The sequence below is a fragment of the Lepus europaeus genome, chromosome 5 (assembly GCF_033115175.1).
Source record: "Lepus europaeus isolate LE1 chromosome 5, mLepTim1.pri, whole genome shotgun sequence".
NCBI lineage: Eukaryota > Metazoa > Chordata > Mammalia > Lagomorpha > Leporidae > Lepus > Lepus europaeus.
In genome coordinates, this window is record NC_084831.1 from 76,973,800 (window position 1) to 77,045,888 (window position 72,089).

At 40.8% G+C, this 72,089-nt stretch overlaps 1 pseudogene; it reads left to right on the forward strand.

Moving 5' to 3' along the window:
• The first annotated feature begins 1,676 nt into the window (after positions 1–1,676).
• LOC133759126 (double homeobox protein A-like) lies at positions 1,677–28,302 on the forward strand (annotated as a pseudogene).
• The last annotated feature ends 43,787 nt before the right edge of the window (positions 28,303–72,089 follow it).

The window sequence follows — 72,089 nt, forward strand, 5'->3', positions numbered from 1 at the left end:
TATTCTAGCTAATTTCCTAGTTCATAGGTGAAAAAAAAAAAGGTTCTTTTTCCTCTGTCGGGCTTGTACCTTAAACAATAGTATATGGCTCTCCAGAAGTTAATAATGAATCCTTGTTTCTGTGATGCTGCCATCAGTGTAACTATTCAATCTCTTTTACTATGGTCTCTGCCACCTCAAGACCAGAGTACATTGTAGTTGTCACCACCCTACAGAGGGTAGAGCTTAGCCTAGCAGAGGAAAGTGGGTAGAAAGGAGCTCTGAGACAACCTCATTGGGTCAGAAGAGGGGTCCCAGCAGATAAAACTGTAATTTTAGGGGTCACAATATGTGTATGTGTATGTGTGCATGTTCATACGCACTTGGTGTATAAACAATGGTATTTCATCAATTGCATACATGGATGTATATACAATTGCCTTTCATGAATCTGTCCAAAGAAAAGGAGAGGGGGCTCAGTCTATTGTAGAGTTGGATGGGAATAGTCATGGCTCTTATTGGTAATGATCAGAATGTCATGGGCTAGAGTGTGGTTGCATGCGCAGCTCACCAATTCCGTCAGTATTTCAGTAAGACTGGTGCCACTCTTACAATTCAAACATAACATTTGCTCTAAAGTCACATTCCAGTATTAAAACAGATTGTTTCATCATCCTTATGTCCGAAGACTTAAAGGCTTCAACTAATTTAGGAAACAATCTGGTGACCAAAAAGAATTTTCTCAGGGACTCCACCAGCAAAATTTTGCAATGTCTAACTCTTCAAAGAGCCAGCAAATTTACATGAGAAAAGCATACGTTTCCCATTAAAATTCAAGCTTGGTTTAACACCACTATTTGGGCATCAAAATAGGAAAAGCTGACCAAAACCATCTCAATAGCATAAGAAAAGAAGAACAAGAATGAAGCAACACAGTTTCCAGAAGCTGCAGTGTCTGGTCCAGATGGCATACTTTGAGTCTAAGGATTCATTAACATATTTGCAGGGTTGGTTTGTGAGTGTGTGTGTTTTGTTTCATTTTTAATACTCCATACAGGTGGCTTGCTTTATCTACCCACAAAGGGATTACAACCAGCAAGTCAGGAAAGGAATTAGCCTTCAATGCTACTCCCATGCCAGCTGCCTGGCAGCTTCTCGAAGTAGAGAGGAGTAGGTCACAGGTTCAGGGAAACATACGATTTGCAGGGGCCATGTGCAGGACAGAAACAGAACTCCTGCTCCCTCCCTGAGCCCTGAATGCTGCCAGTTAGATCAGGGACTCCCAGCACAGAGGGGTCCTAGCTGGACTTTCCTATTTTCTATGGCACTGTTATTTACTTAATCCTCCCCTTGGACTACCCAATCCTCACTCAATCACAAGTTAAGGATATTGCCCCCTTTTGGACTGTGGAGGAAAGCTAGGCATAGAGCACTTGTAGTTCAAGGCCATCAGCAACTGATCTAAGGTAAATAGGACCACTTTGGAGCAGAAAAAATGTCCAGGAAACAAAAGGATGGCAAAGTAAGGAAATTTGTGTATTTGGAATCTGTATATGTTTTCTCCAGAAAATTCAGAACTAGGAAGCAGGAAGACAATTGCTGAATTTGGGAGTCATGAAGAACAAACCTTTCAGCCTTGCAGCCTGACTGGTATGATTCATGCAACGGGGGAGAGTGTTAGCAGAGGCATTTCCTGAATGGCTCGCTTAGTCGGAGTCAGCCTGTTCAGGTAACTGCTGATATCCTGGCATCAAACACTGGAGCCAGAACATGGCAGGAAGCAGATGGTATCACATTTCCTGGGCCTCACTGTCCAGTTGAGTTCAGCGCCTGCCAATTACAAAACGAAATGTCTCTCCTTTCACCGAGCACCGCCCACATGGCAAGCTGGGGTGGTGGCCATGGCAGCAGTGGCAAGTGCAGAAGAAAGAGGCACAGGTGCATTCTGATTGAAGACAAGGAGGGCACAGGGTGGAACTGGCAGCAGGAGGTCGCTCTCTCTTTTCATCCATTTAACAGACAGAACAGAGTGGTTTGCAAGTCAGATGCTGAGAGGGGCAGTGAAAATTCAGTCACAGCAAAAAAAAGATCAATAGTCGGGAGAACTGTGCAGTGACCAGATGGGCAGTCAGGTCACAGGTCATCAAATCAGTCACACAGCACTACATAAAGCAGCAGGCTGGCTCTAACAGGGAAGGCCCACCTGGCAGGCTGGCAGACAGGCATGCAGGGCACAGCACAGCTACCTGTGGGGAGGCTGAGAGGGAGAGAGGAAGGGTAACAGGCTCCCCTCCAAATCCCTTTGGCCTGGTTGAGCTCTTGACATTAGCATCACTCCTTGGGGTTAAGTAAATGTCTGCCAAGAAAAAAATATATCACCTCCCCGAGTTACATCATACCACACTGAGCAGTAGCTCAGGAGATGTAGATATTATGTGTGTCTTTGTTCATTACCATGCTATTCACAGACAATTAGCCATTCTCAGCAGTGAGCAAAATCCTGAGGACCTTTGCTGAGACCTCCCAGCTATGTTGGTGACAGGGATAAAGAGAGGGGAAGGGAGAGGAACAAAGCTTGCCGAGCTTCAGGAAGGAGAGTGGAAAGGAAGCCTCAGGTGCCGAGGACAACAAAAAGACCCTTAAGGGGACCAGGAGGAGCTGAAGGACAAACCTTACTAGCTGGAGGCCAACGTGGTAAAGAGGAACACATCTGAATATTAGAGTTGGACAAATCAAACTTTCATGTTTACCAGCTTTTCACTTGGGGCAAGAGACTCTAACTTTCTTTGTCTTAGTGATTCCATTTGTAAAATAGGAAGAAGTGTCCACACTGTGAGAAGTGGTAAGTTTGACATGGACTCATGGGTAGAAGGCGCTCAGAGGAAACCAGCAATTATTATTTGATATTTAGCTAATGGCAAACCTTAACCTGCAGAGACATAGCTAACTAGTTTGGGATGCTTCCTATTGTGAATACTAGAAAGACAACCAAAGTTACTTGAGTAGAATGTGGAAATGGATTGGTTCATTCTGATTAAGTCCAAGGACATGTTGACTAGGTGAGGTTAGATCCACGCAGTTCAGGGCTATCTCCATTTCTGCATTTTTTTGGCTCACCCCTCTGTTTCCTGTCCCAAAGCTATTGGCTTCTGTTTCATGTGACCAAGAAAGATAGTTAATACAGTTTATGTAGTCCTTACTACCTACTGTCTGGGCTATCTAATTTTTTTCTTTTTATTTGAGAAGCAGAAAGAGAAAAAGAGGAACAGAGTAAAATAGAGAGCTCCTGTCCACTGGTTCATTCCCAAAATATCTTGGCCAAATCCAGGAGCCAGGAACTCAGTCCAGATCTCCCACATGATATGAACAAATTACTTGACCCATCATCAGTGCATCCCAGGGTCTGCATTAGCAGGAAATTGGAGTCAAGAGCAGACCAGGAACTCTGTTGTGAAACAGAGACATCCTAAATAACATCTTAACTGAGAGACCAAATGCCCATCCCTGAGCTATTTTTTAAAGATTTATTATTTATTTGAAATGCAGAGTTACACAGAGAGAGAAAGAGAGAGAGAGAGAGAGAGAGAAAGAGAGAGAGAGAGAGAGGTCTTCCATCCACTGGTTCACTCCCCAATTGGCCATAACAGCTGGAGATGTGCCATCCAAAGCCAGGAGCCAGGAGCTTCTTCCGGGTCTTCCATGAGGGTGCAGGGGCCCAAGGACTTGGGCTATCTTCAACTGTGTTTCCAGGCCATAGCAGAGAGCTGGATCAGAAGTGGAGCAGCCAAGACACAAACTGACACCCATATGGGATGCCAGCACTACAGGTGACAGCTTTACCCACTAGGCCACAGAACCAGCCCCTGAGCTATTTTTGACCAGTGCATCTTCACCTTGAAAACTACCTTGATTTTACAGGCCTAGGGATAGCTACGGGCACATGCAGGCCCTGCAAGCTGTGGTTTTGTCTACCCAACCTCTTCCCAACTTTCTTTTATCTATGTTAACCCAGTCAGTGTGGATGGTAGGGAACTACTGATTCTGAAGCCATACACCAAATCTGTGCCATGTGGCGAAAGCCCTGACACCTTGGCTAATTCATGTCCACCCCACTCTGGGAACACAATTCAGAAAAACTGTATCCCCAGACACAGCACCAAAGCTCTCCATTCCAGAGCACAGGATCTATGTTCTACTAGCTTTACAACTCTCTCTCTCTTTCCCTCCATGCTCTCTTTTCCCTCTCCTTCCTAAAGATTCCCAGTTACAGGAAATCTAGACTCTGTGCTACTATTCTCTTTCTCTGTTCCACATTTACTTTGCCAAAGCCTCATTGCCCTCTTTTCTTCTCCCACATAGTGGTCCTCATAGGCACCCAGTCTTGTGTGTCAGAGCAGAAACTGCTTTGAAAGTTTTACTATACAAGACATCTGAGGCTCACCCTCAGTGGTCAGACCACAAGGCAGCCATGTTACTTGTGTCCAAAGTTATATACTCATAACTTCAAAAGATTAGAGGAAATATTGGTCTCACTCTTTCAAAGCTCTCATCCTCCATGAGCCAAAAGTGTAGCAAAGAGCTACCAAAGCAATGTTTAGTAGCATAGAGAAGAGGCAAGACAGGGAACTCCTCAAACTCTAGTTTGCTAATTTTTTCCCTCTTATTCTTAAGCTAGGCAGACAAGAGGCATAAGAGGAATTAATGCTTAACAAGTTGAATAACTAATTGTCTGCTAATGATTCCCCCTTCAGGCTCTTACTGAAGTGGGTGTCATCTGTGAATGCAGTGTTTCCTGGAGGGTTGAAGGCCTCTAATGGGATATCATAAATATTCTTTGAGAAATTAAAAGACAGAATAGTGCTGATCTCTATTTTGGCTTCTCAAGGACTCTCCAGTAACTTGGTTCCCAAGATATAAAGGATCTTAATGCATAATAGCAGGAGCCAGAACTTTAGACAACACATGTAATACATGAACTCTGACCCAACTTTGGTCCTAGATACACAACACCTAGATATACACCACAAGTAAAGAGAGATCCCACATGGTATAACAGAGAACCCCATGCTGTCAAAGGAAACACCTGCCTCTTAGTTTCTTTGCCATCAAGAGTTAGGAGAACTTGAACAAACTACGCACCTTCTTCCTTAAAGCACTAAACTACATAATTAGGGTATTGGAGCAAATTGTTACCTCTTTGAACTAACTTTGTAATTGTGGAAATGGATGGGTAGACCAACATTATGAGACAGACGCACTGCCTACTATGCTAAGGAGGCAGGTAAGACCAATGTTAAAGTGCCATAGAGGCTTACACAGAGTGTGTGTCAACACAAAATGTGGCTAATAGCTATAGAACCATGACAAGATGTTGGAACAACATTTCTATATCTCCTATATGTCTATTCCCAATACCCACCACCTGGTACATAGCACATGCTTGTAATAAATACAAATGGGATAAATGAAGGCATGTCTGCATTGAGTGGGTTGCTGATGGGTATAAAAACGAAGCTTGAATGGAAAAATTGAGAAATTAGTGGGGTGATATATGAATTCATATGGATGGATAGGCAGAAAGTCGAATGGCTGGAAAAAATGAATGTGAATAACCAGGGGAAATATCTAGATAATTCTGTACAATTAAATAACATGCTGATCAGAGAGAAAACAGAGAGTAAAACCTGCTTTATCTCAGCAATCCTATGTCACCCACCAGGGCTTTGAGGCCCCTCTAAACATCCTGCTGAATACGAAGCAGACTGTGCATATAAATTGCAAAACTTTGCCATGGTAAGTTGATGATACAACCAACCATGCAGTGAAATCCTTCATATAAATATTTCACTGCTATGCTAAGTCTGGGAACAAGCTCATATTTATTCCTTTGCTTCTTGGCCACAGTCCACTCTTCATGGCTTACCTGATAAACTGGACTTTATTTAAAACTGAGTTGTATACAGAGATGCCATTTAGCTAGATCTTTGAGCAAAGAACCCAATCCCATTCATTTATCCACTCATCTATTAATTCTTTGAACAAATACGATGTGAGCCCACATGTGTGCCAGGTACTGTGTTAGAGAATGTTGGGGCAGGGCAAATCCAGCACTGGGCAAGCACACTCAACTCCTGCACTCCAGCCCTTCTGCGGCTGTCAGTTCTTGATGCACTCTTATCCCCCCACCCCAGTGGAAAGTAGAGATACATGTGATTAGCCACCTCAGATCTCTGCCCTTACTTCTGAGAGGCATCTCTGTCACTGTGCTTTTGAAGACGTGAATGCATACACACAGCTAAGCTTTTGCCAGGTCTGTTCCAGCCCCACTTACCTCTCCTCCACTCCCATAGTCAGCAGAGTCCTGTGCCTTAATTAAGTAGCCGCCCCCCGCCCGGCAGCCACTAGCACAGCACCACGCTGAGTGAGTTAATGTTCCTGGGCATTGCTTACCCTCCCACTTCTTGCCCAACAACTTTTCTTCCAGGTGAACTGAGCGGATTGGTTTAATGTGCAGTTTCCCCCGAAATCCCACGCTGATGTGCGTCTTTACCGTGTCACACTGTAGTGATGGTAGCAACTACCTCCGAACTCAAGTTTTGTGGATCCTGAGTCTAATGCTGAAACAGATTATCCAATTCTTCAGAACTTAGCAGAGACTAAGCTGCAACAAAAATAGAGCAGAAGTTAAGAACATCTTAATATCCAAAAGCTCAGAGGATTTCTTCTAAAGCTGTGCTGTTTACCCACTTAATACTGTTGGTGACTCAAAATCAATGTAATACAAGCATTTGCCAGATACATACCAAATGCCCAATAGGATGTAAGTTGGGTCTGTGACACTTTCACTAATAGGAGATGACAGTGAACAAGCAATAAAACAGGCTTCAGGAGTTTCTGACACTCTAGCCCCTAATGAGACTGGCCTACCCTCCTTGGAGATAGGGCTGCATTATAGCTTGGGAGAATCATAGGACAATCAAGATCATTCTAAGGCATTCTTCCAGATGAGTAACCTAGAAAAACACTGCTCACCTGAGGATGAAGATGGGGAATTGACACAGTTTTCCAGGGATGTTTCACCCAGGATGTTATTCACTGATAACTGTCAGCAAGACCAGCCTTATGATGGAAGGGTGGGAGTGGGGGTGGGGGTGGTAATCTTCCTCCTTCCTGCCAGATCCCAGCTGGTGAAACTCTCTGAGCTGCTGTGAATTATCAGGAACACACATTCAAAACCAAACTCCTCAGGATTTGGTGCATGTTTGCACTGGCTATTCTCTTAGTCCAAAATTCTCTCTCTCCAGAAATCCTGAAGCTGGCTCCATTTTCCATAGCTCACTTCATCCCTGGCCACCCCTCTATAAAAGAGCAGCCTCTGTCACCCTTAGTCTGTTTTGTGTGTCTCCATGGTATTTTTTGGCCTCCTCTGAGCTGCTTGTTTAGCATTGATCTCCCATACTGGAATGTACATTTTAAGAAAGCAGGTTCTTTATTGTTAGTGTTCAATGCCAGTCTCAGAGAAGAGACAGTGGCTGGCACAGAGTGGACATTCCGCAAGTATTTATTGAAAAAGTGAATAGTCCTCTTAGTGTGAATTATCTCACTGGTTCACTTTCCTCTAGAAAACAATACTCAAGTCAAAAAAGAGAAATAGAATACCAATGCTGACATTAAGTTGCTGTGTGCTTCTGCCAAGGTAGGTGAAATTGTCCTGGTCTCAGTTTTCTCCTTTGTAATGTCAAAGCCAGTGATGTAGGAGAAAACCATCTCTTCCACTCCGTTAATGTCCATGAGGACTGATCCTTCCTGCCACACCCCTTACAGTGATGGATGGATGCCAGCAATGGGTGAGGCAGGCAGGCCAGCTCAACCTGTCCCCTCATCGTTGCCAAGTTGGCTGGAATGTTAGTAGCATGTGGTCCAGTCTGCCCTCGGCCAGGCACTTTGTGGTTAAGTTCATACCTCTTTTTCAGGGGAGGAAGGGCTCTTGTGGTCTGGTATTGCCTGTGGTTGATGGCTCAATCAGCCAAATTCAAATAACTTTCATCTCTAGGTCTGTCTAGTATTTTGTTTATCTCGACTGGTTCAGAACTCTGGTGTATAAAAGAAAGTATATAGTATATATTTATTCACTCACATGACAAAAAGTGGATATGGCTGAAGTCTCTTCCATGGTACCAAGTATAAACAGATACGCATATTCTGGATTTTGTTTAAAAAATCCACTTTGGAAGGACATTTCAAAAAGTTTGTGGAAAAGTGTAATTAAATGATATTTTTATTTTAGTGCAAAAACTGTAAATCAATATATAGTTTTTCATAATACACACTTTCATGAACTTCTTGAAGATTCCTTATTTTCACATATATACACTCACATACATAAACATTCATATATGGGATGGATATATGTGTCTCAATGTGTACATAAATATAAATGCTTTTTTCTTCCAAGAAGTATAAAATGTATAATGTATCTGCTGAGGGGGGGAACATCTGGCCCATCAGATATGTAAGGCCTGTGACATCATTTGGTCTGACCCTGTCAAGATGAAGGTACCTCTTTGATAGCTGATTAAAATTCTTTGTATTAAACACCCAGAAGTGGGATAGCTGGATCATATAGTGGATCTATTTTTAGTTTTCTTAGGAACTTCCTTGCTGTTCTTCATAATGGTTGTACTAATTTACATTTCCACCAATAGTGCATGACAATCTCTTTTTCTCTACATCCTCACCAGAATGCATTATTTTTTTTTCTGATAATAGCCTTTATAACTGGAATAAGATATCCCATTGTGGTTTTAATTTGCATTTCCCTGATGGCTAGTGATGTTGAGCTTTTTTTTTTTTTCATATAATTGTTGGCTATTTGTGTCTCTTCTTGTGAGAAATCTATTTGCATCTTTTGCCCCATTTTTAATTGGATTATTTGGTTTTCGTTTTCGTTGAGTTTTTTGAATTCCTTATATATTCTGGATATTAATCCCTTGTCAAATGAATAGCTTGCAATGATTTTCCTCCCATTTATGCCACTTGTCTCTTCATTCTGTTGATTTTTTTCCTTTGCTATGCAGAAGCTTCTTAGTTTAATATAATCCCATTTGTCTGTTTTTGCTTTTATTGGCTGTGCTTTAGGGATCTGATCTAAAAACTTATTGCCTATATCACTGTGTTGAAGGATTTCCCCTATGTTTTATCATAGTAGTTTCATAGTTTCAGGTTTTACATTTAGATCTTTGATTCATTTTGATTTGATTTTAAAAATTGTATTTATTTCATATAAGAGAGAGAGAGAGAACCCTCATTCTCTGGTTCATTCTCCAAATGTCTCCAACAAACAGGTATGGTCTGGGACCAGACTAGGAGCTGGAATCTCAATCAGGTATCCCATGTGAGTTGCATAAACCAAACCACTTGCATTCTCACTGCTGCCTCCCAGGATGCAAATTAGCAGGCAGCTGGAATCAGGAGCAGAGTCAGGACTCAAAACTAGGCACTCTAATATGAGACAATGGGATCTTAACCATAGGCGAAACACCTATCCCTTGAATTATGGGATGAGAAGTAGAAGTCATCACTACTCTGTTAACATCAGTAGAGAGAATTGAGCAAGATGCAAAGAATGAAGACTATGTAGAGTACTAACCATCTAAGGGGAGTTAATATATACCCCTGGAGCATCCCAGATGGTAAAGTTTCCATTCAGTGGAAAATAAGATCAGGGGGTTTTAAGTCAAAACAAAAATAATATATAGGGAAGAATTTGTTCAAAGCATGTGGATGATATAGAGTTCCTTGATTTCATTTGCAGCACTCATCAAATAGATGAAATGAGTACTTTTTTTGAATGTAGCTGCAAGAAGTGAAACTGTGCTATAATGGTGAAACTGGCTACAACACATCTGTTTTAATTAACATCGTGCTTCTAAAAAGGTGTTCTAAGAAATAAAGACAAAATGGACATTTAGTTGCATTTAGTCAAAAGTTTTATCCATTCTTCAATTCTGCCTCTTTCACAAATGGTTTGTCCTTGTGCCTGATTTTTTTTTTCTTCCATACTGATTCAGCTAAATGCAGGGCAGCTAAATCAGGGTGGCTAAGGGGAGGTCCTTCACACATGTATCCCCTAAAAACCCCTTAGGTGATTCTAAGATACTGGCAAACTTGTCCAACACTGACCTAGACCATCTATTACCAAGGAATAAGTAGAGAAAGAATGACACACCTTCATAAGGAAAGGGAAAATATAATTTTACATTCACACACAGGTTTAATTTTAACCAAAGAAAGAAAAAAATTAGATTCTGAATAAAAAATTGTATTCTAATTTTATATCCATCTTTCCATATAAAACTCAACATAACCCCATGAAGAAAGCAAAATAGTCTCTTTTCATGTTTCCCCTTTCTGTTAATGTTGTATTTCTCATGTAGAGACTGGTAACTGAGGCTCAGAGCTGCTAAGCAACTTGTCTAAGGTCACACAGCTGGAAAATAGCAGAGTGCTTCCAGCTCTGAAACCATGCATTTTCAGATTTGTGCAGACCATGGAAAATGATGTTTTCATGGCCCAGTACTCCCATCCCAAAGAAGCTCAGTGCCTGTTCAAGAATTGGCCTTCTTTCTAGGAGTCCTTTTATAACCAAGACTGGTGACTGACATTTTTTAGTATTTGCTGTTAAGTCTCAATACAAATGAGCAATGATATGTTGAGGAAGTGAAAATCAATGCCGCTGATTAAGAAACTGTCCTCTAATTTGCCTGCTTGACACTCAGCTTTAAAAGATGCATGAGGGAAAATCTGTATCTGGCTTGATTGCTTCTGAAGAAAATCCCTTTAAGTGTAGACATTTCTTTGAAGCTGCCAAGATAATAACATTAATATTTACTACCCTTTCACTGTGCTACGCATGCAAAGTCAATCCTCATATGAAATGGGTACTGTTCTTACGTGAGTCACTGAAATAAATTGACAATAGACAGATTAACAGGAGAAAAGACATACACATTTATTATGTGCATGGGGGCATCACAAGAATGAAAATTGAGTAACCAATAACCCAATGAGATTAAGAAGTGTATGCACCTCTTCAGAGATGAGAGGGAAATGGGGTGACTTAGACAATGTAGAGGGAAAGCACCAATTTCTTAGCCCTGATGATTGTGTGGTGACAAGCCTTCTCTAAATTTATTCCAGCTGCCAAAGGTACCCCACCTCACAAGACTCTGTTAGCATGCTCAGCTCCCCCCTCAGTGAACAAGTCATGTTGTACTGTAAGTCGCATAAATTCCTCCACTATTCTATGAACTTCTTGAGAGAGGGAACATGCCTTTTCATCTTTTTACACTAGTGCTTCTTTTCATAGCCTTTCAAAGATGAAGAAGAACTAAATTCCAAATCAAAAAATGGACATTGAACCCAGATAACAAGGCACTAAGTTGAAAATTTGAAAACTAATTCTGTAATCAATTTCCTTTCATGAAAAGATAGTCTGATATAGTAAAATTGTTGGGTTGGAGAACTTTGCAATTAATCAGTGCCAAATGAAAAACAGAAAAACTGAAGAATCATACAAAGTAATTCTACTAAGAGCATCAGATGTTTGTTAATTATCTAGAGAGGAAACAAAGAAACTCATGAGCTCTTCAACTACTCAACTTTTTAAGTATTCCCTTCTAAAATATTTCTGGTTTAGTTCCCTCTCCCAGTTCTGCATTATAAAAAGAAAACAGTATGGGGATGTACAAAAAATTGTAATTGCCTTTCCAATCAAGGGCATAAATATAGTTAATAATTCTAATTAAATAATTTGCATAAAGAGATAGGAACTGGCGGCAAGATGGCAGAATAGAAAGGGAGCACACTGATAGTCCAGGAAGAGACAGTTTAATAAAAGTGGAGATACTGCAGGTTCAAGGAAGAGCAGGGGAAGAAACAGCAGAGGAAACTCTTCCAGAACTAGTAATTCACAATGGACCTGCATGGAGAGCATGGGAGCCCACGATTCGGGACACCAGCGGCAGACTCAGCACACCAGCGCTGGAACACGAGGTGAGCTGAACCTCAATAGCCCGAGATACCGGCAGGCAAGCAGAAAGAGGAGACTAGAGGGAACGAGGCTTGAAACACTGTGGGGAAAAGTTCACCAGGCTAACTAGAAGAGAGAGGAGAAAAAAAAAGTGACCAATATAGACACGAGTTTCTCTCTCTCCGCTCACCTCTCAAAGGCGAGCAAGATAAAGAGCAGGCGCCATTTTGGACATATGTCATAAGCAGGGCAACCTCAGGTCTTCACCGGCCCTGAGCCTAGCAGAAAAACTTGACTTTGGGGGTGAGGGTGGGGTTGAAATAATAGGAAATTAGGACCTAGTGAATGTGTAGTGCTAATGAACTGAGACTGTGAAAAAAGAGATGGTGGGGGAGAGAACTCACAGAATTCATGGGAGTACTCTCCAGAGACACTACAATTCGGTAACCTTGGCAACCCAGTGGGAGATTGCAGGAGCATTTGAGCCCACACTGAGGTCAGCACAGATTCCCTGTGTGGTCCTTGGGAAAGAGCTTCTGATCTCTGGCTCCTGTGGGTATATCATTCACTTGCTAACTACCTCCAACTCCATTCAGCTGTGTGGAATTACTTACCTTTTGAATCAAAAAAAGAAAGAAAGAGAGAGAGATTTACCATGCCTAACCTGGGAGTGTCACCTTTGGCACACCCTTAACCCTGAGGAACCAAACAGAGCTCTCAGGCCACACCCATCTCAAGCCTCTGAGGCTCCATCAAAAGCAGACAGTCCACTAAATCTAGAGTCATAATATAACGAGAAAAAACATCACAGCAAAGAAACAAAAAAATATCTCCACAATGCCAAACAAAGGCAGAAATCAAGGTAACAAGAACAAGGAAGACACTACGATGCCCCGAAATGATAAAGACACCCCAATTCAAGATTATGAAGATAACGAGATAGAAGAAATGCAAGAAGCGGATCTCAAAAAAATGATAAGAACATTAAGATGTTCTCAAAAACAAATTCTTGAACTACAGAAATCCTTACTGGACAGAATAGAAAATCTCTCTCATGAAAATGAAATATTAAGGAGGAATCAAAATGAAATGAAGCAACTAGTAGAACATGAAACTGTGATAGTGATGAGAAATCATAATGAAATGAAGAATTCAATAGATCAAATGACAAACACATTAGAGAGCCTTAAAAACAGAGTCAGTGAAGCAGAAGAGAGAATATCGGACTTAGAAGACAGAGAACAGGAAAGTATGCAGTCAAACCAAAGAAAAGAAGAGGAAATTAGAAATCTAAAAAATATTGTCGGGAATCTACAGGATACTATTAAAAAAACCAACATTTGGGTTATAGGAGTTCCTGAAGGCATGGAGAGGGAGAAGTATTAGAAGGCCTTTTTAGTGAGATACTAGCAGAAAATTTCCCAGGTTTGGAGGACAGAGACATCCTAGTACAGGAAGCTCATAGAACCCCTAATAAACATGACCAAAAGAGATCCTCACCACAACACGTCATAATTAAACTCACCACAGCGAAACAGAAAGAAAAGATGCTAGAATGTGCAAGAGAGAAACATCGGATTACTCTCAGAGGATCTCCAATTAGACTCACAGCAGACTTCTCATCAGAAACCCTACAAGCTAGAAGGGAACGGCAAGACATAGCCCAGGTATTAAGAGAGAAAAACTGCCAGCCCAGAATATTATATCCTGCAGAGCTCTCATTTGTGAATGAAGGTGAAATAAAGACCTTTCATAGCAAACAGAAATTGAAAGAATTTGTTGCCACTCGTCCAGCCCTGCAAAAGATGCTTAAAGATGTGCTACACACAGAAACACGGTCATCAATATGAAATAAGGTAAAGGAAGGAAACCTCACAGCAAAAGATCACAGGGAATTCAAAGAATATATTAGAAAATATCTTTGGGAAAATGGCAGGGCAAAGTTACTCCTTCTCAATAGTCACATTGAACGTTAATGGCCTGAACTGTCCAGTTAAAAGACACAGATTGGCTGATTGGGTTAAGGAACAAAACCCATCTATTTGCTGCTTACAAGAAACACATCTTTCCAACAAAGATGCATACAGACTGAAAGTGAAAGGCTGGAAAAAGATATACCATGCCAACAGAAATGAAAAAAGATTGGGCATAGCCATCTTAATATCAGACAACATAAACTTTAACACAAAAACTGTCAGGAGAGACAAAGAGGGGCACTATATAATGATTAAGGGATCCATTCAACAGGAAGATATAACGATTATCAATGTGTATGCACCTAATTACAGGGCACCGGTTTATTTAAAAGATTTGTTAAGGGACTTAAAGAGAGACTTAGACCCCAATAGAATAGTACTGGGGGACTTCAACACTCCACTCTCAGAAATAGGCAGATCAACAGGACAGAAGATCAACAAGGAGACAGTAGATTTAAACGACACTATAGCCCAAATGGATCTAACAGATATCTACAGAACTTTTCATCCTACACATAAAGCATTTACATTCTTCTCAGCAGTACATGGAACCTTCTCTAGGATTGATCACATATTAGGCCATAAAGCAAGTCTCAGCAAATTCAAAAGAATTAGAATCATACTATTCAGTTTCTCAGACCATAAAGGAATGAAGTTGGAAATTAGGAACTCAGGAATCCCTAGAGCATATGAAAACACATGGAGATTGAACAATATGCTCCTGAATGAAAAATGGGTCATAGAAGAAATTAAAAGAGAAATCAAAAATTTTCTGGAAGTAAATGAGGATATATATCAATAGGTGCCTACATCAAGAAATTGGAAAGTAACCAAATAGATGAGCTTTCAATTCATCTCAAGGATCTAGAAATTCTGCAGCAAACCAGACCCAAACCCAGTAGGAGAAGAGAAATAATTAAAATCAGAGAAGAAAACAACAGGATTGAATCCAAAAAAAATTACAAAAAATCAGCCAAAGAGGAGCTGGTTTTTTGAAAAAATAAACAAAATTGACACCCCATTGGCCCAATTAACTAAAAACAAGAAGAGAAAATACCCAAATCAATAAAATCAGAGATGAAAAAGGAAACGTAACAACAGACACCACAGAAATAAAGAGAATCATCAGAAATTACTACAAGGAGTTCTATGCCAGCAAACAGGGAAATCTATCAGAAATGGATAGATTCCTGGACACATACAACCTACCTAAATTAAACCAAGAAGACATAGAAAACCTAAACAGAACCATAACTGAGACAGAAATTGAAACAGTAAGAAAAGCCCAGGACCAGATGGATTCACTGCTGGATTCGACGAGACATTGAAAGAAGAACTAACTCCAATTCTTCTCAAACTATTGAAAAAGAGGGAATCCTCCCAAATTCTTTTTATGAAGCCAGCATCACCTTAATCCTTAGGCAGAAAAAGATGCAGCATTGAAAGAGAATTACAGACCAAGAACCCTGAAGAACATAGATGCAAATATCCTCAATAAAATACTGGCCAATATAATGCAACAACACATCAGAAAGATTATCCACCCAGACCAAGTGGGATTTATCCCTGGTATGCAAGGATGGTACAATGTTCACAAAAAATCAACGTGATACACCACATTAACAGACTGCAGAAGAAAAACCATATGATTATCTCAATAGATGCAGAGAAAGCATTAAATAAAATTCAACGCCCTTTCATGATGAAAACTCTAAGCAAATTGGGTATAGATGGAACATTCCTCAATACAATCAAAGCAATTTATGAAAAACCCATAGTCAGCATCCTATTGAATGGGGAAAAGTTGGAAGCATTTCCACTGAGATCTGGCACCAGACAGGGATGCCCACTCTCACCACTGCTCTTCAATATAGTTCTCGAAGTTTTAGCCCGAGCTATTAGGCAAGAAAAAGAAATTAAATGGATACAAATTGGGATGGAAGAACTCAAACTATCCCTCTTTGCAGATGATATGATTCTTTATTTAGAGGATCCAAAGAACTCTACTAAGAGACTATTGGAACTCATAGAAGAGTTTGGCAAAGTAGCAGGATATAAAATCAATCCACAAAAATCAACAGCCTTTGTATACACAGGCAATGTCATGGCTGAGGAAGAACTTCTAAGGTCAATCCCATTCACAATCGCTACAAAAACAATCAAATACCTTGGAATAAACATGACCAAGGACGTTAAAGATCTCTACGATGAAAATTACAAAACCTTAAAGAAAGAAATAGAAGAGGATACCAAAAAATGGAGAAATCTTCCATACTCATGGATTGGAAGAATCAATATCATCAAAATGTCCATTCTCCCAAAAGCCATTTACAGATTCAATGAAATACCAATCCAAATTCCAAAGACATTCTTCTCAGCTCTTTAAAAAATGATACTGAGAATCATATAGAGACACAGGAGACCTCGAATAGCTAAAGCAATCTTGTACAACAAAAACAAAGCCAGAGGCATCACAATACCAGATTTCAGGACATACTACAGGGCAGTTGTTATCAAAACAGCATGGTACTGGTACAGAAACAGATGGATAGACCAATGGAACAGAATAGAAACACCAGAAATCAATCCAAACATCTACAGCCAACTTATATTTGATCAAGGACCTAAAACCAATTCCTGGAGCAAGGACAGTCTATTCAACAAAAAGTGCTGGGAAAATTGGATTTCCACGTGCAAAATCATGAAGCAAGACCCCTACCTTTCACCTTACACAAAAATCCACTCAACATGGATTAAAGACCTAAATCTATGACCTGACACAATCAAATTATTAGAGAACATTGGAGAAACTCTGCAAGGTGTAGGTACTGGCAAAGACTTCCTAGAAAAGACCATGGAGGCGCAGGCAGTCAAAGCCAAAATTAACTATTTGGATTGTATCAAATTGTGAAGTTTCTATACTGCAAAAGAAACAGTCAGCAGAGTGAAGAGGCAACCAAAAGAATGGGAAAAAATATTTGCAAAATACACAAGAGATAAAGGGTTGATAACCAGAATCTACAAAAAATCAAGAAACTCCACAACATCAAAACAAACAACCCACTTTAGAGATGGGCCAAGGACCTCAATAGACATTTTTCAAAAGAGGAAATCCAAATGGCCAACAGACACATGAAAAAATGTTTAAGATCACTAGCCATCAGAGAAATGCAAATCAAAACCACAATGAGGTTTCACCTCACCCCAGTGAGAATGGCTCACATTCAGAAATCTACCAACAATAGATGTTGGTGAGGATGTGGGGAGAATGGGACACTAACCCATTGTTGGTGGGAATGCAAACTGGTTAAGCCACTATGGAAGTCAGTCTGGAGATTCCTCAGAAACCTGAATATAGCCCTACCATACAACCAAGCCATCCCACTCCTTGGAATTTACCCAAAGGAAATTAAATTGGCAAACACAAAAGCTGTCTGCACATTAATGTTTATGGCAGCTCAATTCACAATAGCTAAGACCTGTAACCAACCCAAATGCCCTTTAACAGTAGACTGGATAAAGAAATTATGGGACATGTACTCTATAGAACACTATACAGCAGTCAAAAACAATGAAATCCGGTCATTTGTAACAAGATGGAGAAATCTGGAAAACATTATGCTGAGTGAATTGAGCCAGTCCCAAAGGGACAAATATCATATGTTCTCCCTGATCGGCGACAACTAACTGAGCACCAAAGGGGAAACCTGTTGAAGTGAAATGGACATTATGAGAAACAGTGACTTGATCAGCTCTTGTCCTGACTGTTGATGTACAATGTAATACTTTATCCATTTTAGTATTTTTGTTTTGTTTTGTTCTAGTACTATTGGTTGAACTCTGTGATTAACACACAATTATTCTTAGGTGTTTAAATTTTAACTGAAAAGTGATCCCTGTTAAATATAAGAGTGGGAATAAGAGAGGGAGGAGATGTGCAATTTGGGACATGTTCAAGCTGACTTGCCCCAAACGGTAGAGTTAGAAACGTGCCAGGGTATTCCAGTTCAATACCATCAAGGTGGCATGTACCAATGCCATCTCACTAGTCCAAGTGATCAATTTCAGTTCACAATTGATCACACCGATAGGTCTAAGAGTCAAAGGGATCACACAAACAAGACTAGTGTCTGCTAATACTAACTGATAGAATCAAAAAGGGAGAGAACGATCCATCATGGGAAGCGGAATATGCAGCATACGCATAGAATGGCAGATGTCCTCAACAGCACTCTGGCCTCAGAATCAGCCCTTAAGGCATTCAGATATGGCTGAAGAGCCCATGAGAGTATTTCAGGCATGGAAAGGCAAGACCCTCTGGCAAAGAAAGAAAGAAAGAAAGAAAGAAAGAAAGAAAGAAAGAAAGAAAGAAAGAAAGAAAAGAAAAGAAAAGATAAATTAACGATCTCTGCAAGTGAGATCCCAGTGGAAAGAATGGGGCCATCAAAGAAGGAGGTACCTTTCTCTGAAGGGAGGAGAGAACTTCCACTTTGACTTGACCCTGTCAGAATGAGATCAAAGTAGACGAACTCAAAAGGCTTCCATAGCCTTGGCAGCTCATGACTAGAGCCTAGGGAGATTACTGATGCCATAAACAAGAGTGTCAATTTGTTAAGTCCACAACAGGAATCACTGTGTACTTACTTCTCACGTGGGATCTGTCCTTAATGTGTTGTCCAATGTGAAGTAATGCTATAACTAGTACTGAAACAATATTTTACACTTTGTGTTTCTGTGTGTGTACAAACTGATGGAATCTTTACTTAATATATACTAAATCAATCTTCTGTATATAAAGATAATTGAAAATGAAAAAAATTTGCAGAAATAAATAGTATTACCAATTTAAAAAAAAAGAGAGAGAGAGATAGGAACAAGGAGAGAAAAAGAGTTAAGAAAGGTGGAGGTGGGCATTTAGCCTAGTGGTTAAGTTGCTCACACTCCATATCTGGTACCTGGACTCCACATTAGGCCCAGCTCCTAACTCAAGTTTCCTCTTAATGAACACCCTGGGTATCAGTGATGATGGATCAAGTAGTTGGTTTTCTGCCACCACACAGGACTGAGTTCCTGGGTCCCAGTTTCAACCAGTCTAAATGTACCTATGGCAGGCATTTTAAGAATAAACCAGTAGATAAGATAAGAGCCTCTCTCTCTTTCTCTCTCTCTCTCCCTCCCTACCTCCCTCCCTCTCTCTCTTTCTGCTTCTCTCCATTTTTCTTATTCTCTCTGACTTCTAAATAAATATCTTTTTTTAAATCTAGGAAAAGTTAAAAAAAAGGGAATTGAAGTGGAGCTAGTAAATAAAAACAGCAAAAATAGTGTAAAGGTGTTGTTGGAAAAATCAATAGCAGAATAAGGGAACAGAACAAGGAGAGAAAGGTCACATTTCTCAACCTCTTAAGAATCCACACAAGAGTGTGGATTCTTCAGAATTCTAGTTTCAGAGCCACACAAAAAAATCTATTCTGGGAGTGGGTGTTTAACTTAGTAATTAAGATGCCCATATCTCACACTGGGGTAACTGGATTTTCACCCAGCTTTGGTTCTTGACTTTCTGCTGTCTGGGAGGCAGCCTTGATGGCTCAAATAAATGAGTTCCTGCCACCCATATGGGAGACCTCAGGTGAGTTCTTGGCTCTCTCTCAAATAAATAAATTTTTAAAAATATCCTGGTAGCCAGCATTACAGTGCAGTGGATTATGACTGTGATGCCAATATCTCATATAGAGTGCCAGTTCAAGTCTCAGCTCTTTTGCTTCTGATCCACTTTCCTACTAATATGCTTTGGAAAGCAGTGGTGATAGCCCAAATGCTTCAGTTTCTGCCACTCATGTGGGAGAACTGGATGAAGTTCCTGGATTCTGGCTTCTGCCTGGCACAACCCTGGCTGTTGTAGCCATTTGGGTGTGGGCGCGGGGGATGAACCAGCAGATAAATAGATCTGTCTCTCTGTCCGTGTGTGTGTTATTCCCTATCCAACTTGATGGATGTACATTTCCCTTCCCATCACTTAAGAGCATCCTATTCTTTCCAGTTTTCTGAGCTCTTCAGCCCCCTGCCCCAAGAGTCTCTCTGAAGCTCACATGTTAACTATCTACAGATGATTTTTTTCTCTCTCTACCTTAATTTAATAGAGCATTTTCATATAAAATAGAAATCTGAGTTATACTGTGAAGGCTTTCTTTAAGAAGCATACATACCTTATTTTTCTTACGAGACAATAAGACCCCAAAGCCTTATATTTCAGAAAACTCTTTGAGATCCAGGTAAACTCTAGTCAAAGCTAGATCTGATCTCTTGGATAGAAGTTTCAGCCTCAAACATAAATTTGAAAGAACAAGAATGTATACTTCTATACATGCATTACAGTTATTTAGGCTGGGGAGTCAAGGCAAGCTACATGAAGTTATGGGGCCTAGGACAAAATGAAAATGTCGGATTCTTTGTTCAAAAGTTAATATGAATTTCAAGTTGATGACAGGAGAGCATTAAACCAATCGTGGAACCATTCTTTGCATGATGTCCTGTACAACCTCATAAGTCACACATAGTTGAAGCTGATCTGTAGAAAGCTTTATCTGGTGGGGGCAGGTGGGGATGACAGTGGGAAAAATGTAAGGATAGGAGTGGCCTGGTGTTGAGTGACTGGTTCAAAACCTAGATAAGTCACGGGCTTCTGGTAGAGAATAAGTTAAGTGTTATTAAAGATAAAAAATGGGGAGAAAAAAAGGGCAAATATTAACAATGTGACTTGTCAGTCAACGTTCAGCCAGAGTCATGCCTAGAGGCCTCAAAGTGTCAATTCTTATTTATTAACATATTTCTCTTCTAATCAAAGCCAATAATAGCCACAATTGCTGAGCTACACTTAGCAACCAGACCTAAATACTGGTAGGTAGGCCGCATGAATGATGATGTGAAAGAACCTAAAGATCCCAAAGTAAAATGAAACATTACGGATTTTTTTTTTTTGACAGGCAGAGTAGACAGTGAGAGAGAGAGAGAGAGAGATAGAAAGGTCTTCCTTTGCCATTGGTTCACCCTCCAATGGCTGCTGTGGCCGGCGCACCACGTTGATCCGAAGCCATGAGCCAGGTGCCTCTCCTGGTCTCCCATGCAGGCGCAGGGCCCAAGGACTTGGGCCATCCTCCACTGCATTCCCGGGCCACAGTACAGAGCTGGACTGGAAGAGGAGCAACTGGGACTAGAACCTGGGGTGCTGGCGCCGCAGGTGGAGGATTAGCCTACTGAGCCATGATGCCAGCAACATTATGGTTTTTAAAAGGTTTTATTAGCTTTCAAATAAGCATTGTCCCTTCTAGTTTAGCCTTCTAATTGGTTGGGGGGAAAATGAGGATGCCTCATAACACCTGACCAGCCTACTCAGAAGGCTCTCAAAATAAGGCACACATTGGGACACAATAAGCTATAACCTGCAGTGCAAAATTTGGTAACGCTATCCAGTGGAGAAAGTTCTGAAACCAGAATGCAAAAACCTGAAGGTACCACCAACTCCATTACTTACTACCCATGACCTGGAAGCAACCCTGATTTCCTCTGAGCCTCAATGTCCTCTCCTGTAAAAGAGATAACACCTCCCTATTTATTATCAAAGTAAGATAATGTGTTTTAAAAAAAAACTGTAAAGTGTTGCATGAATTTGAGGCATTATCGTTAAAGGAATTTGGCACTATCAAGGTCACCTCCAAAGCTAAGGAATGAAATCTCAGAAGCCATAAAACTACAATCTCTCAAAAATTAACAACAGAAGATGAAGTTGTATTTCAGCTTTATGTGAGGAAAGATCTATGCCCATGGTTGCAGAGGTAAATAGCAATGTGAATAATGCATTTCCTTGAGTGTTTTTGTTTATCTGCAATGTTTGATCCCCATAGTCATCTATACTCTATGAGCAATAGTACAAGTGAAAGGGAAAGTAAACCATGCATGTGAAAGCCAGTCGACCAGGATTTCCTCCCATGGTGCCTCATATAGGCTAGGCTTTGTTAAGCAGAATAAGCAATATTTTTTCTGGTCCCTGGAAGATCAGGTGGGCTGCAATTCAAGAGTTGTCCCTATATGTATTATGTTTACCCACAAGGAAATATTAAGTCTCCCCACCTTTCTCCTACTAACCACATGGTCTTCACTCTCTGTCTCTCTCATGAACACTACTTGTGCATCCTTACCCTACCAATCATGAACAAAATCACTATGATAGGCACTGAGAACATAATGGACCACAAAGAAAGGAACTGGAAAATTAATGAGAAGAATGAAGATGCCAAGGGTCAACAATAGTAATACGATATGTATAGAACTGATTGCTGCTTTCCATGAGAGGCCCACTAAGGGAAGAATTATGTTATCTGTTCATCTCTACTTTCATTTTTAGATAAAAAAGATCACAACCGGGCCGGCGCCATGGCTCACTTGGTTAATCCTCCGCCCGCGGCTGCGGCATCCCATATGGGTGCCAGTTCTAGTCCCAGTTGTTCCTCTTCCAGTCCAGCTCTCTGCTGTGGCCCCAGGAGGCAGTGGAGGATGGCCCAAGTGCTTGGGCCCCTGCACCCGCATGGGAGACCTGGAAGAAGCTCCTGGCTCCTGGCTTTGGATCAGCGCAGTGTTGGCCGTAGCAGCCATTTGGGGAGTGAATCAATGGAAGGAAGACTTTTCTCTCTGTCTCTCTCTCTCTCACTGTCTATAACTCTGTCAAATAAAAAAAAAAATCACAACCATCCAATTCACTAGTTAAGAGACCAGGCCAGAATATGGTGACAAAGTCTTTGCTGTAAATCTAATGCGTACATTTTTTCTGAAGTGGCATCTTTATATGTATCTTTAAGAACATGATTGAATGTATAGGTTCAAATTTTGGCTAGTGCCTTTTAGAGAAACTTATATTAACTGTCACCACCAGGATGCTGATTGTAGCTGGAAAAAAATCATTGCAAGTGACATTCTGGACCTTTTGGCTCACAAAATTATATCAACTACCAGACCTGTGATTGTTGTCTTTGGACCTCCAGACATATAAACAATGCTGTCTGTCCAACAAGAGAGGATAGAGATAAAATTTCAGTACTTAAGAGGCAACCCTGAAATTCCTTAACAATGCACAAAGCGTGTCATGCCACTACTGTAGAGAAAATTCACTATTAAGTTTGGGAATCTACTCCCATTAGGAAAAACCTAGCTTGGAGTCAGTCAAAGCCCTTTTCAGCACTGCTTCCTCTGCTACCCACATAGTGTTAATCATTGTTACCTCCTCACTTCTGTATCTTACACATGCAGTTATCATTGTGTTCACTCCTTGTTGTAGTTATTCCTTTATATGACTAGATGGCTATTATAAGTTCTTCAAGATGAAGAACTGGACCTTGCTCACCATTGTATTTTTATTTCAAAAATGTCAAGTGAAAGAAACTTCAGGTGTCCTATAAACTGCTTCAAAGGAAGTGTGGATTTCAAATTCTGGCTCATGCACGATCCCTATATCACTTAGAAAACCTTAGAGTGTCATGTTCAGAAATTAGAACATGCTCACCGCTGGAGATCAAGATGGGCAAGAGGGGGGAAACTGCTTGGCAGAATCTGGAAACCATGTCAAATGAGGAACAAATGAAAGAACTGGGAATGATTAACTCGACTAAAAGAAAGCAAAGAAGACGTGGTTACTCTTTTCAGATATTTGAAAAACTGTCAAGTGGAAAAGGGAGTTAGATTTGTTCATTACCCCAAAGAGCAAATCAAGATCAATGATTAAAAAGTAGAGAGAAGCAGATTTTAACTCACCAAAAGAAAGAACATTCAAAAAAAAAAAAAAACACAGAATTCATCAATAATAGTGGAGAAAGAGTAATCGCTCTGCCTCTGAAGTTATGAAAGCAAGATGGCCTCAGCTACTATGATTGCATCCAAAGTAGAGTTTCCAATGTTCTTCATAGTGAAAGCAAATCCCGCTGGAGTGACGGTATGGAATCACCCCAGGGAACAAGTGATATTCACTGCTTTCCTAGGCAGAGACTTCAATAGGTGGGAGGGCAGAGGAGAGAGCACACAGGCGGACAGAAGAAAGGAGAAAGTCCCTGAAAGGCAAGGGGAGGATGGTGGCTGCAAAACGAAGATGAATTCCTATGGCACAGTTGTGCCTACTGCCTCTCCTGGCCAAAGAAAGCAGCTAACTTCAATAAAGAGGGTAATTTTAAATAATAATGAGCAAAATTATTTGGAATTTGGAGAAAAGGCACTTTTTTTGAAAGTTGATACTTAAAATTTTGAGTTGCAATCATGCATCTGTTTTCTTGTTTGGTTTACAATCCAGGGCGCAGAAGAAGCAGGACTCCATGAAATTGAATGACGCTTCATATTGATAAGCATCTCTAAAACAATATGGTAGCAATTCAAGGAGCACATAATATTCTCAAGCGCATACAGAGAGAGCAAGGAATATACCTTTTAAGGCTTAATTTTAATAACAATCTTAAGTTGTTACAAATACAGAATTTCACAATGAAAGCCTAACTATTTCAACTCGGTAATATGATGAGCTGCAGCTTGTAAAAATGAGAATTGAGTTTAACTATGTTCTTATGTTTTATTTTCCATTTATCCTGTGAATTGCTCCTAAATAAGATTGTCTTACTTTATTAATTTGCATAATTACTGAAAAATAGCATGTGATTCCCAATAATGAGCTCCTGATATCATTTCAGATTTACTGTGACATTGTTTTAAAAGTGACAGAAATTGATGCACAATTAGGTTGAGTACAAGGCTATAAGCTTATTTTGTTGCCTTTGAGTCTTCAAGATATACAGGTTATGTGGGTCCTACAATGAATTTTTTGTGCTCAGATACTGAACAGCTTAAAAAATGAAAAAACAACCAGTAAGTACTATAATACTTTCAGAGTAAAAATAAGTCTGGATTTGGCAGAATACAAGTCGGGTGAAGGGTTTGGGGGTTGTGTTTTGGTTTTAATTAAATCAAGACTTGAAAGAAAATGAGGAAAGTCTCTGATGAAGATCTAAAAATATGAGTTCAAATGTATTTCCATGTTTCAAATAGCACCCTATCAAATGAGCCTGATAGTCTCTAGTCTCGGTCAGAGAATCCTGCTGCCCTGAGTGAGCTGAGAGCATCAGTAGGTACAAACATGTCACTCAGCTCTCTCTTCTCAAATGTGGGCAAGATGGGAGATGTGGGAATGGATAAAAAGCTGCAATGCATTAGTTAGCTGGAGACAAGACTTAAAGGACCAGTGGTCTCACTGAAAAAATAAATCCCTGTCTCAGGCAAGCAGCTCATCAGGGCCCCCACTGCAAAACAATGGCAGAGACAAAAACTTCTCCTGCTGCCCACATTCTCGTATTAATCATTTTAACCTGCAAGCTTAGTAATGACGATCCTGCCTCAAACATTGCTTGCTTACCTGAACTGGCATCCTGGAAGCTGACAAGCAGTGCTTTACCATCCTGCTGTCCTTTTTTTCTCCTCATGGTTTGGAGTAAATCTGTGTCTTTCCTGAGGAAGGAGCATCATGGGTAGTGGATTACACACAAAGTAAAAACATTTGCATCTCGTGTGGACCATTGGTGGAAACTTATTTCATCCAGTAATTAGCCAAACAAAACTGATTCTCTAGCACGAAAGACCTTAATGTTGTTTCACACGTCCTGGTCCCCAGGCCCCAACCAGATGAAGAATCTTGTTGGTCTGTTGTGGGGGTGAAAGATCTTCCCCACAGCTGTGGGAATCTGATTGCCAGGGTGAAATAACGGGGCATATTTCACAGGAGCTATTAATACAGGCTGCAAGCTTGTTGTGAGGCACAAGGCCAACAGCTGGAGGGAAATGCTAAGTTCTACACCAGCTGCAGCTCTCTGCTTTTAAGTTTTGCATGTTGTGCACACATACCCACACACACACATGTGCACACACACATACACACAAACTTATATAACTGGCTTGGGAATGTTAAACAGCTCCAGATTTATTTTTTAATAGGCACTGAAATGTCTAGTGTGGCCCAGACATTTAACAACACCCGACCAGCCTTTTCCTTCCCTGCCATAGGCTGGAGGCATCTGGCCCAGGCCTCAAAGTTGCTGGCATGCATGGAGATGAGGGGTTCAGGAGTGGGGAGAGGGATATGCTCAGCTTCTTAATGGGATGGCACAGAAAGGCAGAGAAAACACGAAGCCACTTAGGCCACCACAGCATCTGAACGATTATCTAGTCAAACTCCTATTTTTAAAGAAAATGGAAATTTGAGCCCAAAGCACACAGTGAACCAGAGGGGGAACCAGGGCCAGGATTTGCATTTTCTCATCAGGCTAAGTTAAGGTCTTCAGAGATTCTAGAAAACTCTAAAAGGATTGTGGGTATGTCATTCAATTAAAAAAAAATTAAGTAGAGTGTAATGAGATATTACAGCCAATGTTCTGATGTTTCTCATGAGCATTAATTTAAAAATGTCTTTTGGGGGAATATTTCGTATCAAAAGCTCTCACAAAGAGTTTCTACTATCTTTAGTTTGCCCCACCTTGCTTGGGCTCTGAGCCTAATCTCAATCTGACTCTTGAGGATCTAGGTTTGCTTCTAGCCTCAGGGCTGAACAATTTCTGTGCCACAGTAAAGCTTCCATGCCACCTTGACTTGTGGACCACCTGGATTGGTGACTTCCTTCCTCTAGCCTGCATCTATGAGCAGAGGTAGGCAAAGGAGTGGGACCCGCTCCAAGTGAGCCTTGCTCGGTAGCCAGTGGGCCTCTGCTTGAAAGATCTAGTGAGGACAAGACATTATCCCTTAAAATAGTTCTGTATCTGGACAATGGTTCTGATTATTAAAAAGTGCTTTTCCAAGTTAATTTGGAGTCTATCTTGTTGTAGCATCTACCTGTTAATATTGGGCTTTGAGTGTCATGTATAGGACTTCGTGTTCATCTCACTGAATTGTGTTTTTTCTTAAAGCCACAAAGATATTTGCAGATATTGTTCACCTATTTATCATTTCTCCACTGATACAACTTTAGAATGTGCTAGAGTGAAACACAGGTTGAAGCACAAAGCCACAGGAGATGATGCGGGAGGGCCAGGGCCATGGCCACAGAAGCCTTGCTTACCATGGGAAACAGTGTGGATTTCTTAGAGATAAATTGGAAGATGCTTCTAAGCAGAACTGTTGTGCACTATACAGTAAGAGATTTATTATAAAATTTAGAGCCAAAAAATTTCTGGGGAAGGGAGCATCCAGGAAGAAGTAGGAGGATCCCAAAGGATTCATTCACCAAGCACAGTCAGTCACCAAAGTGTAATTTCCAGGAGGAGGCTGTGGGGTTTATTTGGAGAAGGTGGGCTTCTACAAAACGATTGCTTCAGGGAGCTGCCAGACCAATGATTGGTGGTGGTCCTGGGGTTACCTACTGTTGGTCAAGGAGTCTGTGGTTGGGAAGAAGAGTTGGAGGGGGATAGTTGGGAGAGCTGACACCTTTAATTCTGTCTGTCACTACTTCCAGCCACAAAGACATTCACAGAATAATGGCTGTCACTTTACTTCTGCCTTCCAAGTCCACAGTCTCGCACAGATTCTTGTTTTGCCAGCTCTTACTCATCACATAAAGAGCATAATACATTTTAAGAATGTAGTTTAGGACCATCTGGGTTTATCATACAAAAACCATGCTCATTCCTGGTGATTTGTGTCCTAGACAGATGCTTAGACATCAGGATTGTCTTCCAACATGGCCAGATAGCTCTTCAAAAAGAAGTTACAAAAAAACCATAGGCACAGTTGGACAAGACTCACAGAAGAGCAACTGAAAATGCTTATCAATACCTTTGACCAAAAACCATACCCTGGCTATGCTTCAAAACAAAACTTGCCTCAGAAATCAACATTGAAGAGTCAAGAATTCAGGTTTGGTTTCAGAATCTAAGTGCACAGCATCATTTCCAGAAAAGACAAGAACTTACGGATGCTTTCGAATCAAGCCAAAGCTATGGAGAAAACTATCCTCAAGAACAGATTCAAAATCTTTCTACCATAGAAAGGGAATGCACATGGTATTGTAACAACTACAACCCCTCTCAATTGCACAGCTTCACCAAGGCATTTATGAACAACCCTTACCCAGGAATTGATTCCAGAGAACAACTTGCCAAAGAAATTGGGATTTCTGAGTCAAGAGTCCAAACTTGGTTTCAAAAGCAGAGAAATAGATTCCATACCAAGAGAAAAAGAAAAATTAATGAGCCCTTAGTACAAGACGGGGGGAAGAACAATGAGATTGCTTCAAGATATGGAAGATAGATAAGACAGTACCACTTCACTAGCAACTGCTTTCTCTGTAGCCAGAGCATTATAGACATAGAGACAAATTCAATATATTTGATGTAATCAATGTGGGCCCTACATTGTTCCACTTCAGATCCAACTCCCTGCTAATGTGCCTGAGAAAGCAGCAGAGGATGGCCCAAGTGGTTTGGCCCTTTTCATCTGTGTAAGAGATCTGGATAGAGTTTCACACTCTTGGCTTCAGCTTGGCATAGTCCTGGCCGTTTCAGCCATTTGGAGAGTGAACCAGCAGATTGAGCATATCTTTCTCTCTGTCTTTCCCTCTTTCTCTCTCTCTCTCTCTGTCTCTGTAACACTGGCTTTCCAATAAATAAATCTTGTTTTAAAATAAAAAAAGAAAGTTTTTAAAAATATTTTTAAAGATGTAATTTAATGGGGCCAGCATTGTTGTGTGATGGGTTAACCTGCCACATGCAATGCTGGCATCACATAAGTACCAGATTGAGTCTCAGCTGCTCTACTTCCAATCCAGCTGCCTGCTAATGTACCTGGGAAAGCAGCAGAAGGTGGCCCAAGTGCTTGGGCCCCTGTACCCACATGGGAGACGTGGATGGAGTTCTGGGCCCCTATCTTTAGACTGGCCTTGCCCTGACCATTGTGGCCATTTGAAGAGTGAACCAGCAGATAGGAGATTCCCCTCTCTCTCTCTCTCTCTCTATCTCTATCTCTATCTTTGTCTCTAACTCTGCCTTCCAGACAAACAAAATAAATCTGTTAAAAGAATGTAATTTAACTTAACAGTATAAATTTCCACAGTCAACAAGGGAGAAAAATAAAAGCACCCCAAAAAAGGCCAAGAATACACCAGAAGGGCCCAGGTAGATGTTGGTGGTGCAATACTCCTCACCACCACTGAGTGTGCACTGCCACACCACAGGATTGTTTACTCCACTTGCTCAAGGTTAAAGTGGTAGGGTATTCTGACTGATGAAGCCATGGTCACCTGCTTATGCCAGCGGCCAGAGAGGGCAGGAGAAGACATGGGCGCTTCTGTGTGGTTTGCATAGAGGCAGGATCCTTCACTCTATCTCGTTGGGAATTTTCTCTCCCAGAAAGAAAGTTGTTTGGATGTTGCTGAATGACAATGGTAAAGACAAATATCCACAACCCTTGGTTAGATTTCAACATTAGGGAAAAACATTCCCATAAGTACACAGAGGATAGATTTTCTCCAGGTGTTCTCTCCCAATTTGTATTAGTGCATTTCTAAGCAGCTAATACGTTTAAACTTTTCAACAGCTTAAAAAGACAAAGTTATTTCCTTTATGCAGAATAGTGCAAGGTCATTGTTTGTGATGGCAGTATAGTTCAGAGACACAGGCCTTGTCATCTTCAACTTGTTATTTTTCTGACCACACTGAACGTTAAAACTCCCAGGAAGCCAAAACAGAAAATCAAGGAATGGTATGTGTGGAGGGTTTTATAGATCAGCCCATAAAACATTACCTAGCATTCCTGCTCAGATTCCACTGGAGACAACTCGATCATGCAGGTACACCTCACAGGCAGGGAGTCTGGGAGATGTGGCCTGGCTGTCTGCTCTGAATAGGAGAGCATAGAATTGGGTGTTTTGTTTCTGATTTCTGCCATATCTATCCACACCATTCAGGATTCAAGTTTATTAGAGTTGACTGATCTAATAAAGGGCTACCAAATTTTACTGTAAATGGGACAGATAATAAATATTTTAGGCATTGAAGCAATATGGTTTCTGTAGCACTTACTCAATTTTGCCCTTGTACTACAAAAGAAATGGGGGGAGGAGAGAAAGAGAGAGACAGAGAGAGAGAGAGCAAGAGAGAGATTGTATTCCAATAAATCCATGTTTACTAAAAAAGGCATCATGAATTGGCCCACAAGCAATACTTTGCTAACCCATGGATGATATTAATTCTCCCAGGAATATTGGTCTCCTGGAGAGAGATGGGTACAAAATGAGGCAGATGAGGTTTGCTTTCCCTTTATCATCTATTAACAGTTTACCTTGTGTCCCAATGCCTTCCTGCTGTTCCCATCGTCTCCTTAATGTTTCCTCATTTCACCTCATATGTATTTTTGTATCTAATTGGATTATCCCACAAGGTGTTTACCCCACTAACACTTATTCTTCATGGACCATGATGCTGTTCATTTTAGTGACCCTACGATCCTTTCTACCTAGCAGCTGTTCAGGCTTGCCTTTATTTGCTGCTTTGGCTGAAGAAGGTATTCACTTGCCTCCTTCCCTATAAGGGTCTCTTTCTTGATAAGATGGAAACTCCTTCTGTGTGGCCTACCACAGTCATCACTACGACTCATCTATGAACAGAGTCACATATTGAGGACAAAGGCAAAATTAATTTTGTTACGAGACAATTCTTCATGGTACTCTTTTGTTTCTTCATGTCCTATGAGCAGGGGTGTGGATGTCTTTTTTGCTGGACTATTTTCGAGATATGTTTATCATGATAACATCTCTCCTAAGGGACAAGGTTGGGTAGATTTGCTTCCCCCCATAATAAAGTATTGAAGTTTCAGCATTCTTCTGTAACAAACATACTCTGTAATCAGGTGTCTCTTAGTCCTTGCCTTGAAGCACTATGAAAAATGGGCTTGCAACCTGGCATAAATGCGGTTCCTTGGGTTACTTCTATTTCTGCAAGACATAAACTCTTCTTTGTCCCTGACTTAGAAGTCTCCATTCTTCTTCCATTAATCATGAAACTGATAGGCTAACTTTGGGAGCTTATGAAATCCCAGACTGAAATCCCAGAACTTTCACTCTTCCTGACACATTGAACCTCTCAGGAATGGAAAAATTGGAGAAATAAACAGAACTCTAGAAATTAAGCTACAACCTAGCAGGACAGAGCTTTGTGATGTTAGCTTTTAAAACAGTGCTTAATCTCGTTATTCAGAATGTAAATGCTAAAGCTAATATTATAGGGATAACTTTGAATTCTCTCTACTTTAAAAAACAGTTAATGTTTTCCAAACTCTGTACTGTAACTATCATAAGTAACAATTACTTGCAATATACCTCTCAATCATGCAATAATTCCAAGGCCAAGAAGAACTATTACAGAATATGTTTGGCCTAGTGTAGGCAGCCTTGAACAGGCACTACATCAACAGAAAAAAAACTTCCTTTTTCCTAAAAGCAGTAAGATGTAGCCAAAATTAGGCAACTTCCCTCTGCAGTTGTATTGTTCTGTCAGCAGATGTTGAACTACTGTCTGTAGAAAGAACCTCTCAGTTTAGCACAGGACAAGAGGTGAAGGAAAAATTATGGGACAAACTCTAGCAAGGACTTCATAACAGAAAACCCCAAAGGATATCATATTAAGGAGTGGCGTAAACCCACAGAGTCAAATTAATTCACAAATGTCTGTGGGAGGGCAGGCTGCTGTGATCTCAAGAGAGATTTTGCCACTTGGCAAAGTCTGGTTGGAGTCACCTGAGGTTAAAGCACATGAGTTCTAAAAAAGCTAAGTTTGAAGCAAGGTTCATGGGACAATGAAAAAGATACATTTTAAAAGGAAAGCAGATGACATTCCTGGCAGTGTGGATCCTGATCACTTACACACAGGTGGAAATCAGTCAGGAAGTAACCTGATAAAGACAACCAGAGGGAGGGTGAGCTAACCTAGGCTGAAGCTCATTTCCATCACTAACTAGTCATTTGTCTAATTCTATCCCATCCTGTCTTTAAATGAAAATAAGGGTAAATTAAACAGTCTTTCAAAAACAGAAATGAAAGCTTTGGAATTTTAAGTTGGGTCTGGGGGGTGTATGAAGCACATTAACTAGACAAATCAGAATGTTACTACAGAGTTTTAATGAAAATTATATTGAGGCCGGCGCCGCAGCTCAATAGGCTAATCCTCCGCCTAGCGGTGCCGGCACACCGGGTTCTAGTCCCGGTCAGGGCGCCGGAATCTATCTTGGTTGCCCCTCTTCCAGGCCAGCTCTCTGCTGTGGCCCGGGAAGGCAGTGGAGGATGGCCCAAGTGCTTGGGCCCTGCACCTGCATGGGAGACCAAGAGAAGCACCTGGCTCCTGCCTTCGGATCAGCGCGGTGCGCCGGCCGCAGCGCGCTGGCCGCGGCAGCCATTGGAGGGTAAACCAATGGCAAAAGGAAAACCTTTCTCCCTGTCTCTCTCTCCCACTGTCCACTCTGCCTGTCAAAAAAAAAAAAAAAAAGAAAGAAAGAAAAAAGAAAATTATATTGAAATGGTGGGCTGAGCAACTGATAGTAGGTAAGATGCTTAGACCAAACATAAGGTTCAATGAGTATCCACTGTGGGTCCTTGAGCAAAAATGACAAGATCAAAAATATATGTGAAATCAAAGAAAATTACTCAACAGAATACCAAAAATAACTATACAAGTATATTTCTGAAAAATGAAAGAAATAGAATTAAATATGTCTATTTTGGTGCAAAATCATTTGAAAGTCATCATGCATAGTTTTTTCATAGTATATATTTTACACAGACTTTTAAAATACACTTCATATGCATGGATTTCAAGTTTTTAGTACCAAAATAAGTTTAGCTTTTAATACCATTTTACATTAACTTTTTGAAGTTCACTCATATTTAATCCCATACTGTTTAGTGGTAACTAAAGCATCAACTTAATTATTTCTTCTGTTACTGTTAAAACAATCGGAAAGGGACCAGCGCTGTGGCACAGTGAGTAAAGCCCTGGCCTGAAGCACCAGCATCCCATATGGGCACCGGTTCTAGTCCCAGCTGGTCATCTTCCAATCCAGCTCTCTGCTATGGCCTGGGAAGGCAGTAGAAGGTGGCCCAAGTCCTTGGGCCCCTGCACCCATGTGAGAGACCCAGAAGAAGCTCCTGGCTCCTGGCTTCGGATCGGCGCAGCTCCAGCCGTTGAGACCATCTGAGGAGTGAACCAGCGGATGGAAGACCTCACTGTGTCTCTACTTCTCTCTGTAACTCTTTCAAATAAATAAAATAAATCTTTAAAAAAAAATTGGAAATATTGTTTACCTGGGTAGTACATAAGAAGTATTTGAGACAGAAAGTTTTTTTTTTAAGATTTATTTTATTTATTTGAAAGACAGAGTTACAGAGAGATAGACACACACACAGAGAGAGAGAGAGACATTCCACCTACTGGTTCACTCCCCAAATGGCCACAATGCTGGGGGTTGTGCCAGGCCATTACCAGGAACCAGAAGCTTCTTCCAGGACTCACACATGGGTCCAGGGGCCCAAGCACTTGGGCCATCCTCCACCGCTTTACCGGCATGTAAGCAGAAAGCTGAACTGGAAGTGAAGCAGCCAGGACTCAAACCGGTGTCCATCTGGTATGCCAGCACTGCAGGCTGGGGTTCTAATCCATTGCCTCACAGCACCAGACCTGAAACAGAAAGTTTTTAATAGATGTATCTTTGTATTATTTAGGGTGATTTTTTTTGACAGCAGAGTTAAACAGTGAGAGAGAGAGACAGAGAGAAAGGTCTTCCTTCCGTTGGTTCACTCCCCAAAAGGCCGCTACGGCCAGTGTGCTGCGCCGATCGGAAGCCAGGAGCCAGTGCTCCCTCCTGGTCTCCCATGCGGGTGCAGGGCCCAAGGACTTGGACCATCCTCCACTGCCTTCCCGGGCCACAAGAGAGCTGGACTGGAAGAGGAGCAACCAGGACAGAACCCAGCGCCCAAACCAGGACTAGAACTGGGGTGCCGGCGCCACAGGCGGAGGATTAGCCAAGTGAGCTGCAGCGCTGGCCAATGATTTTTAATTTAGGAGACGTGGCAGTGTTGTTTGCTATGCATTTTTTAATAAAAACTTTAGGCATTGCCCAGATTATGATTAACAAACAAGAGTTTGTTCCTATTTTAAAGTCTATGTGACTATAGCCATATGGCGCACTAAACACATTTTCTTATTCTGCTCCATTTTCTCAGTTTCAACTTTGCACCTTACCACAGCTGATTACCTCCATGAAGATAGCAGTAACCTACATAACATTCTGTTTTCCTGAGCAATCAGAAAAGATGGTCAGGGAGTCTGAACGCACACTGACGTTTGGAGGATCCTTTGGTAGATTACGTAGTGCCTTGGATAGGAGAAAATAGGGCCAGGTTATACCCTCTAACAGACTCTTACTTCATTCTCACCCTCATTGAACAGATGAGGAAGCTCAAGAAATGCTTTCCGAGATTCAAGATAAACCTCTTGAGTATTCAATTAAGGACACTGGAAAAGGAGGTTAAAGTGAACATTGAAAGAAAGGGCTAAAGTGTGGGAAGGGTGAGGATTGCTCCAGAAGGCAAGATATTTCTAAGACTTCTTTCCAAAGAAATTGTCTCCAGTCTCTCAAAGATCATATTTAAACTGTTTACTTGCAATAAAATATAATTAGCTCTAGTTCCAGATGCCTATATGTTCTCTAAAGAATATAGAGCTCCAGTTCATATAACTTGTAGATTAAAAATAGCCTCAAAACTGCTCAGATCTGGTACGATTTTCTATACTAGAGATTTGCACTTTAGGAATTACCTTTAACAATGATTATTAATGAAATTGAAATGGCTACTCTGATTTCTTTTCTCCAGTCTACGTTGTTCAGAAGTCAGGAGATGGTGGGAGTTATCAAAGAAAGTGAAGAGAGTAAAGTACAGGTGACATTGTCAACACTTTGCCCCCAAAAATCCAGTCAGATTTGTCCTCACTACCCTCAGCCCTGAATCGATTCCCAAAATGAACAATTTGAAAAGCCACAGCTGGGGCTGATAGTGTTTTCAAGACTGAATAACTGAAGTTTTTCTGTCAACACACCACATGTACTTTTTGCATTCTAACAACTTGGTTTGAAATAAAAATTGGGTGGATTTGCCCATCTGTTTATTCCTCCATGAGGTTTTCTGGGCAGGTGATATTTTTGGCCTTTACAGCACTTCTGAATACAGCAGCAAGTTTTTAGAAAAATGCATCTAAAACCATTCCATAGGTATAACTTAAAATCACAACCACAGGAAAACCAAGCTTCCTGGAATAGAAAACAGGGAAGCTTAAGTGGCTTGGATTCTGGATGATACATATTCTCCCTTATAATGTCCCTTAGTGTCTGGCAAGAGATCAGAGTTGGCTGAATAGAATCAAGATGACAGGCTAATTGGAACTTCAGAACCATTCCTTCCAAATAAATGCATTAAATCATTCTTATGAGAAAAGTACTTTTTGTATTTTCTCAATTACCTACTCCCAAAGAAAGTAAAGTTATATTCTCAATTTACAGTTGTAGATACTGCAAAGAGGTAAAATAATTGGCATCAAAGTTTTCATTCATCCATTCAGCAAATATTTATTGAGAATGTAATATATCAGAGATTGTAGTGGCTTCAGGTGTGAAGCAGTGAACAAAGAAGATAAAATCCAGGCCCTGTGGAATGTGCATTCTGGAGAAGAAAGGCAAATACTAAGCAAACAAACAAATTTATATGTAATGAAATTAGATTGGAAAATACTACAAAGGAAAAAGATGGGCATGGGTAGTTAGAATTAATGTGAGTATACTATCACAGATACAAAGGTTACAAAAGGTTTCTTCAAGAAGTACTGACATGTCACAGAGACAAAATACAGGAAACAGGAGCAAGTGTTTGTGCTGGTAGTTAAGATGCCTATTAAAAATGACCACATCATACATCAGAGTAACTGGGCTCAATTCCTAGCTCAGGCTCCTGATTCCAGCCTCCCACTGATTCAGATCCTGGAAAGCAGCTTTGATGCCTTAAGTAATTAGTTCCCTGCCACCCACATGGGAGATCTGCTGCATTCCAGGCTACCAGCTCTAGCCCTGGCTCAGCCTTGGCTGTTGTGGGCATTTGGGAGAGTGAAGCAGCAGATGGGAGCTCTCTCTCTCTCTCTCTCTCTCTCTCTCTCTCTCTCTCACTTGCTCACTCTCATTCTCTCTCACCCTATCCATCTCCCTGTCTCTTAATTAATTTTAAAAACAAGAAACACACCATGCTGACTCTTCTAGAAAAGGGGTTTTAAGAAGGCAGACCAACAACTGGAAAGACCCTGAGTCAGAGTGCCCTTGACTTATTTGAAAAATGTCAAGAAAGCCATATGACAAGAAATGAATGAACAAGCAAATGGCTAGAGGCCTGATGATGTAGGACTTTGTATGGAATGGTGAAGGCTTTGGATTTTTGGTGTGGCATGAGATCTTCAGAGGGTTTCGCCCAAAATGATTGCTACAGTCAGAATGTGTCCTCTGCAGTTCATATGCTAAACTTTAATTCCAGTGCAACAATATTTGGCAGATGACTAGCTCATGAATTAATTAATGTTCTTATAAGGAAGCCATGCCTGCTTTCACATGAAAACACATTATTCATCCCCTCTGAAGGACAGGGCAACAAGGTTGGAAACAGAGACCAGACCCTCACCAGGCTCCCTAATCATGGATGTCTAACCTCCAGAAGTGTCAGAAATAATTTTCTGATCTTTATGAAAAACCCAGTCTCAAGTATTTTGTTATAGCTGCACAAAAATCTAATATAATTATATATCATATTGTATTATTGTATGACATACTATGCTCACATATATATATATTTAAATCATCCATCATGAGTCTAACATAAAAATAAACTGCAAGGGGCAAAACACAGGAGGGAAATCCTGTTGGGAAATTGCTGAAGTGGTCCAGGTTGGAAATAATGATGAGTCTAATGAGGGTGGTAGTCATGAAGGTGATGGGATGTCATTTTTTCCTGGATCCATAATGAAGTACATCCTAGAATATTTGATGAGACCTAATGGTTGGATGTGAAAGAGAGAATTTAACAATAAGATGAGGTTTTCTGTTATCTGGATGTTTAAATGTAAAATTTACAGAGATGGGATTTGTTTGATGAAGGGTTTAAGAATCAGTCCATGTTCTTGTTAAATTGTAGCTTCCTATGAAACATCCAATTGAAACAGCAAGCAGGGAAGACTGGGCTAGAGGTAAAACTTTAGACCATCTCTGACATTGAGGATGATCATATACAAGGATGGATTAGAAGAAGTTGACTGAGCAGTACTTCCTGGGATATTCCAAAATTCAGAGTTCAGAAAAGGATAAGGACCTCTTATAGAGAAAAGAACTAACAAGAGCAAAAGAGAGGTCAGAGGGAAAAACTAAAAGAACGTATGTGTGCTGGAAAGCAAGTGAATAAAACATTCCTAGAACAAGAAATAACAAATTCTGCTAAGTAATACTGAGAAATGTAGTCAGAGAGGTACTGACAATTGACCGTTACCGTGGGTATCAATGGAGCCCTCATCTTGAATTGACAAGATTGGTTCCCAGGGAATGTTAGAGATGACAAAATGATTGAAAAAGCTTCATGAGAAAATGGAACATGAGACAATGAATGCAGACAACCATTTTGAGGAGTTTTTCCAAATAAGAGGACAGAAAAATAGAATCAGAACTGGAGGGGGTTATAAAGTCAAAAAGAGTTGATTAGTTTCTAGTGTCAGAGATCATAAAAACAGGAGATCAAATGGTGAGTACAGAACTGTGCTGGTTTTAAGCAACAGCCTTTCAGTCCCAAATCTGTACTTCTCTACTGTCTTAAAGGTGAGAATTGAGACACTGTAAACCATATTCTTTGATTTCTGACTGGCTGTTATATTCTACCATAAGGGAACTCCAGAAAAGGTCTGAGGGACTAGAGAAGGTGAAACACTTCTTGTTCCTTCCTTACTTCCTGCAGTTCCCATGAGCACCTCTGCAGCTCTATTCCCTCCTCTTGCCAATGTTACTTCTACTAGCAGCAATACATAATATAACACATTGAGGACAGGGGTCCTGCATGGGGGGTTAGTACACAGGGATTCTTGATGTTAATTTAATAATTAAAACTCTTAAGTATGACATCAGTGACCAACTAAGACTCTTGACATGAGCTGCCTAAGCTATGAAAGACTTTTGAGTCCACAAACTCCATCAGTAATTGGACAAGGCCATAAGCAAAGTGGAAGTTCTCTCCTCAGCCTTGGCATTGTCTGTGTTTACAAAGGCTGCTGATTTTGCTGTATTGACTTTATATCCTGCTACTTTACTGAACTCTTCTATGAGTTCCAATAGTCTCTTAATGGAGTCTTTTTGATCCCCTATATATAGAATCATGTCATCTGCAAATAAGGATAGTTTGATTTCCTCCTTCCCAATTTGTATCACTTTGATTTCTTTTCTTACCTAATGGCTCTGGCTAAAACTTCCAGGACTATACTGAATAGCAATGGTGAGAGTGGGCATCTCTGTCTGGTACTGGATCTCAGTGGGAATGCTTCCAACTTTTCCCCATTCAATAGGACGCTGGCCATGGGTTTGTCATAAATTGCCTTGATTGGGTTGAGGAATGCTCCTTCTCTACTCAATTTGCTTAGAGTTTTCATCATGAAAGGTGTTGTATTTTATCAAATGCTTTCTCTGCATCTAGTGAGATAATCATAAGGTTTTTGTTTTGCAGATTGTTAATGTGATGTATCACATTGATTTGCGAATCCTGAGCCATCCCTGCATACCAGGGATAAATCCCAATCAGTCCAGGTAGATGATCTTTCTGATGTGTTATTGGATTCTATTGCCTAGAATTTTGTTGAGGGTTTTTTGCATCTATGTTCACCAGGGAAATTGGTCCATAATTCTCTTTCTCTGTTTCATCTTTTTCAGGTTTAGGAATTAAGGTGATGCTAGCTTCATAGAAAGAATTTGGGAGGATTCCCTCCCCTTCAATTGTTTTGAATAACTTGAGAAGAATTGCAGTCAGTTCTTCTATAAATGTCTGATAAAATTCAGCAGTGAAGCCATTCAGTCGTGGGCTTTTCTTTGTGAAGAGGACCTTTATTACTGACTCAATTTCTGTCTTGGTTGTGGGTCTGTTTAGGTTTCTATGGCTCCATGGCTCAATTTAGGTAGGTTGTATGTGTCCAGGAATCTATCCATTTCTTCTGGGTTTCCCAGTTTAATTGGCATACAGCTCTTTGTAGTAATTTCTGATGATCCTTTTTATATCTGAGGTGCCTGTGGTTACATTCCATTTTTCATAACTAATTTTCTTGATTTGGGCTTTCTTTCTCCTTTTTATCATTAGTTGGGTCAATGGTGTGTCAATTTTGTTTATTTTTTTTTTTTTTTCTGAAAACCAGCTCTTCATTTTGCTGATGTTCTGTATTGGTTTTGTTGTTGTTGTTGTTGTTGTTGTTGTTGTTTTGGGGGGGGTTTCAAGTTTATTGACTTCTTCTCTAATTTTAATTATTTATTTTCTTCTACTAATTTTGGGTTTAATTTGCTGTAGTTTTTCTAGATCCTTGAGAAGCATTGATAGCTCATTTATTTGATGACTTTCCAATTTGTTGATGTAGGCACCAATTGCTATAAACTTTCCTCTTAACACTGCTTTTGCTATATCCCATAACGATTTATCTCATGATATTAGAATGGCTACACAAGCTATTTTTTGCTTTCTGTTGGCAGGGTATATCTTTTTCCATCCTTTCACTTTTAATCTGTATGCATCTTTGTTGGTGAGATGTGTTTCTTGTAGGCAGCAGATTTTTTAATCCATTTAGCATGTCAGTGTTTTTTTTTTAAAAAAAAGATTTTATTTATTTATTTGAGAAGTAGAGTCACAGACAGTGAGAGGGAGAGATAGAGAGAAAGTTCTTCCTTCCATTGGTTCACTCTCCAGATGGCCACAACAGCTGGAGCTGTGCCAATCCAAAGCCAGAAGTCAGGAGCTTCTTCCAGGTCTCCCAAGTGGGTGCAGGGGCCCAAGGACTTGGGCCACCTTCTACTGCCTTCCCAGGCCATAGCAAAGAGCTGGATTGGAAGAGGAGCAGCTGTAACTAGAACCAGCACCCATATGGGATGCTGGTGCCACAGGCAGAGGATTAACCTACTGTGTCATAGCGCTGGCCCCATCAGTGTCTTTTAACTGGAGACTTGAGGCCATTTACATTCAAGGTGACTATTGATAAGTAATAACTTTGCCCTGCCATTTTTCCAAAAAATTCCTATATTTTACTTAGAATTTCCTTTGAACTTTTACTGAGAGATTTTCTTCCTTTACCCTCTTTCATAATTATGACCATGTTTCTGTGTTTCTGTGTGCAGCATATCTTTTAGCGTCTTTCGTAGGGCTGAATGAGTGGTGTCAAATTATTTCAAATTATGTTTATTATGGAATATCTTTATTTCACCTTCATTCAAGTTTTAAAGATTTATTTATTTATTTGAAAGTCAGAATTACACAGAGAGAGAAGGAGAGGCAAAAGAGAGAGAGAGAAAGAGAGAGCCTTCCACCAATTTTTTTACTCCCAATTGGCTGCAACGGCCAGAGCTGTGCCGATCTGAAGCCAGGAGCCAGGTGTGTCTTCCAGGTCTCCCACTCCGGTGCAGGGCTCAAGGACTTGGTCCATCTTCTACTGCTTTTCCAGGCCATACCAGAGAGTTGGATTGGAAGAGGAGCAGCTGGGACACAAACCAGCACCCATATGGGATGCTGGCACTGCAGGTGGTAGCTTTACATGCTATGCCACAGTGCCGGCCCCTCAGCTTCATTCATAACTGAGAGCTTTGCAGGCTATTAAATTCTGGGTTGACAGTTTTTTTCTCTCAATACTTGGAATATATCTTGTCATTCTCGCCTATCTGTATGGTTTCTGATGAGAAGTCTAATTGGAGATCCTCTGAAAGTAATCTGACGTTTCTCTCATGCACATTTTAAAATCTTTTCTTTGTTTCACTGTGGTGAATTTGATTACAATGTGTCATGGTGAAGATATTTTCTGGTCATGTCTATTAGGAGTTCCATGTTCTTCCTATGCTTGAATGTCCTGTTCTTTCTCCAAATATGCTAAGTTTTCTGTTATTATTTCACTGAAAGGCCTTCTAATCCTTACTCTCTTTCCATACCTTCAGGAACTCCCAGAACCCATATGTTGGGTCTTTTGATAGTATGCTGTAGATTCCCAACAGTGTTTTTTAGTTTTCTAATTTCTTCTTGTTTTTGGATTGACTGTATAATTCCTGTGCCTTGCCTTTTAAGTCTGATATTCTTTCTTTTGCTTCACCAATTCTGTTGTTAAGGCTTTTCACTGGATTTTTAATTTGTTCTATTGAATTCTTCATTTAATTTTAATTTCTCTTTAAGATCTCAATTTCATGGGAGAAATTTTATTTCATGTCCTGTACAGATTTTAGTAGTTCATGCATTTGCTTCTGATTACTTCTATGTAAGCTTATGATCAATTTTTTGAATTTCATTTCTTTTGTTTTTCCATCTCATTTTATCTTCAAAATCTAGTATTGAAATGTTGTGTTGTTTTGGGGGCGTCATGTTGTCTTCCTTAGTCTTGTTTCTTGAATTGGTGCATTTGTGGTTCAGGATTTGTGGAGATACTCATTGGTTTCTTCTTTGCTTTTTGCTGTGGTGGCTTTTAGTTTTGGACTATGTAGATAGAAGTAGAGTGTCTGATTTCAGTGAATATCTAGAGGCTTGTAGTGGGTGTGGCCGGGGGATCTTTGTTCAGTTCTCCAGAGTGAAGGGTGTGTCTAAGGTGACAAGCCCTGGTGTGGTATGGTAAATCTCCTCTTTTTTTTTTTTTTTTTAATTTTATCAGAAGGGAAGTTTATTCTACTCAGCTGAGCTCCTCTCCTCCGAGGAGATCAGTGACTGAGCACTAGCCCCAGGGCTAGTGTCTGCTCTGACCCTAGGACCACTCAAAGGATCTCTGCAGTCCTCAGTGTAAGTTCAGATTTCCCGGAAATGTCCCTCACCAGATAAACAGGAAGCACTGAGTGTGTGGAGTCTCCCACAGTGACTGCCCATAGTCCCAGCCACACTGTAAGTTCTCCCACACAGCCTCAGTTTTTTTCACAGTCCCAGCACAGAAGCCTCCCACAGTCATAGGCTACCAGCCCCCCAACCAGTCTCCACATGGCTGTTTGCTGGGCATGGACTTGCGCTGGCACAGCTGTTACATATGCCAAAAATGGCCCCTGCTCTATCGGCTTGTTATAGGATGCCATTATAAAGTGGTCAGAGAGAGAGAAATATGTACCTCCTTTTTTTTTCTCCTCTAGTTTGGTAGATACACTATTCGCCATGGGGCTCCAAGCTGGGTTCCCTCTAGGCTCTTCCTGCAGCTTTAGCACCAGTGGCTTGGGCTGCTGTGGTTTGTTCTCACCTCATTTTCCAACACTGATGTGTAGGCTCTCGGCTGCTGGAGCTCTGACGTGTGGGTATCTATACCCCTCACGTAGGTCCTCCGTGTCCCTCTAATTTGCGTAGAGTTTCCTTTGCCATTTTCTCCCTAACTCTTCCCTGAGACTGCATGCTCTCCATTATTTTTAAACTATCTTCTCCTGGTCCAGAGCAGTAATCTCCCTCCCTACTCTGCCATCTTGGAACTCTCCCCGGTTTCTCTTTGCAATGCTTTTAGTGCCCTTCTGTAAAGAACTACTTTTTCTCCCTTGTTTTTGCACTCACACCTACACACATTGTGGAGATCTCCTCAAGATATAGAGAAGAGGTTGTCAATTCATGTGGTGCTACAGGGCCTTCCATTCAACAGAATGCCTCTCAAGGGCTTCTGTGCATGCACATGAGGCCGCTACAAAGTGCCCAGTCAAAGCCAGAGGAATGGCACCCAAATCCCAGCTCCTTTACTTAGCGGGTAGTACCAAGCCTTAGAAAAATGACTTACTATCCTTGATCTAGACCTTTTTCTAAATGCGATAAATGTTCAATAAACAACATTTGTGAGACAATATTACATGAAAGTGTATTTAGTCTTCCCTCAGTGATACTTGTGAGAATCTTCATCACCTCCTGAACACAGTTTGCAGGTGCTCTTATGTTTCCTGTAATCTCTGAGCTCCATTTCACATTAAATGATGTACCTTTCTGGTCTACTATGTGTTATGTCCTTCTTCCCTCCTTTATTTTCTCTCCTCCCTTTCTTCTACTCAATATCAATCCTGTTCTAATCATTAAGAATCAACTGAGCATATCTCTGATAATAGATTCTCTCTACTGTCCCTCCTCCAGCAGATAAAGTGGTCCTTTGATCACACTCTCACAACCATCTAGAGATGCCCATTCTTTTGATCTGTTTTACTGACAATATTTACACTATTGGCTCCCTCATTAATCTTCTCCACTAACTCTCTTGTGGATATACATGGATATATGTTTATGTACTCAAAACTCTAGTTTAGCAAGTGGAACACTTTAAATAAGTTCTAAATGAAGAAAATTGTATTCTCCACAGTTCACAGTCTCAGCTTCAGTTTTTTCCTTCCTGCTTTAAGGGTTTTTTCTTGGTGCTCAGGACCAGAACTGTAGGGCCTTTGCACTTTTAGTTGTAGAGGTGAACAGATATGATACATCTCCTTATCCATTATAATGGTTTTAGCAAACATTCCTACGTAAAGCATAACAAAAAGCATAATAAACTTATTTATTCAGAGTTTTATATAACTTTGGAGCTTTCAGACAGGAAGACTCAAGGACTAGGGGAAAATGTCTATTTTCGTGCTTGAGGTTGAAGAAGAATGAACAGCCACATACACATATGACTAGACAAAAAAAGGGTCTAATGGTAGTATACTGAATGGAGAGGAATCCAGCAAAGCTGTCCTATTCAGATTTTTCTTGTCTTTTTGTGTGGTATTTCTTCCTCCCAGATATAGACAGAATCCCTGTGGAATGAGAGTCCTCCAAGAACAAGAAGAAAGAAAACCATTTCTAGGTTTTATGGCTTGCTTTGGGGGAGAGGGGTTCTAGTGTCTGTGATTGTGACTCACTTCAAGACCTGAGGAGGAGTGGGAGACAGGAGGGCAGGAGGGCAGAGAGAATTGCTTCTGAGGCCCTTCTAAACTTCTTTGGTTCAGAGGATTCAGCACACAAAAGTGCCATATTTGGGGGTATCATTTTCTAAACGCCAAAGAGAAGAGAAACAGCAAGGAAAAATATGCATCACTGCATCTCATTCAGTAGAAGATTCGGTCAAGGTAATACAGGAGACAAAGATCTACATTGTGAAGGCAGAGAGGAGACACCAAAGCTTATGCTATTAGTTTTGTTATAATTATTGGAAAACAGCCCTCTAATTTTAAGAAACAAGGCATGTTATGGAATTCTGGGCTCTATATTTCTAGCATACTGTTCAGTCACCCTGTAAAAGTACATCAAATATGCATAGGAACCAAATATGAAATCTGAAGAAAAATCTGGAAGTCAGATAAAAATGGTCATGGATTAACCTTGAAATCTAGAGAAGTCTCAGTACGTCTTTCCTTTTTCATTTTTCCATTGAAGGAAGAACATTGCCAAATCTCTAAATTGTCAGTTATTCCCCTTCGGCGATTGAGAAACAATGACTTTATTCAGAAGGCATTTTCAATTCTGAGCACACACAGAGGTAACAGCATCAAGGTGTAACTTCAGGCCTCTATGCTAGGGGAGTTGGGGGTGGTAAGACTGTACTGTAGTCTAGACACAGAAATAAAATCAGGTGTAAGAGACGCCCAGGCTGACTCACACACATCACAAAACTATTCCACGTGGTCAGCAGACCAGTTGGCTGTCCTAGGAATTTCTGCAGCACGGGAAACTGATTCCATGACCTTGGTAAAGGCTGCTGAGTCAAGCCCAGTGACACAGAGGTTGCATGAAACAGATCCAGTGACAGGAAGATGGCATTGAAACCAACTTAAGGTGATAGACTGAAATGCTTGTTTCTCAACAGACCTGCAGTTGTTTGACCTTGGGGAAGTCTCACAGTGACCTCTGCAACCTCATTTCACACCACCCCGGGTTCCAGCCTTCACTGACTTCTTACCAATGTCCTCTGTTAAACTTGAGCCATCCAGTACCCTGTTTTCTCCCATTCTCTTATTCCAGCTGAAGCATCAGTCTCTGCAGACACCCCCAGCTCTCACAGAAATTTCAGCACAATCATCATGTTTACCACATTGATTAAAATTACATGTTTAGAAGCCTGCCTCACCCACTAGGCATGGATATCTTAAAACAGCGATCATGCTGTTTCATTTCTGTACCTTGATGCCTAACACCACATCTGAAACATAGTAGTCTCTCATTTAATGTGTGCCAAATAAATTAATTTCACTTAGTTATTCCCCCATTTCTTCAAATGCAATATGTAGAGTTGAGACAGTTTCAAATTTCTTCCAGCCTTGACATACCATGATTATACAAAGCTCTCTCAAAAGTCAGGTAGATAGGGGCTGGCACTGTGGTGCAGCCAATTAAAGTCTCGGCCTGCAGCACTGGCATCCCATATAGGCGTGGGTTCGAGTCCTGGCTGCTCCATTTCTCATCTAGCTCTCTCCTATGGCCTGGGAAAGCAGTAGAAGATGGCCCAAGTCCTTGGACCCCTGTACCTGCATGGGAGACCTGGAAGAAGCTCCTGGTTCCTGGCTTCAGATCAACTCAGCTCTGGCTGTCGTAGTCATTTGGGGAATGGACCAGCAGATAGAAGACCTCTCTCTCTCTCTGGCTCTCTCTCTCTCTGTAACTTTGTCTTTCAAATAAGTAAAAGAAATCTTTTAAAGAAAAAAAACTCAGAGAGACAAAAAAATCTAGAGTATAAAGATCAAAAAACACACAAATACCTACCATGCACAAGTTGTGTAACTGGTAAGACTGTTGTCCCCTATTCCATGGTTCTTCTTCCTTCTATGTTTCCAGGAAAGAAGCTTCCCAAAAAGGGTCCTAACTTCACTCAGAAGCACATGTCTCTCACAAGATATCCCAAACAGCAACAAACCTGCATCTTACCACTCCTTAGAAAGCTGTTGAAACAAGTGGGTCGGCCGGCACCACAGCTCACTAGGCTAATCCTCCACCTTGCGGTGCTGGCACACCGGATTCTAGTCCCGGTCGGGGCACCAATCCTGTCCCGGTTGCCCCTCTTACAGGCCAGCTCTCTGCTGTAGCCAGGGAGTGCAGTGGAGGATGGCCCAAGTGCTTGGGCCCTGCACCCCATGGGAGACCAGGAGAAGCACCTGGCTCCTGCCATCGGAACAGCACGGAACAGCTGGTCGCAGCGCACCTACCGCAGCGGCCATTGGAGGGTGAACCAACGGCAAAAAGGAAGACCTTTCTCTCTGTCTCCCTCTACTGTCCACTCTACCTGTCAAAAATTAAAAAAAAAAAAAAAAGAAAGAAAAAGAAACAAGTGGGTCATATAGTATGAAGTTTTCCAAGTAGGTATGTCTTATTCTTCATTGCTCACCCAGCCTCCTCTGTCCTAGCGAGCAAATCCCAACCACCTTAGAGCAACTGTAGGTCTTTCCAAATTAAACCTTAATCATTTCTGGAAAAGAAGATAAATGGGAGGAAAGGAGGCCAGGGCAGTCATGCCCTTACCTATCAATGTCACCTCAGCTTTTTTATCATTATTCTTAGACACAGAGATTATTTCAGAAACCTTCTCAATGTATTCTACATGGATATTGAGAGACCACAGTATGTATCGGTTGGCATTATAAAAGGCTTCAACCAGAAATTCAGCTCTTCATGATGTCAGCACATCATGTCACCTTCATGAACACTTGGGTGAGTTCATCCTCTCATTATTTCACAGGAGCAATGCAGCTTGCTCTGTGGCAAGTATTAGAAAATGAAGAAGATAGGATTTCCCAACACCTCAAAACCAGAAGTTCCAGAACTGAGATTATCATCTCCCTCCCCTCTGGAAGCTCATTTCTCCTCCTAGAGTCTTTGTCTTCCATTGACCTAACTGCCAAGCCAGAAACAAAGTATCATCCTGGACTCTGTCCTCAGACTCTCTGACCTCATCCAAATAATCACTGAGCCCCATCAACCATTTCTGGCAGTCATCTGTCAAGAACTTCACCATTGGGGCTGGTGCTGGAGAGCTGTGGAGCAGTGGGTTAAAACCCCAGCCCGCAGTGCACCGATTTGAGTCCCAGATGCTTCACTTCTGATCCATCTCTCTGCTAATGGCCTGGGAAAGCAGTAGAAGATGGCCCAAGTGCTTGGGCCCCTGCACCCACATGGGAGACCTGGAAGAAGCTCCTGACTTCAGATTGGCTAAGAATTAGCCATTGTGGCCATTTGGGGAGTGAACCAGCAGATGCAAGACCTGTCTTTCTGTCTCTTCCTCTCTCTGTAACTCCATATTACAAATAAATAAAACAAATATTTAAAAAAAAAAAAAAAACTTCAGCATCTTCTCATCCTTTCTCAAAGCAGAGTTTCTGATGAGACCACCAGCGAGCTACCAGGACTATTCCACAGCCTCCCAGCTGGTGTTCCAGTTCCCTCATCAGCCAGACAGCATTTCTAAAAGGTCCCTTCCTTCCTTCCATCCCACTGCCCTCAGACTCAACCCACATGTCTGGACATTTGCAAGGCTCTTCATGACCTGCCTTCCCGACTGCCTCGAGGCCATCACAAACTTCATTTCTCTAATTTCTAGCCCGACCTTAAAATGTTATTCACCTAGTCTGAATATGCATGGCTCCCTCACCCCCTACTTTTGATTAACTCCAAGTTGTCTTCCTCTGAGTTGAATGTCATTTTTCCTCACAAACTTTCTCTGAACCCTCTTTTCACTCTTGCCCAGACTAAGTGGAATAGCTCTGATACAGGCTTTCAGAATTATCAAAAGACCTAATGCGCAATATTCTAATTGGTTACTCACATGCCTGTCTTTACTGATCCTAGGTGACACAAGGCAAGGAAGAAATTTGTCTCATTCTTCATTGTTTCTTTGTGGACTAATGAAAGCCTCGCACATAGTAGGCACCCAATAAACACATGGTATTTTTAAGAGTTATAATGCTTGTGACTATCTACATAATGTTTGAAATGAAAACAATACCGAAGGCTTATTCTCACTGGCCTTGTTTATAATTCACCGCTAGCATAGTGATTTCATAAACAAGAAAGAAGACATTTTACAGAGTGGAGTAGTCTATTTTAATTTAATTTTAATTATATGCCTTATACATATATATATATATGTGTGTGTGTGTGTGTGTGTATATATATATATATATATACATATATATTTTGAAATTACTCAATTTATTTTCAACTTTACAGCCAAAGTGTCCAGGTTTATTCAATAATTCCATGGAGTTTCTGTCTTGATAGTATCATTGAGACTATGTAGCCAACTTCAAGGAACACTAAATTCCTCTTATTGATTTCTTTTATTTGTATATTTTAAAATTCAGGACTAAGTGACACCAGGGGGCAATGCATTAACATTTTTGGTGGACAGTAAGGAATCTTCCACAGACACGGGACTGACTGGCTTATTGCTGTATTGAATTTCCAAGCACATTGCTCCTTGGTGGTTTCTGGCTCTTAAGGTATTGACTTTCTGCTAGAGCCAAGCGTACAGAATTCCACTTCACCTAACACAATACTAGGTTACCCGTGTTTTGTATAATTCTATATTCTAAAGTATTTCCAAAGAAGGGACAGACCAAGCAGCATGCACCTTCTTGTCAGATCACATCTTCTAGACAGTGGATTTCTCAAAGACAAGAAGGTTTATGACAACATCTAGTCACTAAGAAAATCTATGCTGATGATGATAGAGCACATTTCCTGAAAACTGAGCTAGTTTGCTTGTTAAACATAGCTACCAGGTCAATGATCTAAGGGGAAAAGCCATCATTATGAGTTGAACAGATGTCTGGGTTCAAACTCTGGTTCTGCTCCTTGTAAGCTACTTGAACTTGCACAGGTTAAAGCTCTGAGTCTCAGTGTCCTTGTCTGCAAAATAACTATAATTCTAGTTGTCCAATACACTTAGGCTGTGTGAAAATACCTACCAAGAATAGGAATCTAGTGATGCTTTTGAAAAGTTATCCATATGCTTCCTTCAACAAATATGGCAAAATTAAATGACTCAAAATGTATAACAGATAGCAGACATGTGGTGCATCTTTGGATGCTCTCATACCATACTAGAGTGCCTGAGTTTGAATCCTGTCTCTACCTCCCATTCTAGCTTCCTGCTGACACATACCTTAAGAGGCAGCAGGTGATGTTTCAAGTACTTGTTCTTGTCTTCTGGCTTTTGCTTGCCACATGGGAGACCCAGATTAAGTTCTTGACTGTTGGTTTTTGCTTCCCTGTGTTACTGCTATTGCAGGCATTTGAGAATTGAACCAGCAGACAAAAGATCTCTATCTCTTGTCTTTATCTTTCAAATAAGTAAAAAAAAAATTTTTTTAATTAAATGTGTAACAGGCATGTAACTTAGAGGGGAATGAATAATTTTTATGCCTTATATTCTCTCTCCCCATTTCTCTCTCTTTTTTTTTTAATTTTTGACAGGCAGAGTGGACAGTGAGAGAGAGAGACAGAGAGAAAGGTCTTCCTTTTGCCGTTGGTTCACCCTCCAATGGCTGCCGCGGCCAGTGCACTGTGGCCGGCACACCACGCTGTTCCGAAGGCAGGAGCCAGGTGCTTCTCCTGGTCTCCCATGGGGTGCAGGGCCCAAGCACTTGGGCCATCCTCCACTGCCCTCCCAGAGAGCTGGCCTGGAAGAGGGGCAGCCAGGACAGAATCCGGCGCCCCGACGTGGACTAGAACCTGGTGTGCTGGCGCCGCTAGGCGGAGCATTAGCCTGTTGAGCCACGGCGCTGGCCTCCATTTCTCAACTTACATGATATTATGGTGAACAAAACATGTTCTCTAATACTAAAGATGTGAACCCCAGAGCCTAACAGACTCAATAGCAATCCAAAAGGGTTCCCCACTTCTGATAAATAACAGGTGAGATAAGGAACATTCAGATACAGTTTGGCTCACTTTTAGCAAAAGTTGACACTGATAGGCCTTAACAACAGTGGACATATTCAAAGGAGTATTTACAACATCAGGAAGATGAACCTTGGGAAATCAGTCTAAGGTGTGAAGTGTTTATGTGGTCTCATTACTAAAACCACTCAGTAAAGTGATTTCCAAGTAAACTATATATCTTATATTCTACAACTTAAATATTTGCATATCACCCCTCAAGTTATTTTAATCAAAAAACAAAATTTGCTTTTCTCTTGGAATCAAAAGAAAAGCTGTAAGGATAGTTTAATGCTCATCTTTCTAATTTGACTCCATGCCTTAAACATTAGTAATCATGTGAGCCACATTGAGTTGTAGATTTTTTTTAATTTAATAGCTACTTTCCTTGGCATTCTGCCTTAGTATTACCAAACTGGTTTAACTTCTATCAGTGACTGTCTTGCTTTCCATCTTGTGCCCTTGATTTTATTTATAAAGTTAAATATTCACCTATTTCCTTCAAGTCTTATCAAGTCAAATCATTGCTTTCAAAAGTCATCAACACTGTCAAGTTTCCCTTTCAGGTTGACAGTGTTGTTCCATCTTTGCTGAATATTTAATTCTTTATATGAAAAAGTCTCTTCATGACAAAAAGACTTAGAAATCAACAGTCTTTCACTGACCACAGAAGGAATGATAGACAGAGAATATTATCCCTTTGCAATCTCTAAAGAAAAAAAGAGTGGGCCTATCCTCACAGACAAACATATTTAAACCAAATTCTCTGATATATGATCATATACATACAAGTATACATCAAAGAAAATGGTATAGGCATAATTATATTGATGCTTGCTTTATATTATATATTACATCACTGAGATAAAACTAGAATCTTGGAATTGGCATTGTGGCATAACAGGTCCTGAATGTACCACTTAAGATCAAGTTCTCTGCTAATGCTCCTGGGAAAGCAGCAGACTATGGACCAAGTGCTTGGGCCCCTAATACCATTATGGGAGACCTGGATGAGACGCCATGCTTCTGGCTTCAGCTTGGCCCAGCACTGGACATTTGCAACCATCTGGAGAGTTAGCCAGTGTATAGCAGATCTCTTTCTGTCTCTCCCTCTCTCTCTGTAGCTCTGCTGTTCAAATAAATAACTCTTAAAAAAAAAAAAACTAGAGTCTTATACACTTGTGGAAATATTTCTTATCATCTATCGCTCCCCTACAATATTTCCCTTCATTAAGGAGGTAAATGGGTCATACATGACATGTAAAAAAAATCATCTTCCTTTGCAATTACATCCAACCTCCTCTCAGAACCAAAAATCCAAGCGAGTGCTACAAGGGAAATGTCCTGTGACAAGGTCAGGCAAGACAGACGAAAAATATGGCTTGTGATGAAAACCTAACAGGTGCCTGTTTTATTGGCATGATAAATGTAGAAAAACCAGATGTGGAATCCCATATAACAACATACTAAACGTTTTAAGGTTTATCATTCCCTGAAGAAGTTTCTTTTTTTCTAACTCTCATTCTTGTCATTCTGACTGAAACTTCTGAAAGCTCTTAGGGACCAATGCAAAAGAGTTTGTGGAGATTCTATTTTTACAGAAAATTTATAGAATTCTGCATCATGACCCTTGCTCAAGTGTGCGTGCTTTTTTATTTGTTGGGCAAGGGGAGGAGGGAGAGGCAAAAATCAGACACACAGAACCCCATGCTTCTCTAACAGGGCTGAGTGTGAGAACCAACCAGCAAGAACAGCCCTAGAGCAGAAGGCACTGGCTCCCCTCCCTGGAAAAAAGGAACAAGAAGAAACAACATAGGCAATGTTGAGGAGCTTTATTATTTTTAAATTTTGATTATTTATTTATTTTATTTGAAAAGCAGAAAGATAAACATAGAGAGAACTTCCATCTGCTGGTTCACTCTTCAAATGCCTGAAATACCCCAGGTTAGGCCAGTCCAAAGCCAAGAACCAGAAATTCTATCCAGGCTTCCTATATGAGTGGCAAAGACTTAACTACTTGAACCATCCCCTGCTGCCTTCCAGTGTGCACATTAACAGGAAAATATAATCAGGAGTGGAGCCACAATTCAAACCCGGGCATCTCCATACAGGATGCAAGCAACCCGAGTTGCATCTTAACTGCTGTGCCAAATGCCCACCCTGATCCTTGATTTGCTTATTTGTGCCAGGAATCGTTGCCCTCATTTCCAGGAAACTTGGAGTAGCATAAAGAATCAATTAAATGTTCATTTCACAATATATACATATTTTAAAACAACATAGTATACATGATAAAAATACAATTCTGATTTTCCTATTAGATATTTTAACAGAATCAACTAAATGTAAGAAATGGCTCTTAATCTCTTCTGCAAAGGTGGAAGTGCAGAGCTATGCACACATTGGGAGGACCCCTAAAGCCAATAGTGCCTAGCAAGCACCCAGAATGTTCATGCTCAGCAAAAAGTACAGTAAATGAACAAGGAGAAAGAATGATAGGTGTTAAATCATCTCTATAGACTGGGACAAGAAAGCATTGGTGTTAGGATGCCTGCCCCATGCATTCAGAAAACACTTTTCATGCAATTGCTCAACATGTCTGTTTAATTACACTCCATTATAATTCTTTCTCTTCTCCCATCTGAAGAATAAAATTGCACCAGGCCCAATGATACTTAAATTTATGTGTCAATATGGCTAGGCCACGTTATCTAGTTGTTTGGTAAAATACAGTCCAGATGTATGTGAAGCTAGTGTTAATATAAGATTTGGACCAAATCAGTGGACTTGGAAGAAAGCAGGTGATTGCTCTCCATTATGTGGGTGGGCCTCACCCAAACAGCTGAAGGCCTTAAGAGCTAAAAGATTGAGGTTCTCTAAGGAAAAGAGAATTCTGCCACCAAACTGCCTCGGAATTCAAGCTGCAAGATACACTCCCCTTGGGACTCAGCCTGCCGATTTGACTTTCCTGCTTCCACAATCATGTGAGCTAGTTTCTTATAGTAAATCAAACTCTCTCTCTTTCTCTCTCGCTCTATCTCTTTCTCTCTCTCTCTCTCTCTCTCTCTCTCACCCTCACCCCTCACACACACAAACACACACACACACACCCAGTAACACAGCCTCTAACTAGTTCCCTATGTCCAGTGTACTTTCTCATTCCTCCTATCTACACCACCATCCACACAATCCAAAATAATTGTGCCTCTAAAATGCAACCAGACAGCAGTGTTGCCTTCTGCAGTACTTGTCACTGGTCTTCTATCACCTCCCCAGGTTACACTACCCTTCCCTGTGTAAACCAAACCTTAGTTCTTTTCTGAGGCACTGGTACAGGCTCTACATTAGTGAAGTTCAATACTCACCACCAGGGATAGAGATACTGTAACGGCTTGCTTGAATGCCCCTCTCCATACCTAATACACTGGCTGAGGATTACCAGCAAAACTGAGCAATTATTTAAAGATATGTTCAGATGTTTCCTTAACAAATGAGCACCTCGCAAATGCCTGCAGAATTTGAAATTAGATTGCTATCTCCATGAAAAAAAAATTAAGCTGACTGTAGTAATATTGGGGAAACCCTGCAATATTAAATTTTAAAAAGATCCTGCTGTGATTCATTTGCATCAAGATCCACTAAAAATGTGCTTGAGCTTGTATATTCGTCATATTTGTCAGTACTGATAGATTTAGAATCTATCAGCAAGTAAATGAGCCTGGATTCTCAGAGCAGCTCATCAGGACAGAGAGACTTGATGCTGCCTTGGCATTTATAGACAAAGTGCATGGCACAGTCATATGCCAGGCAGAGATAGGCATGCCCTCATTTACTGCCCTGCAACGGATATACTCAAAAAGGTGGAGACCCCAGACACAGCCTTTCACTAAAGTAAGATAGAGCTTAGCAGGCTGAGCTGGCCCCACATGTGGTTTCCATTATGGACAAAGGGAAGACAAACTTTGGGACTAACCAGTACAACATTGTCACCACTCTCCGTTACAGTAAAACTCAAAATCTCCAGAATCTTTTATTCTACTACTTTCTGCAAAATGACAGTAGGAAACTGTTTATTGTAGCAAGCCACTTATCTTCTTGAATGCCTTGATGCTTTACTGCTAATTACAGAACAGAGTTCTATAGTTCTCAGTCTAATATTCAAGACTATGTGCTATTTTTCCTCTCTAAAATTATCTAATTTTATTTGCTCATCCCTAAGTACATCCTTCTTCAAGATCTAGCTTTTCTCCATGAAGTTCTTCAATCATTCCAGCAAGAACTGCTCTGTCTTGTCTCTGAAAATCTGTTGCATTTACAGCCATGCATAGCTTAATAGTAGAAAAAGTTTTAAGAAATGTATTATTAGGTTATTTCATCATTGCATGAAGATCATAAAATGCACTTACACAGACAAAGACAGCTGCTACATCTTACAGGGCCACTTTAGATGTGTTTGGATAGTAGCATTGTTATGTGGCACATGACTATATATTAAAAGGCACACATAATTACACAGTGTCAGGCCATGTTTAAGACATGCATTCATATCTTAAATAACAGTAAGTGATAAATTCCTTAAAGACAAAGGTCACTAGTGAATGAGCATCATGTTAAGAACTAGCCAAGAGCGAGCATTTAGCCTAGTGCTTGCATCCCATACTGGAGTACTTGAGCTCAATCATCTCCAGCTCCTGACTCCAGCTTCCAAATAACGCAAACCCTGGTAGGCAGTAGTGATGACTCAAATAATTGGTTTCCTGAAACCTACATGGGAACCTTGTTTCCAGCTCCCGGATCTGAACTCAAACCAGATAGTGAACTGGAAAGTGAACCAGTGGATGGGAGCATGCACTCTCTTTCAAATAAATAAGTAAAAATTTTTAAAACCTCAGCTCAACTCTGCTCTGCCACTTACTTATGCAGTGCTCTTGGGCAATCTACTTGAAACCAATTTTAGTATGTGGACATATCAAGCATATACTAAACATCATTCAGAGTTTGCTAAGGATCAGATTAGTTTTTTTAAAAAATTGCTAAAGTGCTTTACTCATCAAAAAAAATCGTGCACAAATTTTGTGAAGTATTATTATTAGCAACATATATATAATTCATCTAATGTATATATAAATACATACATAGTCATATACTTACATGTATATATAAATATATATTATACATGTATACACATGCTCATGTATGTAATATAGAGTCACACAATTGTATAAAATACACTGGTAGTACTACACAGTAAACTACCTGGAAATTAATGTAGAATTAGTCACATGTTGCTCTACTTTAGTTTTTTGACTTAATGTCTTGAGAACATCATCACTAGCTAAAAGATAAACCTCAGAAGGTCAGAGGCTAACACTTTACCTGACAGAAGATTCTTGATAAACCTTTTGATGAATAAAGAAATCAAAGATTCCAAATGACAAGAAAAAGAGTTTTGTTTACTAGAGTATGTGCAAATGTTCTGAATCCATAAACATGACAGACTGGTTAATTCTAAATTATCTTACAGACTCTGTGAAGTTATCCAAGAATGTAACGTAGTGTACCATGTGGCCATAAAGAAGCCCATATCACTATGAGAAATAGAGAACTAAAATTATTGATGCTCTCACTTCCTTGAGAGAACAATGACAGATTATGTGTTACATTCTAAATAGAAAATTATATCAATAGGCCAGGATGTCCTTTGGGAGAAAGGCTGACAAAGCAGAGTGTTAACATGGCTTTCATCTTCAGACTCGGATTAAAGGTCAAGAGCATACAAGTTGTGTTCAATGTGCTCTATGACAATGGGACAGGAGGCTGCCACAGATGAGACATACAGCTCCTCCAACATTCTCATCAGAATCCCCCCTTGTGCCATATAATTCAAATCAAATATAAAGTTGAAAATGGCAGCAATATGGCCCTAGAGTCACATGTCGGATCTTATTTAAGTCACCAAAACTAGAAACAAGACCTTGTCCTAGACATACACAGAAATATAGATGAGTACATGAGGATTTCAAGTAGTTCTAAAGAGCAAGCTGGCAGAAGGCATAAGATCTCCCAGTAAAACAAACACCTTCTCTCTGGTGGGCAATGAGGCTAAACGCTGAAATAAAAAACATCCAGGGGCCAGCATTGTGGCTTAGCAGGTTGGCCCACCGCCTGCAGTGCTGACATCCCATGTGGGCACCAGTTCGAGAACCAGTGTTCCGCTTCCAATCCAGCTATATACTATGGCCTGGGTGAATGGTAGAGGATGGCCCAGGTACTTGGGCCACTGCACCCATGTGGAAGACCTGGAAGCAGTTCCTGGCTCCTGGCTTTGGATTGGCCCAGCTCCAGCCATTGTGGCTGTTTGGGGAGTGAACCAGCGGATGGAGGACCTCTCTTTCTACCTCTGCTCTGCCTCTCTGTAACTCTGCCTTTCAAATAAATAAATAAATCTTTTAAGAAAAATCATCTAGGGGCCGGCATTGTGGCACAGTGGGTTTATGCCCTGGCCTGAAGCGCCGGCATCTCATATGGATGTCGGTTCGAGAACCGGCTACTCCACTTCCGATCCAGTTCTCTGCTATGGTCTGGGAAAGCAGTAGAAGATGGCCCAAGTCCTTGGGCCCCTGCATCTGCGTGGGAGACCTAGAAGAAGCTCCTGGCTCCTGGCTCCAGATCAGCGCAGCTCCTGTCATTGTGGCCAATTGGGGAGTGAACCATCGGATGGAAGACCTCTCTCGCTCTCTCCCCCTCTCTCTCTCTCTCTCTCTCCTCTCTGTGTAACTCGAGTTTCTTTTTTTTTTTTTTTTTACAGGCAGAGTGGACAGTGAGAGACAGAGACAGAGAGAAAGATTTTCCTTTTGCCGTTGGTTCACCCTCCAATGGCCACCGTGGCCGGTGCGCTGCGGCCGGGGCACCACGCTAATCCGAAGGCAGGAGCCAGGTGCTTATCCTGGTCTCCTATGGGGTGCAGGGCCCAAACACTTGGGCCATCCTCCACTGCACTCCCGGGCCATAGCAGAGAGCTGGCCTTGAAGAGGGGCAACTGGGACAGAATCCGGCGCCCCGACCAGGACTAGAACCTGGTGTGCTGGCGCCGCTAGGCAGAGGATTAGCCTGTTGAGCCGCGGTGCCGGCCTATGACTTTCAAATAAATAAATAAAAATCTTAAAAAAATAAAGAAATAAAAATTATCTAGATGCATACAGTTCATGCTCTTGAGAATGTTCAGTCTATATGGGAAGATGAAATGTTAATTAAATAATTTTGATTAAAAATGCTAAGTGTCAGACAGAGATAGCTGCAATGTGGAAAGTTGAGTTAGGACACCTAACAGTGATGACGCCAGGGGCACTATCTCAAGTCTTTCAAAGGATGGCTGCTGCCAAGATCTCTGTGAGCTTCCTTGATGAGGACAATCACAATAAAGCCATAGACTTTAATATTCACGTGGTTACTTATAGAATTTACGTTTGAATTTAGAGAGCACCTACTGAGTGCCAAGCACTATGCTAAACAATCTCATTAATATTTGTTTATGTAATCGTATATGTATATAACTCACAGACTCAACTACTAAAGTTATAAATCAGTCTAGGAAATCAACCATAAATAAATAACCAAATAAAGCATGCCTAAGTGATCATCATATAACTGATTTGAGACTCACACAAATACGGAGGCAAAGAACTCTGAGCTGCATTGAAGAAGTGAGAAAATTTTGGCCTGATGGGTTAAGTAATTGCACAAAGTCTCTCAGGTTGATAGCAGTGCTGGAATTCAATCAGCAGTCTCCTAGCACAGGTTCAGAATGTGCTGGTGAGAATACACCAACCACCTGCAAACTTGACAGCAACTTCTGCTGTGCCTTTTTACTGGAACTTTGCACTGATTATTGTCTTAGTCTGCTTGGCCTGCTTTAATAAAAACAACATAGACTGAGTACTTTAAACAATAGAAATCAATTAATTTGTTCATAGTTCTGGAGGCTAAGATGTCCAAGATCAAAGTGCCTGCTGACTGAGTTCTTGCAACAGCTCTTGTGGTGGAATGAGAAGGCCATGCCAAGATGGCTGCTGGCAAGCGAGCGTCAGTTACTCAGGAATGGCTTTGAATCCCACCTGGTAATGGAGCCTGCCTGGCAACAGGCTGTGATTGGTTAGGGCATAAACCACCCCTTGACCGGATTGGCTGTCTTGGCCATATAAGCTGTTGTACAAACTGAAATAAACGAGTCTGAGGGCTGCTCGCCTCTGGCCCGCTTTCACCCGACTGCCGGGGTCTGTGTGGTGACTCCGTGCCTCTTGCCCCCACCACACTCCTCCTCTCAGAACAAATCCTCTCAGAAACAAATCGACTTCAACAAGCTCTCTTCCTGGCCACTTTCTCACTGTGTTGTCACAGAGTAGAGAGAAACAATGTCCTTTTTTAAGACCACAGCCCTGAGGCTGGTGCTGTGGCATTGCAGGCTAAGCCTCTGCCCACTTCACGGGCATTCCATACGGGTGCTGGTTTGTGTCCTGGCTGTTCCACTTCCAATCCAGCTCTCTGCTATGGCCTGGAAAGGCAGTAAAGGATGGCCCAAGTGCTTAGGTCCCAACACCCTTGTGGGGAATCCTGAAGAAGCTCCTGGCTCCTGGATTTGGAGGCTGTTGTGGCCATTGTGGGAGTGAACCAGAGGATGAAAGTGTTTCCTCTCTGTGTCTTCCTCTCCCTGTCTGTAACTCTACCTCTCAAATAAATAAATAAAAATTCTTAAAAAAAAAAAAAAACAACCCTTTCCATTAGAGCTCTACTCTTACAACCTCCTTTAACCTTAATTACATCCTAAAGAACCTACCTCCAAATACAGTCATATTGTTTTGCTTCAACATGGGGATTCAGAGGTGGCTGAGAAACACAATTCATTCTGTAATAGTTGAGTCCTTGGAAACCACAAAGTCCCTTAAAACCAGCTGACTCGTCCCAGGGACAGTCTTTCTTCCTGTCTGGCTCTCTACCCTTTTTCTATCAAAGTCACTTTCCCAGGACTACTCCCTTATGTTTCTGTACTTACAAAGCCCATGTTTGTAATGCCATCTTCTAAGAATGCTTATGAGAATTTGATGGCAAGCTAAGCAGATGTATTTTTATCCCATCCCTCCTGAGAACCCCATATACTTATAGTCAAGGGAAAAGTAACAAATAATGGTGAGAGGCCATGAGGAAATGAGAGATTTTGCAAATGTTCTGGAAGTTGGAAGTTTTGAAAAAACGTAGAAGAAGCTGCAGCCTTCTGGATGTCAGAGGCACAGCAACCAGCAAAGCAGCTGGCCTGCCTACTGGAATCCTTGTACGCAAAGATGAACATTAAAGTGGAGGACAGGAGTGAGAAGCAGGGTAGAGAATGAGGGAATGGAACCACTTCTGATCTCATTTCCTCATTTATGTACACAGAATGATTCAAAGCCGTAAGAGTACATCCAGTCATAATAAAACTGAAAGCCACACTCTAAATCCATGGAACAAATTATCTGAGAGACTTATAGGGCTGATGTAAGTTTAAGTGCTCCAGATAAAATTCAGAGGCATATTGGCACTGTCAGTTGACATCTGCGACCATGCATATAGAGCTTCCAGTCAGCCTCTCTGCAGCCTTTCTAGATACAAGTGGAGAGCTCAGACATTTGAGAAAACCCAGAAATATGAAGAAGAAACACCATGACAAGAAAAATAGAAGAAAACAGAGTAAGCAGAATGACTTTAAGAGTTAAGAGAAAGTTTCGTAATACCTGAATTTTAGCCCCAGAGATTTGATATCATAACTATCTTAGTTGGGGGTGTGCTAACAGAATATCATGGAGTATATAGAAAAGTAAACAGTGGAAATTTCCCACATTTTTGGAGGATACTGTTTCCAGATACTAGATGCCAGCATGGCCCAGTTATGGTGAGGTCCCCTTACAGATTTGCAGATGGTTGCATTTTCTTAAGATCTTCATGTAGCAGAAAGCAGAGAGAGAGCATGCCCTCTAAGCCCCCTTTTCCATGGGCACTATTCCACTAGGAAATCTCCACTCTCACTACCTAATTGCTTTCAAGGGCTACCATCAAATATCATCATATGGGGATGAGATTTTTAACAGAAATTGGGGAACCGAGTGCAAACATTCAATCCACAGCAATGGCATTCAAGAATACATTACATTCACAGAAGGAAAATAGGTATCTTTGAAAAAGGAATAAGAAGGAGGTTTGTGGAAACTAAACTATGATTGCTAAAATAAACACTCCATAAGTTGATGGATAAGTTATAGGAAAACTCACAGTTGGTAAAACAAAAGAACAAGTGCCTTCCAAACAACATACTTTATTGTACTTTGTTTTCTTTATATAATTCTCTCTCTCTAAAATCATGTTACTTATGTGTTTATGTCTCTATTTTCTATGTCCCTCGCTAAAATGCAAAGTGCTCAACAAGCATTTCTGAAATTAAATTTTAAAAGAGAGAGAAAGGGGGAGAGAGAGAGAGAGAGAGAGAATGATCAAAGATATGAAATGTAAGAGTCAAGGGACATTCAACATTTGAGAAGAATTCCAGAAAGAAATACTTAAGAAAGTGAGTTAGAAAGTTTCAATGAAAAGACTAAAAAGTATTTCCCACAATTGAATGGATATGTGAACTTCCCAATACTAAAGAACTATGGCCAAAGTCAGTGAAAAAAGACCAATTGCTATGGAATTCCAGACTACTAAGTAATAAAGAGGATTTCCTAAAAGCAACACTTGGAATAGTAGAGGAGAAGAGTATATCATTGGAACAACAATCAGAGTGGCATCAGATTTTCACCAGCAACTGCCAGACTTCTCACAGAATAAGGTTAAACTTCATTCCATGGCCTTGATATTCTGAAACTAATACTGTGGCTAATGGTGATGAATTATAATGATTGAATTAAGCCAATCAGGACCAATCACAGAAATGGATTGGGGTCCATCCTTCTCAAAGTGCATAGCTACCACACAATGTGGGTTCAGCAGAATAAATGTCAGAACAATAATCACAATGTCCATTTAAAATAAGAGAGTGAACCAAGGATGGAGATATTAAATCCAGGGAATGGTGCATCCAAGCCAAGGGAGCAAAGAGGGCAAGTTATGTGCTGATGACTTTACAACAGACCAGTCAATTGTGAAGTACAGACTGCAATATAGGAGGGTGTGTGGTTCTAGAAAGTAGGACTCTAAGGAAAGGAATGATTTCGTAGAACAGACAATGTATCTAAGACATTGGAAGAACTTCAAAATATGACAAGGTACTTAGAAGAATGATAAAGGCAGACATTATAAGGGGGAGTAATGAAAAAGACAAAATATTTTAAAACAAAGGGCTGAAATCACAGCACATTGCTGCATTATTCACCATGAGTAAATACGTGGACATAATAACCTAAATGCTACCAAGTGACCTTCAGCATTCAGAGTCATTCCATAGATTAAACATGAGATTAATATTTGCTTATAGAACAGACTGTAAATGGTATCAACTCTGAAAATGTAAAAATAAAAGCTCAAAATTCAAGTCAAAGGGATAAAACAGGTAAGTAAAGGTGTGAAGGTACTGATATCTTTATCTTACAAATTAGAAAGTTAAGAAAATCATAATTAGTTAAACAACAAGTTATAATCAACAGAAGAACTAAAGAGTAATATTTTCTTCAGAGGAAGTAAGGAATAAAGATGTAGCTTTATGTGAGCTGTATGTGAGATACATACATGAGATACAGGAAGCCAATAGGAAGCATCCAAATTAGATACAGCATCAAGAGATAAACACATAAACATAAATTTGAAGACATGAAAGTTATTGGTAGAAAACAAAAGCTGAAAGCATCAAAGGTGTTATCTTTAGGTATGATGTGCATGTAATTTAAAATCTCAACCAAGATATTTTGGGTTGAATAATAATACCAGTAACTTATACTGGAGCAAGACTTAAACCAGGACTGTCCAGTATGTGAGGCTACGCAAGTTAAAGGGGAGTATTTTCAAAATTTCTTTATTTGGAAGAATCAATAGGGCTGCCCTGGGAAAGCCATGGTTTAGGGCACAGGGAATTTTCCTAGGATCTGATATTCTTAATGATATGTGTGTAAATCTCTGATGAATATAGAAATTATTTCAGAAAATAAAAAAGCCATATCAGCACTGCAGAGGGTACTTTAGAAGAACAAGAGTCAATTCTGCCAAGAACTTCTCTCTATTGCTCCCTCACCCTCCATCTATCTCCAACATTGCACATTTCAGCTTTGCAGTATGTGCAGCCCTTAGCGTGCATACTTTCCCCCTGTGGGATAAGAGTGTGGTTAGAAGTATTCTGGAATTAGAATCTTTCAGTGTCACAGTCTTAGCCAAAAGAGTCCTCACCACCAGTGGTGTTTTATAAATCCTGGTGAAAGATACTCAACTTAGGCAGTATACCCACTTCTTGGACTGAAAAGAAGAACAGAAAAAGTAATCACTTTCATTGATTGCAGTGTTTGTAGCAGCGGTTTTAAAATCCCCAGGAAAAGTATGTAACTCTATCATTATTGTGGACAAAGCAACCACTCCAAGTTAAGCTTATGAAATGCCTCTGCCAAATTTAGGTTTTGTTATAAGTTCAGTATTTCATGGTATCCATACTTTCATATACTAGTTCTAACACAAATCACTTTTAATTAGCTAGATTTATTTTTCAACTTTTTTGAGATTTCATATCCTCTATACTATTTGTGTTTAATAGGCATCTTAACAGGTGGGAGCATTTTGTTTGCATTTCCCTAATGATTGGTGATGTTGTGTACTTCTTCATGTACTTCTTGGATATTTGTATATCTCCTTTTGGAAGATGCATTTTCAAGCCATTTGCCCATTTTTAATTGGATTTTTTTCTTCTAGATATTCAACTGGATGAGTCTCTGATATATTTTGGATACTCATTCCTTTATCAGAAATGTAGTTTATAAAGAATTTCTCCCATTCTGAGGGCTAACTAGTCATTTTATTGATTTTTTTTTTTTTTTTTTTTTTTTTTTTTTTGCTGTGTAGAAACTTTGAGTTTGATGTAGCCTCAGTTGTTTATTTTTGCTTTTGTGGTCTGTGCTTTTGGTGTCATAAAGATAGTTAGGTTTACAACAGGAAAATTTACTACAAGACTACTCAGTCTAAGTGGGAATTCTGAAAAAGCACAATAGCACCCTAAAGCAGATATTTCAGAGAAATTAACTCACTGTCATTATGAATTCCTAAGATTGGAGTAGCTACATTGGAGTAGTAAGGCTACAGGGACATAGAGGGTATGCAGCCAGGAGGGTTAATAGTCATTCACGCTCTTTCAAATGTTTCCAGGGGCTAACAGACTAACAGGAAGCTCATGGTTTTACAAAGTTGTTCAAACCATCACTTGGCAATTCTCTTGATAGAAGTTTCTAGGATGACAATCAGGAATAAGAGCCTTGGAGCAAATTCTTGACTAACAGATTGGGGACATTGTTTCTTGTACTACATCTGATTCTACCAGTAGAGCCACTAGTGTGGTTTCCATGACAAGTTTGACAAGTTATTTAATTCTCTGAGACTCAATCTCCTCACCTACAAAGTCAGATCACAGCAGGTACCTCTGTGCCAGGTTTGTTGTGACATTCAATTGAGGTGCACTAAATAGGCTCTTATTTTAGTGCTGAACACAAAATGTTTGAGAAATAGTTCTTAATTCTTTAATTAATATGAATTACAATGGATTATTTTGAAACAATGCTTTTCTTGAACTTCTACCTACTGAGCCATAGTCAACTTTCTGAAGCAAAACAGACTAGGTCTGCTGCTATTGCAAAACAGCCCTTCAAAGATCTGAGGTCAAAGTTCTTCTCTGTTTAGGACACCTGTCCAGTGCAGAGTATATAGAAGTCAAGGAAGCCATAGGGAGCCAACAGTTTTGGCCATCAGGCTTGAGGTCTCACCTTCAATAAACCCTCAGATGAGTGTTTACTTTCTCTGAAATTCATATTTCTCATCTGAATACCATGAAAAATTACATATACCCCATACATTTGTTTTAAGAGTCAATGAGGTGGAGCCAGTGTTGTGGTATGGTGAGTTAAGCCACTGTCTGAGACACCAGCATCCCATGTGAGGACCAGTTCAAGTCTTGTCTGCTCCACCTCTGATCCAGCTCTCTGAAAACGCACTTGGGAAAGCATCAAAAAATTATCCAACTACTTGGACCACTACCACCCATGTGGAAGACCTAGATGGAATTTTAGGCTCCTGGCTTTAGCCTAGCACAGCCCTGACCATTGCAGCCATTTGGGGGATGAATCAGTGGATGGAAGACCTCTCTCTTGTTCGCTCTCTCTTTCTTTCTCTCTCTCTAACTCTACCTTTCAAATAAATATTTTTTAAAAAAATAATAAAATGAGTAATACCAGCTTTGTTGCGTTTTAGAAGTAGGGCCTTAATGAATACTAAATATTTTTCCTAACTTTTCCAGGAGCAAAAGAGCTATGGCTGGGTGTTTTGTTGTTGTGGACATGGATTTATGGATATATTATGAATCTAGTGAAGACCAGAGCAAAGTCTTTTGATCCTCCCATTGTCTGCAAAACATACCCATTATTTGTTCATTCATGGCCACTCTCTCTACTGAGACCATACTCATGATGCCTGACTAGTTCAAGATGTGTCATTCCAACTAACATCGCTGCATTTTAACCATAATATGTAATAGTAGTTATTGCTAGGAGTGAAGCACAATTTTGGAGAAATTAGGAAGCAGAAGCTTTGAGGCAGAAAGAGACAACAACAGAGTAAGCTATTGGTTTCCAAACTTTATTGTGCCTAATAACCATCTGATTCATTAGATCTGGCAGGATCATCCTCAGTGATGATGGTGGGAAGCAAAATCTGCAAATCAACGTTGTAGATCAGTGGTTAAGTAGTTCATTGGAGACAACAGGGAAGTTTCAAAATACTAAAGCCCAGGCCTCATCCACAGAAATGGTTTCAGTTGTTCTGGGATGAGATGTGGTATAGATGTTTTTTAAAGTTCCCTAGAAGATTCTGTGTTCAGCAAAAGTTGATAATCCCTGATGGTTGTCTTTCTGCATTCGAGGGTAAGGGATAGGTTGGGGAGGAAGAAATGCAACACTCCAAGAGGCTCCCAGGTAGTTGGACCCACCTGTCAAAATCAAACTCCCTGTTAAAAAAAAATGTTCCACTTGCCCACTGTAAGTGGCATATTTACGGCCATTTCCTGTTCATTGTCAGGCCTGAGACATTACTGAGTGCTATGGAATAGCTGTTATGCTTCTCTCCAGGTGGGTAAAATGATTCTGAAATACAATTTTCAAAATACAGTAAGGTAGAATGCATTATATATGTATAAATTAGTAGCAGTCATAATAATAATGAGGCTTCAGAAAGCTGTTACTAAAAATGCTTTGACTTTCAAAGAGAACAAAATAGTTTAATTTAAGGGTATATTACCAGTCTAGTGTAGAGATCTGCTCATGTGGCTTCTATTGATGATAGTGCTGGTTGGGAGCTCTTATTCAGTGGGTGTGGTAATCAAATACTACATTTAAACGGTGACTTAAATAGTGGCCTGCACATCAGTTGGGCAACATTCTCTTTCCAAGAGTTACTCATCAGCATATCAATGCTGAAGAACTGGAAACAAGTCATTTCAGATCTTTCTAAATTCAAGTCAAGGGACTTTGTCCTTCTCTGCTTTTCTAAAGTGTCCAAGAGAACAAGGTACAAGAATAATGATTTTTTTTTTTTTTGTTAAATGTACTGTGTTACTTGGGCTTATTAGAATGCAAGAAACAAATGCTCAAGGTACCTTAAGTTCTGTAAGGTGGGAGCGGAACCTTATGTGTTTTCATGATTAATAGGGCAGGAAGTTAGGTGGCCAGGTCTCAAAATAGACCCACAGAAAGCACAACAAGCAGGTGTTGTCAAAAGACAAAGCAAAACGGAGCTTGCTCTGCTGAACTGGCCGAATCTTGGGACCAGAATCACTCAGAATCCTATGCTGACCTAGATTTTCTCCTCAGGCTTCATTCTGGCCATGTCATATCCTCAGAAGTCTCCTTAAGACTGGAAGAACATGCTCCCTCCTACTCTCCTCAGCAAAAGAATTGTCTACCCTGGAGCTATATGTGTACTGCCATGGAAAAGCCATCCCAAATTGTGGCTGCTTTAGGAATCAATTTGGCTCATCAATCCTCTCTTGGGACCGCTGCTTTTTTCTTCTTACCTGTTTCTCCTTTAATTACTGACTTGCCAACCCAACCAAAAAATACACTAGTCTGATTAGTTCGGTTAATGTAACTCCTGGTTTTTGGGCTGAAATCCTCATATTAGGGAATCCTGTGGATTGTCAGCCAGCCTACAGATGAGCTCCCTGGTCCAATTTTGTGACTGTCCCTACACAAAGAATGGACCAGTCCTGCTTCCTGAAGCAAGTGGCCATGACTGAGGTGGAGATGTAAGGAGTTAGAATAGCTAATAGTTCAGGTCCCCATCAAAATGAGAAAAGGGGCAGAGTCCCTTTAAGAGTGGACAAAGTGCTTGCCTCCTCCCAGAGGCTGCCTGTAGCAACATTTAGGTTTTTTGGGTTTGTTTGTTTGTTTGTTTTTTGTTTTTTGTTTTATCATGAGAATAGGCTAGCCAAAATTACTAATCCCTGCCCCTCTGATGGGTTTTTAGTTTTATCAGAAGCAGGCTAGACAGGATTAAAATTCTAGTCCTCTGATGGGTTTTTGTCCTTGCCTCTGATTGGTTCTTACTGCAGTCCTTCTAGTGGGGTCTTAGTCCAGGCTCCTAATTGGTTATTATTCTATCCCTCTGTTTGCTTCTTAGCTATTATTCTGTTTCTCTCATGATTAATTAAATCTACGTAGCCACTTCTGTGTATAAAAGACCCAGCACTGGCAAGTTTCATCATGTGACTCTTCCATTGGAGTCCCAACTCCTGATGACTAAAGCAGGAGTCTTCTCACTTCAATAATATCTTGCTTTGCTCACTGTTGCTTTATATGTGGAAATTCTTCAACATAAGACAAGAACTGAGATCACCATCATCATCGTATAACAGTATGGTGCTGTGACTAAAATCCAACCAGTGTGAGATCACCTTGCTGGATGAGTAAGCAAGCAAACTACTTCTATTTCTGTTTTACAGATAATCCTCACTCTCACCCATAACAACTCACTCTATCTTTCTCAATAATACCGGCTCCTGTCAGCCAGTTAAAAGCAGTTAGCCAGCTGCTTGTGCTAAGGCTCAGGGGACAGGCTTGCTGAATAGGGCTGGAGAAATTCCCTGGAACTGAGACTCTATTCTAAGCCCTCTCTCTTGTAAGGAACGGCCCTTCACACGGGACTCAGAGAAGGCCTTGAGATGACTGAGAGATCCAGGCCAGAGTATACCTTGGTGCTTCCTGAAATTCTCTTGGCTTTAGCCTGGGTCCCTGTGGCCCAGAAGGGTATTGGGCTGGGAACAGAGAGCAGCACTATTAAGACTGGGCTTGTTTTGGAGTGCAGCCATGAGCTCCATGCCCCAATGACTCCTTACTTTACCCAGACTCAGACAAGATGTTCACCACTTTTTCTGCTTGCCACACCACACCGTGGCCTCTAGATGCTCTCATTGTGCCCCAACTCTCCTCATTTCTTATAAATTCAAATTCCTGGTCTCATTAGTCAGTATTTCCTTATACATCAGATGAGTTTGGGGTAGAATTTTGGTATACCTTTTGTAGACACAGGCAGCCTTTTTCATCTGAACACCTCATTAGGCATAGATCCCCTTGTAACCTGGACTTGTGGAGATTGATAGCTTCTCCAGCATGTTCTCTGGTATCTTCCTCCTGGCTTCTGAGGTCTCTCGCACTCTCTCTCTCTTGGGTTCACCTCCATCAGCTCCTTTCTATATAGACTATAGCTCAGAGGTAGTTCCTGTGGAGAATTTTTATTCCCCCACCATGCTTCTTTATCCCTTCAGCTGCCTAGTCACCAACCCAAGTGTTGGCCAGGACTGGTGCTCTCCCTCCAAACTCTAGCTCCAAACAGCTTTGTTAAGATTCTTGCTGTGAAGATTCATTGTCAAAATCAGGCCTATAATATTTGATTCAAGGTTAGAAGGCATAGTACAGCCGTTTCTCTTCATGTAAGGGGGCAAAGCAATGGTATATATTTGACTGCGCAGAAGCCCAGTTCTAGTACATCATAATTAAAGGAAACTGATCATCCTGTATGCATGCTGTTCTGACAAATCTCCCACGTTACAGGCATAGAAAGCTAAGTGAGAGTGGATAATATCTGCTTTTCCTACCTGCACCTTCTTCTCCTCCTTGTGGACTTCATTGTGTATCTGGACACCAGAGGCAGTGACAGACTTTGAGAGAAACCTCAAACTCAGGAGACAGAAAAACTGAAGGACACTTCTGTGTTTATCTCTTGATCTAGATGGGAAACCAATCAACTACCACCGACACTCTCCTAGGATGCATCCTTAGACTTTGGGATTCCATTGACTCCCAGAACTTAAAGAAAAAACACTGGATTTTTTTTCTGCACTGCCACCTGACCTGTATAGAAACTAAAAGATGGAGAAAGCTGACATTTGGAGGGAAGTATTAACTACAATACCATTCTCCAACTAAATGTCTTTTGTCGTAAAGTAGAAAAATGGTTTGAAGTTCCTTATGCCCAGGACTTCTTTGTACTATGTGACAATCCAGAATTCTAAAAAGCTTCCCAGATTGACTTGACTACTGTGGTGGCCCCATCTCCACTAGGACAACAATGGCCTCTCTGTAATCTGCCTATTCATCCATCTGTTCTCTGTTCTCCAAATTTCTAGCTCCCCCAGAACCTCTTATCAGTCTACTACCTCTTCATCAAATTCTTGGAGGGCGAAGACCTATTCAGGTCCAAATCCCTTATTATCTACCATACCTGAGGCAGATTAAGGGAAATCTAGGTAGCTTCAAAGATGACCCAGATCATTACACAGAGAACATCTGGAACTTAACACAGGTGTATGAGTTTACCTGTAGTGATGTAATGCAGCTCTTCAGTCAAACTCTAATGAGGGCTCAAAGGCTTGCAGACAGCTGAGAATTTTGGGATGAATTGTGTATAGCCCAGGGTACTAATGCCAAAATTTCAATCCATAATTAAGAGGTGGTTGACAGGTGGTTCCCCAGTATGACCACCAACTGGGATGTTAATGACCATTTTAATGATTAGAGAGAAAGACATTTTATTGTCTGTACTATAGAGAGCTTAAAGAAAGCTAGGTCCAAGCCCCTTTATTACTCTAAACTATGCCTGATAGATCAGAGACCACAGAATAATGCCTCTACTTTCTGGAAATTTTGATAGAGACTTTAAAGAAATACCATTAGAGCCTTACTCTGTAGAAGGACAGGTGATTTTAAAAGATAGATTCCTAACTCATATGCCCTGGACATTAGAAACAAAACACAAAAGACTTGCAGTGAGATCTGAAAGCACCCTAGACAACCTCCTAAATGTGGCCACCCTGGTTTTTTATAACAGAGATCAGGAGGGCACCCAGCAGCAGAAGCAAAATGATTAGAGGACTGATGTACTCCTGGTGACATCTCAGTTCCAGCAAGACCCCTGGGAATCTCTCAAGTGCTTTATCTGTAAAGGTAATGGATGCTTCACCAAGGATTGTCAAAAGAACCCCCAGGGCCATGTCCTATTTGCAGAGGAGGTCATTGGAGATTTTATTGTCTTGAAAGCCAAGAACTACAGTAAGGCATTTCCAATTGACTTCCTGCATGAGACTGAAAGGGCCTGGAGCTCTCCTTACAGGCTCTGGTGATATTGTACAAGCACCCAGGGCCCCTGAGTGGTTCTCACTGGCAGGAAAGCCTATAAATTTCCTTCTGGACACTCAAGCAACTTTCTCTGTTCTTTACTCTAGCTTTGGCCTCCTCTCCCCACATATAGTGATTGTAGAATGTGTCTCAGGAAAACTTCAAGGTATATATTTCACCCAACCTTTGAGCTGTGCCTGAAATGATCTAATATTTACTCCTTTTTTATCACACTAGAAAGCCCTGCACATTTACTTGGTAGATACTTCCCTCTAACAGATATAGACAACAATCCCAAAGTTTGGAGTGTCCAGGGAAAAGTTGGTTGTGCTACAACTGCTCAGCCTCTCCAGGGTCATCTTGAAGACCCATCATCTTTCCCACATCTGAAAAAAAAAATCCATTAAAGCCTGATACCCAGAAAGGGCTAAGAGCCATAGTAGACAATCTCAACATGCAGGAATTTTAAAGCCATGAAACAGTCCCAGCAAAACATTCCAGTTCTAGGGATTCAAAAGCCAAATGGAGTATGGAATATAGGATCTCTGCCTCATTAATGAGGTAGTGGTGCCCACATTATCTTGTGGTTCCTAATCCCTATACCTTGCTATCACAAATCCCATAAAGGATAGCTTGCTTTACTGTTTTAGACTTAAAAATGAATTATTTGGTACTTCTCTTTACTCTGAGTCCCAAATTTTGTTTGCCTTTGAGGACACTTTGACACAATCCTCACAGTTGACTTGGACTGTGCTGCCTCGGGGATTCAAGGATAGCCCACACCTGTTTGAGCAGGTCTTATCTAAAGACCTGTTAGAGTTTTTCTTATTCTAGATAACTGTTCTACCATATATAGATGACATCCTTCTACGCACTCAAGTTAAGGAGGATTCCCAAGAGAGTACTTGGACTTTACTCAATTTTTTAGCCAAAAGAGGCTACAAAGTCTCAAAGTCCAAAGTTCAACTCTACCTAACTCTGCCTACCTTCTATAAAATATCAGGGGTTGACTATATTGGAAGGAAGGCAGGCACTGGGAGAAGATAGAATTAATATAACCAACTTCCTCCTCCTTAATACTCTTAATCAGCTTAGAGGCTTCCTAGGTGTGACATGGTTTTGTTGGCTCTGGAGTATGGGGAGACAGCTCACCCATTGTGGCACTGATAAGAACACCCAGGTGGGTGGTGCTCATATTCTGGTATGGAACTCAGAGGCCCAGTGACCTTTCACTCAGCTTAAATGGGCCCTATGTAAGGCCCCTATACGAAGCCTCCCCATGAGTACTATCTTTAATCTTTAGTAACTAAAAGAAAAGCAGTGACTTTAGGAGTACCAGCTTAACAACCTGAAGGATATCTTAGTAAGGATCTTGGGTTGGTGTCCAAGGATGGCCAGCCTGCCTCTGAACAGTTGTTTCAATTGCCCTCCTGATACCTGAAGCTACAAAAGTTACTGTGGGGCAAGACTTAGTAGTATAAATGCCCCTCAATGTGACTGGATTCCTTGCCTCAAAAGGAAGCCTCCAGTTGGGAGATAATTACCTCTTAAAAAATCAAACATTGTTACTAGAGGGTTCTGCAGTCTATATCAAGATGTGCTCATTTCTTAACCTTGTCACTCTCCTCTCAGAGATAATGGGAGGTCCCAAGCATAATTCTGAACAGGTAGCCTTGCAGACATATGAGGCCAGAGAAGACCTTAAGGAGATCCCCTGGGAAATCCAGACTGGATTTTCTTCACAGATGGAAGTTAGTTTGTGGAAAATGGAGTCCACTGAGCTAGGTATGAGACTGTTACTTAACAGAAACCACAGAGAGCTCCTCGTCACATCCTCCACACACAAAGTGCTCAGCTGGCTGAATTGGTAGCCTTGACTGGAGGCCTTGAACACTTGAACTGATATGTATATGGAAAGAGGGAGAGGAAAGGAAGGGGAGAGAAGGAAAGAGTATACGTAAACTTACTTGGTCCTCCATGAGGTCCTCCATGCTCATTCAACTACTTAGAAGTAGAGACATTTCTCACTGACAATGGGA